Source organism: Patella vulgata, chromosome 8, assembly GCF_932274485.2.
Source record: "Patella vulgata chromosome 8, xgPatVulg1.2, whole genome shotgun sequence".
In the NCBI taxonomy this organism is placed as follows: Eukaryota; Metazoa; Mollusca; class Gastropoda; family Patellidae; genus Patella; species Patella vulgata.
The window spans coordinates 46,133,158-46,205,246 of NC_065886.2; the positions used below are offsets into that span (position 1 = coordinate 46,133,158).

Sequence of the window (72,089 nt, forward strand, 5' to 3'; positions counted from 1 at the left end):
TAATGGTTTCATTGGTACCAGAAGTGACATGTTTAGGGTAATGTGACACCGGTGAAACCCGTCATTACTGCTTCGCAGTTCTAGTTATTATTATTATTATTAAACATCTGGTGTAAATAGTTTCTATAGTTACATCACTCCACGCGGTGGAGAATAACGATGTAATTGTCAAAGAAATCAACTCCACTTGCCCGATCGATTGTTGGTCATAATTTATCCAGTCGACAACTATGTTAAGTAATATGGTAGGGTATCGCTGCCAATATTGATCGTGGACATTTTATGCTTAGATTAGGTATAGACAATTCAGGTTGATGGCTAAATACTTTTAAACAAGATAAATATGTAATTAGATAATATGTGTCATCTATTTATTTTGGGATTTCGAGGGGGGGGGGGCACCAGCTTGTTTTTGATAATATATGATATTGTCTTTTCAACTCTGTATATACTTCTGTTAGTCACAAACTGGCTCTCTTCTAATGAAACACGTATTTAATCTCATATGTGCTTTACAAGCTACATATGGCGATGGCTCGTAACCATTTTCCATATTATCGGACGCGATTTAACCAGAAGTTTACAGGCAGTTAAACAGACGAATGAAGAGCAACATCAGTTCAGCCGCTGCCGTGGCAGAGGGGCGAAATGATTATCTTAAACTATTCGTGTACTCTGTTGATGTTATTGCTTATGTTTTTGGTGTAGTTTAGTTCCTGTTTAATTTATGTTCCTGTTGTATTTATGTAGCTGTTTTATATTTATGTTTCTGATGTAAATAAATCATATATTTACGAAACACCTCTGTTACACCAGTTTGTGTCGATATACGCGAGCTTGTGACTAGAAAATCGCCAGTTGACAACCAGTTGCTGCGTGTTGCTCGTGTTCAACTTTTCGGGAAACTAGTTGTACTAAGTTTTTCTAAAATGACCGATCTATGCGGAAACGGCTACTGATTGTACCCAGTTTGTAAGACCAAGAGGTCACATGAGGTCAGTCGTAGCAGTCGTGTTGACCGTATCGAAAAGTACCCGAACGTATCTGCACGTTGCAGATTTTGGACTCAATAGAGACTTTTGGCAAGCGTAAATTCCAGGTCCGTATCCGTATGGATTTTGCGTGTGACCTCATCAATGTGTGTGTATTTCTTATACGTGATACGTCACACGGATACGGAATAGGTCCGTATAACATCATTGTCTTTTTGCTACTTTTAGACGTGAAATGTTGTGTCAGCGTTTTTATGAATCTGTGTATCCTAGAACACGAAGGTGTATAAAACACGAAGGTGTATAAAACACGAAGGTGTATATTTGATGTGATTTTAAAGACTGGAATTTAATCATTATTTTTTAGGAGTTTTTCTCGGAATTTTCTTATTTTTCCTGTTTGTCTGTCTGCATGCTGATTGATCTACGTGGTAAATTTAGGGAGGTGGGACCATGCAAATCTGTAAATGATGTGATTCTACGGTAAAGGGCTATAAAAATTATGAAATTAGTGAAACCATAAATTGCTGTCGAGTCTAGGTATTTGTAGGTTAGGCACTTGACTCACACTGATGGTGATTTTGGTAGATAACCGCCATCATGTTGCAATAGAACTAAGCTCAGCTACCCATACGCACGCGGCGCGAAAGTCTCCCAAAACTCTAAAACTACATTGACGCAACGTATCACGTATACGATACGGATACGCAATACGGATGTGAAAAATTCCGCTCGCCAAAAGTCTCTAATAGGGACAATCCTATGGTAACTCATCGCACGATAGTGGGAACCTGACATTACTGCCAGTTGCCGGAGTGCCGTGAAACGCCGAACGTGAAGAGCGATTGCAACCCAGCTAGCTGGCCGTTCTTCCTAAACTCGCGGACAAAATTGGCACTATGCCTAATGGAGGCACCATGATGGCCGATGATCAGAATGGTAATTCTTAAGTTGCACATCCCCTGGGTTTAGGGGCTGTACGCCCCCGAAATCGCGGAAAAAGTCGATTTAATTCAAATTTTTACGGACAAGGTTAATCTTCGCTACATATGTTCACGTTGCTAAGGCAAATTTGAAAAGTGCCCTTCAGAACAAAAAATCCCGTGGCTTCTTGTTTCAGAATGCCCCCTAGTGTCCTGAGTATGTAGGGTTATTTCAAATATGACGGACAACTTTTGATTCCTTTTTCAGCTGATGGGGTATGGCCCCAAAGTAAATAAAACAACTTCACAACAGAATCCCCTGGGTTCCTACTCCAGAATGGGTTCCGAGCTGAACACATCACACAATCCCAGTAGAAGACTGATTTGTTCCAAGCATGGCGGACAAAATTCTTCTTTCGTGTGAATGGAGCCACAATTGACCTTAAATAAAAAGTGCCCTTCAGAAGAGAATATCACCTGGTTTCTGTACTTCAGAACGCTCTCTACTGACCCCGATAGACATGTTTATTTCAAATATGACGGACTACTTTGATTCCTGTTTCAGCTGATAGGGTATGAACCCAAAGTAAATAAAACGCCACTTCAGAGCAAAAAATCCCCTGGGTTCTTCCTACTGACGAGGAATTTTTGCAGGTTCCCCTAGGTACATTCCTCTGGAAGGTCATATGGAAGAACCGAAAGATTAACAACTATCAAATGTAACATGTCAAACAATACGAACAGAAGTTCAAATATTTACTAAAAAAACCGAATCATTACAATACAATTTCAAGTATTTGCTTAAAAAACAATGTTGGTGTCAGCTATTATAACGATAGAACTGGTTAAGCACATTCTAAATATAATTTTAACACAGATCATTGCTACGATAGATGCCTAAAGAAGATTTCATTTCACGAGGCGCCTTACGATCCACCCACTCTAGTCAAAGTCTAAGATCTCGACTCGTCGGATGATGGTTGCTCGATATTCGTATCGTCCATCTCATCGCTAACTTCAGCATCAGGCGGGACCAACGAGTTTGGGATTTGTTTCCAAACCAGATAAATTCTTATCTTCCTTCAACTATATAACTACCAGCCATATCGTTTGTCGGGAAGTTGATTTATGACCTTCTGGTCGCTTGACGACCACATCTTTGCTATGAAGGCGGTTCTCCATATTTTAGGAGCAACCCCTGCCTCACATTGAGGTATTATGGAACTGTCAATGCCCTTGGCAGTTTTCAAAGGGCTTTTACCTTTCGCAAGAAAGTAGCTTTCTACATATTGGTATCTATACTCGTTAAGAGTGAGCTGAGTGTTTTTTACACCATATATGCTAGCCACTAATTTGTTCAAAACACCAACTGTCGTTTCACTAATTCCATCTTGAAATGCGAGGTCGATAAAAGCATTTTGTGTAGGCTTACTCTCTAGGAGTTTTTTGAACGGGACCCGTTTCCCTTTTCTATGTAAAACGCCGCGGAGAAGTCCGAGCCTGTGAAGCGATGAAAAGCTGGGAGGGCCAATCATACATTTCTTCCCAAGTATGCCCCAATAGGCTCAAATATCGTCTATTGTTCTTATCTTAGGCAGTGTCCCAATATCGAACCATACTTCGCAACCCAACTGGATGGTGTGATGCAGTATTATCACGACAATATCTGTGTCATCGGCTCTTACTGATACTTTCTTTAAACCGATACCATCGAGATACTTCACAGCGTAACAGACCAGCGTGTCGGCCTCTTGATGATCGAAGTTACTGAGATTATTGTTGACTTTATGTAGGACATGGCCGGCATCCACCCATAAATGGTGACATACGCCTAGATGTAGTTTGTAGATATGACGCGTTTCTATGAATGGTACATACTCGTCATTCTGTCAATGTAGAATGAAAAACGATGGGATCGCCCGTTTGAATGCGCCTCGATTCATGTTGACTGCCCATGTTCCAGTCAGTCTGGCCGTATAAAATTTTTTCAGAATCCACAACAACTGCTTCAATTCCTTCTGGGGTATCTTCCATGTTTTCTTGTGTTTGAATCTTTTCGAACTCTTCCAACAAGTTAGACTTGACCGTGTGATGGACAGTTCCATCAATACTGCACATTGACAGTGGTATGGGCGTCAATGGATATTTGAATACAAATGGTAGGCTGAGATCCATCTTAGCACCCGTGAATGCCAACTGTCTCATCAGATCTCTCGTACATTTAACTTTTTGGCCAATTTTTTGTCCTTGGTCGTTCGGTTTTTCACTGCCTCGAACCTGAAGGTAAGTACTTTCTCATTTCGTATAGGTTTTTCAAACCGACCTCATCCACCATACATTCATCAACAAAGGTCTTATGGCGTTCCTTTCCTCGACTTTTTAGCGTCAGAAGATATGACTTTACCGATTTGCTGGCGACCTTCCCGGACGATATATTTAGAAGTTTATCATAGGTGGTTTCTTCATACGCTCTTGCACAAACTGCTCGGCTTCGCCCATATCAACAAACTAATTTAACGCCTGTACAATATTGGTACGGAGTGTTTTAGTCAAGGTCCATTTCACTTTGTGTTGAGTATTCTCTGCCACCAACTATTCCAGTTTTTCTTGATACAGCGTCACGGTTTACAGTTTGCTCTAAAACAAGGTCGATCGGGCATCGTAAAACTGCTTGTCAGTGCGGCGTATAGTAAATCCACCGCTTTCCAAAAATCTCTCGTAGACCAGGGTGTGACAGTCCATGTTGGTTTGATCCATTTGAAATTTGGACATATACTTGGCGAAATTCACGTGGTTTGTCACAAAGAAGGAAGTCTATGATTGGAGTGATTGCTTTGGTATACAATTTGATATTATGAAAGTACTTCACGTTCTGAATATGACACATGTAGAATCTCGCAGTATCTCCCAGCTTACCTTCCAATGTGTTTTTCGTATATTGATTATACTTTTCATACAAATCAGTGAAGTCTTTCGAAGTCGCCATCTGTTCCACAGTTTCTTCTGGAAAAGAGTGATCTTCGATATTTTTCACCATATCTATCAGTTGTTCTCCGTCAGATTCGTGCAACTTTTCTAATACTAACGCAAGCATAGGATGAATCCGTTTTCATCTGTTAAAATGTGATCCACTTATGAAGCCGCGTACTGAACCGGAGGCTAAGACTTCGGAATCAATCAGAATTTCAGACAATCCACAGCTGTCTATTATCTTTACGAGAGTACTAAAAAAATGCCATCTCCATGTGAAATACGCCCGGCATTATAAAAACATTATCAAATTTCGGTTTCTCTGTGGCTTGTATATGAATTGCCGGCTTAGCTGCACTCAGATCATACGTGACAATACCAGAAGCTTGTTTGATTTCTTGAGCACATTTCTGAGCGCGTTCGAGTGTTTCATACAGAACATTGTTCTGTGTGATTGGGTCCTTTATATTTTTCATATACATAACTGAACGTTTTGGCAAGGTGTCTATATAGAACGTAGAATTATGTCCGCACCACATTGGGTACATGTCATGGATCATCAAAGCATGGTTCAACAGAAATAACATTTCGAGGTTGCGACCTTTACCATCACAGTAATTTTTGTCCCAACTTAGTTCAGTGTTGTACACGAAGACATTCATTTTTGGCGTCTTTCTGTATGGTTCAAGGGGCTGATCGTCCTGCACTTGCAAACGGCGTTTCTTTCCGCTTATAAAATATCCTGATTGATCGGATGATTTTGTAGATTTTTCAGATACTGGATCCTCGGTAACGTCTGTTAATGTTTAGTACGTTATTCCTTGAGTATCATGCAGTGTATTCATACCTGATAGTGTGCGTGTTAACTTGTCGTAGTTGTCAAAGCATTACTAGTGGATCTATTGGCTACAGCGGCTGCCGGACTAGCTCAATCCATGGCCTTTATCATGGTTGCGGCTTCGGTTTCCATCTCTTCAATGAAATGGTAGTTCGTCGTATGTCCCATATGATTCAAGTAAGTTAGGACAGCTTTACTGCCCGTAAGATGGTTTATTACCGCTGCTAAAGCTTTATGTATAAAAAGGCTTGACTTGGCCATTACGGGCACAGAATAGGGCGCCTTGGCTTGAACAAGAAGCCCGTAATTTCACCATTTCGGTGTGCCGTTCTAAGCAAGGACCTCCATAAAGCACGCGAAAGAATAAAGTTTGCAGTTCAGGAGGCTCTGCTTCTCCTTTCCATAAATCATTCATGGTGGCATTATCGGGGACATTCACCTTAGTTGCTTTTAAATACTTCCTTAATTTCATGGCCGTCTTAATTATGCTTCCTTGATCTGATGAATCGAAGTCATAAATAGTGTGTGATTGCGCATACTGTGGATTGTACAGGAGTACACCCTGACGTTTTCAACGCGAGGTTGTCACATTCAAATTGTCGGAGCTAAATTTGCGCAACAAGACAGTTTTCAAATAGTCCCACTCGAAAAACCCTCTGCGCCTTCCTCAACACAGATGGAACAGTATCGCGAATATACAGATGTTAAAAGTTCAGCCCTTCTGTTTTTTTATAATATATTCTTCAATATACTTGCAAATCCCTGTATATGCAGCCCTATCGATCTCTTTGCTTCTCTTTTCAGTACCACAACTCGGAGATGAACGGTGGTTGCTCTATTCATTAGCTTAGACCGGTATTGGTGATGAAACTGTACCTCCGCTGCGACGAAATCTTGTATGGAACACTATTTCTAAAGACCCCTACGCGCAAGCGTATTATTGAAATAAAATTGAACCATATGTTAGTCCTGAAATGACCTAGTTTGTGTCGAGTGGACGTTAAACCCCATTTCTCTCTCTCAAAGAATTGTCAAAGTTCGTGGGAAGAAAGGCCAAGGTTAATTTGGCGCATGCGCAGTAATCCGTTCTCACACCGGATAGCCCTTACACTACGAAAATATAACCGTGCTATGCCTGGCACCGTGCCGAGACCACCTCACTTCAGTGGGCCAAATTGGCACGGTACTCAGTACGGCACGCTTCTGTTTCACCCGTTTACACTACAAGAAAATTAACCGTACCGTGCCTGGCAAGCTTAAAATTTGTAATGTAAACGGGGTTATCGAACTGTGTTGTGTTTTCTGCCATTCAAAGGTTATGCAATTACAGTTGACATTGTAACCTAAATCAATAAAATCTCCATATACCGGGAATCCTCGTATTTAAGCCCTGCCGTTATTAAGCCCATAGGCTAAATAACGTTTAAATTTCGAATTTAAGCCCATATATTTTAAATTGTCAAACCAGGCTACGAGATGTTCTCCAGTTACACTCCGGTCTTGTACTGACAGGTGAGGACCAACCCAGTGATGACCCGTTCGAGGATTCCAGTTCAGACGAGGTCATTGATGGGTAACGGATGCTCACCATACTAGTATGTATTTCAGAACATTTATGCGACGGTGTATCACAATTGCGTTTTAAAAGCCATTTTTGTCGATGAAATTGATTCTTTCCATTTAAAATTATAAAAAGAGCCTAAATGTTTGTCGTTTTTTCCCCTTTTCGAATTTAAGTCCTGGGCTTAATTTCAGAAGAAATGTTTCACCACTGACATGGTCAAATTTGAAATTAAGCCCAGGGCTTAAGTACGAGAATTCCCGGTATCACTAGGCTATTTCATCAACAATAAATTATTGAATAAGTTAAACAAGAAACAGTCGTATTGTATTGATAAAATCGATTGATTCTATAATGCATGCCGACATAGTTGTTTTGAGAAATCGATTGTAAATTCTAACAATGGGAAAACTATATAGTTTATCCTCAGATTGCATGATGGAAAAATGTAATTCAACAGCACTTGCGGTAATTGTTGAATTTATGGGTATCTGCATTATTGGCAAATCTGCCTCATGCCAGTCTTTAGTTCGGTCTCAAATGTTATATAAACATTAATGAGGCGTTTATTTATATGCAAGGCCCACAATCAACTCTCTAAACTTCGAATGGTTTTGATTTTTGAACAGATTTAAATACGATTGACAGTTAATGATTTGATTTAAAAATAGACAATCTTATCGTAAGGGCGGTAGCAATGACAATTGAGACTACACTGTTCTGCAAACAACGATAACTCCGCCCAGAATACAGTAATTTGACTGAAATTTCGACATATTCCCTTTTCATTATCTATATTTTAACTATTATAGCGAGAACTATCAGCTCTCTATTTACATCTTACAAAGTGCCCCTTTAAGTAAACACAAATTTCTTTAAACATATGCTACAAGACAATGCGGAAGTAGTTAGTAACGGCTGATTCAGAAACAACAAAATAATAATAAAAACGTGTAGAATGGACTAAGCAGGCGTAAACAACTTCTGTTCAGTTTGGACTTTTCCCGTATTTCACCGAACATTATTGATTCTAAATTACAATAAATTTTTAAAAATTGAATATATACCACATAATATACATACATATTACATATTGTGCTTTTAGACCCATTTAAGGCCCAAAGAATAGAACCATACCCTCTTTAATTCTTCTCTTATTTTAATATTTCAGATTGTTGGTTTTACAATATTTGGATTTGGTCTTTATGTAAGGTTCTTTTTAAGACCTTTCCTGAGCCAGTATTTTACAGACACAGTTAAAGACATATATAAAGAGATCAATCAGAATCCCACAGTACCAGACAATCTCGAATTATATGATTTTACATATAATGTTGCAATGTCACTGATCTTTGTGGGACTCGTGTTGGTCATTCTGTCTGTAATTGCATGTGCCGGTGCCTGTAAATCATTGCCGCTGTTGATGCTGGTAAGTATCCGCCTGCCAAATGAAATGCATATTGTTATTTACTAATATATTTATTAAAGTCAACCAACCCCATTTTGTCATATTTAATATCAAAGTTAGTAATAGGCGAATAAGGATTGTTTATTACTGTTATGTCTATAAAAAATATTGTTATATTTTCAGTTTAATGTGTTGATATTGCCTATGATAATAGCAGAAATTACAGTCGCTAGTTTAGTAATACCAGCATCATCACCAGTAAGTTTTAGCGGGCATAAATTAAAATCACTAATTACTAAGCGTATTTCAAAATATGAAGTCAACGTCTAGGGTAGCATAACGATATTTTCATACAGAAATTGGGTTTAACGTTCACTGAACATAAGCTGCATGTCATTTCGGGACTAACATATGGTATAATTTCAGTAATTCTGTTGTGCGTAGGGGTCGTTAGAAACGGGAGAAACCCCAAGAGGTTTAAAGCCACTGAACAACACTATGACGTCAGCAACCTCAAAAATATTTTGTTGTCTAAAATTGGTACAATAGAATAAGAAATACCCGAAAAGTTGTACTGTGTTTGGGTATATGTCACTATGGTCGGGTTTCGTGCATGGGGATATTCTTATTTATTTCAGCTACTCTGATACCATTGAGGGGGAGGGGGGATGAGTCTACATAGCTAACTAAATTTTGAACCAAAAGCTTAAACCAACGGTTTCTTTCTACTCCCCGTAGAGGGGATAATGATTTCATACGTTGATAGCAGAAAAAATTAAAATTCACGATTCCGCATGATTTTATGCGTTTCTGATGATTTACATATTTTACCATATTTACAAATTAGAATTTGGTGGTTTCCTCAAAGTTAACCATGGCTATTTAGCCCAGGATAACCCATTAATAGACAAGATAATTGCATAATGGACGTTCTATTGACAGTAGGCTGGAACTAATGGTTTTAATTCTCGTCTAGATTCATGACGCCAGTAGAAATGATCTGTTAAACAACTTAAAACATTATAATGTGAATGGTTCTGACGATTTCTCTGCCACGATGAATATACTGATGCTTGGGGTAAGTAGCATAGAAATTGATGACCGTTTGGATTGCTTCGAAAATCTAAATAAGATTGAAATTTCGTTTCTTTTTTTCTTTGACATTTGCACTGCGCTGTAGTAAAGTAAGTCGACCACATTTCTAGGTCTTTGACTATCTTTCACATCGTTGGTAGCCGTGTGATTGTCGAAGAGCCTGTAAAGAATGAAATGATTGCGCCCAAACAGTCTAGCTACTGCCAACAGTTGTGAGCTATATCATTAATATCAATAATAATAGACGTCATAAAACAGACCCTGGTACGAATACCAACCAACACGGTGAGGAAGGGGACTTTTATTGCGCCCAAACAACCTAGCTACTTCCAAAAGTTTTCAGCAATATAATTAATACCAAGAACACTAGACTTCCTAAAACAGACCCTTGAGGAACACCGGCTAACACATTACACAGTGAGGAAGAAGACCTTTTAATCACTACGCGTCGTTTACTCTATTTAACTAACCAGTTTAGAATTTTCCTTTAATTCCATGATTACTTAATTAACATAATAAACCTCGATGTCAGACCCTGTCGAACGATTTTGAACAGTTGCAGAAAACAAAACAACTAACTTCTTTGTTCTTCAGTGTTGATACCTAAATTTGAAAGATGAATTGTTGAATGTTTGGGCAGAAATCCAGAATTAAACTCATGTAAATGTCGAGGTATGACATTTTACGTCGTTGCAGTGCATTGAATATCTCCACAAGTCAGGCGATACAGCTAGCTGTAAAATGTCAAAATATTCATGAAAATACTCTGTTTTCTTAAATCACAGAAATATAGGTCTATGAAACTGCTATGTTTCCCAATTCACAGAAATATGATTTCCGTGTTGTTGATTTTAAAATTAAAATTTCCATATGTAACGATTGTTGCTTGATTTTAAAATTAAAATTTCCATATGTATATTACGATTGTTAAGTTCAGATATGTAAATTGTATCCATAATGCTGTATTTATCTGTTTTTGTATTTGGTTATTTCTTCCATAATAAATTTCAGTTGGACTGTTGTGGAATAAATGAACAGGACGATTTTGATGATGTAACTATGATTTATAGAGGGGTTAACGTGAAGATACCACCAGCATGTTGTAAGATCGCACCTGGGGGAAAAACCTTACTAAACTGTGAAAACAATGCAACTAATTCTAATTCTCAGACTGAGGTTAGTATAGCTATTAAATAATAAACTATAAATATTAAATAAAAACTATTAAATCTGACTAATTTGTATGGGACATTACTTTAATATAGGTATATCATTCTAGAAAGACAAGACATAACCATTGATACGTTATTCTGCCAGGCTATGGGCACCTCCTGTGCAGCGTTACTTTGACTGTAGGAAGTTCAGAAAGGGGCAACATTTAAAAAAAAAACAGTCAGATGGTGTGAATATAAATACTTTGTGGTATCCGAAAATTGTCGATTTAGGAATTAAAATGTCGGTCAACTACTAGCTTAGTGTCTGTTCAGAAGCGGAGCTAATTATAGACAGACAGTGTAAGTTTTGCATGCCTCGACAATGCCACGATGCCATCATATAGAATATGACTACAATTTGTCCAGTTTTTTTCTTATTAGTACACCTACTATTTTATTTTAAATGCGTTAATTTGATTTTATATTTCAAAATCAAATGTCGAACATTCTCTTTGTGAGTTTATATGGCTATTGAAACTTTTAGTATATTCCTATTCTTTGAGAAGCCAACACCGCCATTTCAGCGGAATCAACGTTTCATAGTTGATGAAATATTGCACGTTTTCCTAAATTTAATTTCACAGGGATGTTACAATGCCTTTCAAGGAGTCCTTATGTCACCAGTTACTTGGATTATTTTACTTACAGTTCTTTTCATATTGACACAGGTAGGTAATTTGAAGAAAAGAAACAACATATCATACGAGGCAAGCGTTACGTTATTGAATGTCTGTAATATATTGGTTGGTGTAGTACTTCCGGTTTGCCGAGATAAAAACTACAAATACAGTTCAGGTTCTTTTCTACAATTTATTTCGTTAAGCAGATTAGAAACAAATGTTAATTACAATTCTCCCTCGCTCTTTAAGAAGTATATACATGTATACGTTTTATGACCCTTATGACAGGCTGCGTGTGTTCTGGCGAATCCCACCCCACACCCTCTTTTATCGGTGCCTTCACCCTAATTGCTTTACCCCAAACCTTGCATACGGCGGGGGGGGGGGAGGGTACCAATCTTTTTAAAATCAGGATGTTGTGTGTGTTTCTAGCCTTTCGTGATAATGGTAGGTACAACTAGTTCAAGGCATGCCCGTGTTGTGAGTAAATGGTGTAACCGAATAATGAATTTACAATGAATAATACTATCCCCCCGTATCACAATACCTTCAAAAATCTTGTTTGGACAACAAATAAGAGAATGTGACACCAACGTGGACTGTACATCATATGGAGTTATTTCCCTTTCTTACGAAATTACGTTAAAACCATTGAAGCCATTGAGGATTTATGATCTGTTTTTATGCAAGTTCTTCCGTCTACATTAGCCCGAGCGATGCAGAAAAGTGTGATTTAAACCCCAAAAAGCACGTTGAATTATACATGCGTATTTATTAAGCCACTATTTGAAGCGGTTTTGAACCACGTGCTTGAAATTGTCAACATAAATTGTCATTAGTGTAACATTATGCGCAAAATAATATTATATACTGAGCGCCATGGAAAACGCATCACTTAGTTTTTCGTATAACAAAATGATCCTGTAAACATATCTTATTTATTTTGCTTCTTATTGTGAACAATATTCAAATGGGAACACATCAATAACAACACATTTGTACACTTATGGATGTTTAATCTTTAATCAACGGTACAAAGTCAGAGGGGTCAAAACTAAAAGTACGACACAGATGTCAGTAGCGCGTGTGTCCTCCACGGGCTCTAACGCACGCTGTGCAGCGACGTCGCATGGAATTAACCAATGTTTGAAAGAAGGCCTGGGGCAAATTGTTCCATTCTTGGACAAGAGCAGCTTCTAAAGCAGCAATGGTGTGCATCTGTGGTCTCCGATACAGACGGCGTCCAATCTCATCCCAGACATGTTCTATCGGTGCCATGTCCGGATAAAGATGAAAGCGACTCACATCACTGAAGAGCACACTTTGCCAGTCTACTCTTCTCCATGTCTGGTGTCCTTGAACCCATATCAAACGCCGCTGACGGTGATGATCCCTGAGGATAGCTCAAACATAAGGTCGTCGTGCACGGAGTCCTACTTCTCTTAGACGACGTCTTACGGTGTTGACACTTACTGGTCCTTGTCTTCCGACGACTGCTGCACCTGTTCGAGTCGCTGGGGGGAATCTGTCACGCAGATGAGTGACCCGGATGTAGCGGTCTTGAGCCTGGGTTGTAACGCGTTGTGGACCAGGACGTTGACGGTCACGTGTTGATCCAGTAACTCGAACACGTTCCACTAACCCTACAATAGTGGACTGATGACAATTGAAGTGTCTGGCAATAGCACGTGTAGACATACCAGCCCTGGACATTCCCATGGCTTCATTCCGTTGATTTTCAGTAAGTCTCGGCATCTCTAGCTCGATTCCTTCACACGTCCAACAACAAATTACGACAGATTGACGTTTCACAGTTCATGTACTGCACATTAAGTTGAAAACATGTTTTTAAAGGGCTCACACACAATGCTGCACGTGAATATTGGGTTTTTCATGTGCATCTCGTGCAATTTTTTTTTGTGCACACGGGCCGATATTTTTTGCGTTTGGGAACATTGTGTGAAACAATAGTTCATAGTATTGCATAATATTATACATACAATACCACCTAGTAATAAAATATTAGGGAAAAAAAGTGATGCGTTTTCCATGGCGCTCAGTATATTATAGTTGTATAAAAATGGTTATGTTTGCGTCAAATAAATAGAGGTCAGAATTCTGTATAAAATTGGCCAAATTTGTAGTCGAATAGCTAGTGGTAGGGATTCTTTCCTACCCAAACGATATTACTTGTATTATTTTTTGTGGCCTTCTAGTGAGTCACGGCGACTCAGTGAGTAAGGTCCTCGCTCGGTAGCCTGAAGGTCTCGGTTTGGCAGAGAAATATCATCGGGATTTTCTCGTCGTAGCTCCGCTGTCACGGCAAAATTTCACTCGTAGCGCACTACAAGGCATTATGCCCGTCTTCCTTAGCCAAGTAGGTGCAGAAAAGTAGGACGTTAAACTCCATTTCGTTTACTGTGGCCTATTAAGCTATTTCAATCAACAATTTACATTTTTCTTATCATTAGGAAGGATTATCCTCGAATGAACATCGTTTTAAAATATTAATTAAAAAATATGCTGCGACAATCATTATGAAACTAATTTTACTTATTTTAGGTTCTGCAATTTTGTGCTTCCTACCATGTGGTTACAAATTATGAAAGAATTGGAGGTCTTCGCATTTAATAAAAGGTGGGACTTTCTCTTAACGATAAATTACGTTGTACAAATACTTATTAACTTTATCAGTGATACACAATATTGCATATCTGCTTTTATGATTTATTCAGTTTAACAGTTGATGATACGACAATAACACAGTACGTCATAACCAGTTGTATCGCTTATTACAACTAAATATAGAACATAAACAGGAGTGTATATATCCTCTATTTCAGAGTCCGAGAAAATGGTTGACCGTCTGGGATTCTATGCTTCTAACAATTTTGTACAGAAATGGAGAACTAAAAAGAATTTAATTTGTTTTCCCGAAAATGTATCAGTAATTTGGATGGAGCTATTAAATTAAATCTGTCCGTCCTCTCTCTCTCTCGGAAACGCAATAATTTGGTTTTGCGGTGGATGTTTATTAATACTGATTAAAGTTATCTGCAAATACCTAAATCCGTTACACCTTCTACCATAAAAGAATGGAATAACCTTGATCCAAGTATTCAAAAATCGTCCTCTATAAGTAAATTTAAAACTAAAATCATTGATATAGATAAAAAATATACCCTCATATTGCAACTTTGGCAAACGTAAAAATCAAATATTACATAGTCGCCATCGTCTCTCTTGCAGTGACCTAAATGGGCATAAAATTTTAAGGCATATTTTGAAAAGCACCAGGTATGATTGAGGTCATTTCTTCGAAGATACCGATCATTTTCTTTTACATTGCTCCTTACATTCTGATGCACACAAAATATCTATAAATCTTTTACCACCCAATTTTATCAATACAGATAATCTGTTATACATCGTTTGCCATCTTTGAAAAGGTCCACTTGTTTTTTGACAGCAGCAGAAGGTTTTAAGATCAGTGTAACATCTATATCGATCAAAATAAAAATGCGAACATGAACAACTGCGTAGCCAATATGTAAATATGTATATACAAAATGTTGTTGATTAAGTATTCATTGTAGTGTTTTATTGTTTACTTACTTATTTCTTTTATATATCCATATTAATTCTTGTATTTAGGAGAGTCGTCATATAGGCTATGCCTGTTCCTTAAACCCCTTTCAATTTCTGAATAAAATATTGTTTAAAAAAAAATAACAAAAATAGAAAACCTAAAAAGCACACAAAATGAGAATATATAACTGGTATGCACCTGAAGGCTATGGAATATTATGTTTCACTCTTAAATAAACATTTTTGTATTTGTCGTTACTTATTGCTGTTGTGCGTTTAAACCCCTCACCGTTCCCACAATGGCTAATCATTCATTCAAAAAATAACAAGCGCTCCCTAAGTCAAGCTGGCAGACAATAAGCCGCTGGGTGGCCCGTTAGTGATACCTTGACGTTTTTGCTCAGTGCTTGCCCCAGGGAATCCAGTATTTTCCATATATACCAAACTTGCCATACCTACCTTATAAAAAAATACCTTTGTGGTAACGCACCTTTAAGTAACTCAAGCATAAAGGCCTAAACTGTCTTCAACCTCGATTAAAAGATTTGGCGGCTATTTAAGACGTATTGATGCATAGTATATTAGATAAACATTAGAACCTCCATACATTAAAATACGATGACACCTATTCTAACTGAACACGCAATAACACCAGCTTTTGTGGTTCGATATACTCCCATCGACAGATAAATAACGTTTATACCTATAATAAGTATATGGTACGCCAATTCTGCATCTCATACCACTAAGACCAGCTTTGGTGGCAAATTGACAGATTTGGTCGTATTTTTAACATATCTGGAAAATGCAACATAAGAAGTTTCTGAAAGATTATATGTTTAATTCTTATCATGTATATGTTCAAATATGTCCTGTTTAATTATTATTAAGATAGTAAGTTGGCAAAAATGTTTGTGTCGCCTTACATGCCCGTAGCTATCCAAAAAATGTTGGGGGGGGGGGGCGCTGATTGGGCTTCTGGGGCACCGATGTACCTACACTAAGGTACCCCCCCCCCCCGAAAATTTTATAGAACAGGGTTTGCACCTCAGGAGAGGTTCTATGGAAATGATGGAAAATTTCAGATTTGAGGGTGAATTGTCATACTGGCGTAGTATGATATTCTGATATGAACATTATGAAAATTTTAAGGAAGGAATACGACTTTAGCATAGGCTACCTATCATAATTCATTAGAAAAACCAAAAGTTCGGAATCGGGTTAGATTGCGACTTGTTTGAATTTTGAAGATTGTCACGCCTGGCGCGGGCTTGAATCAATCTCATCCACATCATGAATTTGACCTGGACAATTTCCTACAATCTCCAGTTGGCTTTCTTATGATAGATTTCGTCGTGGGCGTTCCACCAATCTCGGCATTAAGGGCGCCCCTCCGGGACGAGGCAACCCACCAATCATGCCGTTTTGGGCGCCCCATTGATTAAGACTTTACCATTTACCTGAAGAGTATTTCCATTTATTAATTCATGAGCAATATTACAAAACTCAACACTATGATCTATATTAATCCATTAACAAATGTGTTGTTGTTTTGGGCTATAATTTAAATCTTGCTCTTTTTAAATTCAGGTAAATTATAACCATTTTCATCTGTAAATTGATACAAACTATCCTTGGTATTCAATACAGGCGAATCATTGCTAGATACAGATTTACCTGCTTGTTTACGTAATTGGTCAATATGTGTTAATCTTTTTACTGGCTCATTAGTTCGTTTGAAACACAGTTTAAGGCGATTAATGGAATAGACACCAGGCAAAACTCTACCATCCAATGTTGCGAAAATATAGTGTGTGCGATCAAAAATCTTGATTTTCTTTGACTTAGGTTAAAGATAAGGAAGGTTTCAGAACATAAACAAACTGTCTTAATCCATAAACTGAATTGGTACTTGACCTGACCTGACCCAATCTGTACCAAATTGATTTAGATAGAATTTGGGAAGATCAGATACCGACTTAACATGTCTCTCAACCAACAAACTATCATGGTTTGCAACACTGATTAGTTTGTGATCTATTCCTAATGTAGGACGAAGAATAGATACCAATTTTCCTGTCAAAGACGATGCTGCATCTGTAATTAATACTGACGAAGGGCCAAAAATGCAAACGATCTTTTGGATGATAACATCACAAATAGTGTTCACATCAAGAGACGTCAATGGAACATACAGTATAAATCTTGTTATTTCGCCACATATCACCATTAATTATTTGAATCCACTGAGTGAAACTGGCATGGATTTAAAATCCAAGCAAATGTTTTCACAAGTTCTAAATTCGTTGGATGAAAAATACGAACATAATCTGACTTTGGTTTAAACTGTAGGCATGGATGACAACTACTAATATAATTAGCTATTGTGGAAAATAAAAAAAAAAACTTTCCGCATGGTGAGGTAAGTTCTGGTAATACCTTGATGACTGGATAGAATATTATCATGGTAAATACTGATTAAATTAGAACACACAGACTCCGGAATTGCAAAGTGGAGACTAAATGATTCGTCCTTCTGATTAATAAGACGAAATAATACATTATCATAGAGAATATATCCGTCGAATTTATTCTTAACCGATGTGGCCTCTGGAAGGAAGTATACCATGAGCTACATAGTCATAAATAGGTTTAAAATATGGTGATGTCTCTTGTTGTATACGCAGTTGATTGCAATCCATAGGAAGATTGTAATCTCGTATCATTGTTTTTATTTATGACCGAAAGTAACTTATCCAACTCTAGCTGTTTGGGAAATTGAGATTTAACAACCTGTGCAGAATTATGCACAACTGAGCAAGGAGGCATACACAATTCAATAGATATTTCAACATTGGATGTGTTCCAGTCAAGGATTCGGTGGACACGTCGAGGTTCATCGTGAATAGTAAACAAGGTAGTAGACTCTTGCTGAATAGTATGAGACTTGTTGCCAGACTTCGATGTAGAGACAGCTTGTCTATCATTAGATCTATCTTCAGAATCACTGGGAAAATTATAAAGAGATTGTTGATTTGTTGAAACTTGACGATTGGTAAGCATAGATGAGGAAGATAACTTTGGTCTTGAAGAATGGAGATCCGGAATCAGGACCGTAAATAGCTCAGCTCAACGAGGGGGTGGGCCTCGGGCCTGTCTGGAATGGGTATGGTCTGTTGTCTTGTCCACTGACGAGTTATAGGTCTTTCTGTTAAAGTAAATTATGTAGGAACTACTGAATCTGTCTCTGAATCATCCCCAGAAGTCTACGAGAACTGCCTCCTTTCCCTTTTTGTAACCGATTTTAAAGGAAAGATTATTGAGTTTTACCAAACGTTTTTACGTATGCATCGAATTCTACTCCACGTAATAAATACTGGAAATTGGAAATATTTATGAGTAATCCAAATAACTCTAATTCAGTAACTGAATATCTTTCACAAGCTTTTTGTAAGTATTTTGAGTAATATCCTAACAATCTTTATTGACCTTGAATTACTTGAATTAGGTAAGATCCTGTTGCAAAGCGAGATGTATTGGATATCGTATGTAGAGGTTGCAATATGGATTGCAAACTGGGCAAGAAATTTGACAAATAATTGGCAGCTCCCACAAAACGTCGTACATCTCTGGGAAGATTTTAAAGGGCTTTACACCGGTCTGACAAAGGCTGAATAGTCACTAGGCCTTCTGAACCAAGTTGTATTGTATGACCCATATATGTAACTTCCTGAAGAAAAAATGAAAATTTACGTGGACAAATTTTTAAACCATGTTTAATAATTGTCTTAAAAAGAAGATTTAAATGTCTTGTATGAGAATCAGTATCATGACTAAAAACAATTATATCGTCATGGTGTGCGATACAGAAGTCATAACTACCTGGAATAGTTGATAAAACATTATCAACTGTTGATTGAAAAACCGCTGGAGATATACATAATCCTTGTGTTAGTCTCTTAAATTAGTATATTGTTTTCCACCGGAGTATGGAGATGTGTCTGTGTAATGCTACGCCGTAGGCGATAAAGAAATGGAAAAGAAGGCACTTTTAAGATCTAAACAACTAAGAACGGCAGGTGAAGAGTTACCAATTCTCTTCAGAGTGTCTGTCAACAGTGGAAACGGATGATTTAAGCGTTTAATCCGCGAATTTAAATATCTGAAATCTACAACGACTCGCTTTTCATCGGTTCCCTTCTATGGACGAATCAGGTGATGTGTAGGCTTGACTTACCAAGTATCCTAACTTCACTAATTTCTGCAACTTTTGGTCAGACTAACTTGAATATTGGGCCATTTTCCGATTTCGCAATCCAAACCAAATGCTTCTTTATGTTTAGTCAAAAGCTAGTAGAAATTATCTTTCTGATTGGCTGTAAGGAGACTTTTGGCAAGGTCAATTGTAGACTGAAATACAGTCTCATATTCCGTAGATATAGTAATAGGATCACAAACGAAAATATCATGTAGTGAAACATGAGATATAGGTCTAGATGACAGAATATGTAATGTCTTGGAAGTTGTATTACATACTGAAATAACAGCACCTTTTCTGTTTAACTTGATAAGAAATGTTGAAGGACAAGCACTATTAATCTTACTATTACAAGTCATTAAAACCTCGCGATTGCGAAAAATACGTAGAATTTTACCATGAACAATAACATAACTTTGCTGATTGGGTTTTACATAGACTGAATTAGATGTTGAGAATGAACTGTTGGTAGATCGACACTGCAAAACATTGTTATGAAAGCTAAGGTTAACTTTGCCAATGTCTCTTGACCAACAATCAAATCAATTCCAACAAGATTCGAAGCAATGTACACCTCGAAAACTAAAGTATGGCGTTGAATAACTATCTCAATTTGAAGCGAATGAGAACAAAGTTTACGATGAGATGACCATTAGCCATTCTAAATTTTAGGGTTTGCTCTAATTTATGAGATGATAAACTACTGAGATGTGTAGATGACTCGATAGTAAATGACGAGATCAGTGAGCGAGTAGCACCACTATCAAACAAAAGTAAAGCAGAATGTCCATCAGGGAAATTACCTTTACAATAATTACGTTTTGACAACTGTATGTTTAAAGGTTTGGTCTATGATGGTGAAATCGGGAAATTATTTGGAGCAATTGAACAAATTCACTGTGTCAAAAATCCTGATTTACATTTGTTGGTCATGTGCCTTTGGTGGACAAAAGAAGAGAGCCGTGTATGGTTGGGCTTCCCACAGTAGTCACAGACAATTTAAACATACATTATGCAAGAGCAAAATCTGCCTATTGCAGGTCTTTCTTTGGAAATGAAATGTTATCTAAATTATTTATTATATATTAATTAACTTATCCAGACTATAATCAATCCCCGATGTCGTCGCTAGCCTGCGATATTTACTGGATTAGAATCCGATCTGCTGCTTCACGCTCATTCATGATTAAATCAGGAAATGGATCACCGAGACTATGTTTTTTATCGTACCGATTTTTATAATGATGATCGAGGCTAGGCCCAAAATTCAATCGCTAAATTCTCGGTTCAGAGTGAATCAATTTGACTGAAATTTTATCAAATTCCCTTCACGTTATCTAATTTTTAACTATTATAGTCAGAACTGCCAGCTCTTTATCTAATCTCCCATTATGTATCTTTAACGATTCCTACGACTTTGAGAAAGAAATCTTGTTGATTTGGAGAAAAATCATGATAATTTTCATGGAGAAAATGTACTGTTATAATATGATCTGTTGTTATGTGTTGAGAAATGAGAATTTCGATTATGTCTGGGCCTATGAGATCGCATCTTCAATAGAAGGCTTAATCTCGCCTTAACTACGTACATCTTATCAAGCCCTTCACGTAATACCCCGCATATTTTGGCACTATTTTTGATTGGGTATAAGCCCAGCTTGTGATCCTATCAGATTCCTTCGTTAAAAATATCGTTACAATTATCAAGTCTCGCGCTTATAGCTAAAATGTCTATATGTGACAATCGATTTGGAAAGTTCAAGGTTCGATCAATGTCAAGGTTGCTGGAAATCATACCTGATCAACAAAGAGTTTCTATGGAGGCCGCCATATTTGTTTACAGCGTGTTATGTCAGACGACCCCTGATTGAACAATGTTAATTGATCACGTGTAAACACAACCAGCGCAAAATTTCGGGAATTGCCCAGTACTGAAGCAACGGTTAGATGTTGTAAAACTCGCGATCGTTGCTTCAGGAACATGATGAGATCGAAAATCATTGGCATGACGTGCCTTAGGACTGATTGAGCGATCGATGCGTTGGAAGAGGAATGACGAGAAGATGATCGTATCCGAGGAGAAGAAAAACCCGATGAAAATTGTTGTGATGGGCGTTCCAGCTCTAGTTCAAGATCAGCTAAATCTTGGTTTAATTGTTCTATCTCTTTATCTTTAGCTGCCGTGAAAAAGGTTACTTCCTTAGTTTTACTGTCACTCTTGTGAATATCAAAATAATACTGAGATTTGAGAGCTATGTCAGAAATATAAGTCCTGTCATTAATTGACATGGCCACGGCTTGTTGTGAAGTACCGTGGGTCTTTTGTCAGACGTGGAAAGCGGGCCGAGCAAATCCGGTCGCCACATTCTACGTATGACCCATGTACTCTTTTCTTACTACATATCTTAGTAGCCTTGTGATTTTCAATTGTCTTGTTTGGCTTCCTTTTCACAGTTTTGTATTTTCTTATATATCAGTAGTTAAGATGTTTTTCTTCCCAGTAGTTAAGACATGTGTCTTACCAGGAATAACAATGCATCAGTTCGTTTTTACATTTTATATCAAGCACTGATTACATAGATACAAGCATAGATTACAATAAATTTATTCTTTCAATCCCATTCCAGCGAGACTCGCTGTCTCCTGATAGAAATTGCTACATCTTCTCCCTCTGGAATTTAGCGGCTGTCTGACCAATGCCTAGAGATAGTTTTGTAGCTTTGGGTTTGGACTTTCAGTTATCTAATTGGTCAAATATTACGTAATTAATTATAATGATTGGTTAATTAGCCTAATGACGTCGAAAACCACCTTATATGGACAGTGGAAATCTACCACCAGAAGTGTCACACGTGTTATTTTGTTATTAACCCAAAATAAAATGTTTACCAAATTATAACTCTTTATGTGTCCACCCGTCACTCATTATTTTAGTGCGTGAGATCACTTCTTTACCAAAATAAAACCCAATAATTTGTTAAAGATATAATATAATGCTATCACTAATTTAAAGAGCAAAAATTCTACTAATAATCTTATAGTTGACTTGATAATGGCAAAATGAAGATATACTTGTATCGGAGTTGTGCATCAGCTATGTCCAACTGTCCTCCTAGTCTCTGAAGTTCCTGTAAATTTTCAGAGGGCGGTTTAGTTCCATCATAAGAAAATGAAACATAATCCTTATGCAAACCAAAGGGCGTCCGATTATCAGAAATTCTCACAATAAAATAAGTGCGGAGATCTGCCAAGTTTCGGAACACTTTACCTTGCTTTTTAATCTTTGCCTGAACAGACCAACAATCAATTCCTGCAACATTGACGGGTTTCTGATCATGATTATGATGCTCTAAATAATCCACGAAAGTCAAATAATGTGCCGTAGCAAGATCCCTACTAAGGATAGACCAATCAAATTTATCAGCATTAAAGGGCTTACCCTGAGCCATCTCAAACATGCACAATATGAACTTATAAAATGTTAAAAAAAATAATTATTAAACAATATGAATACATTATCAATCTTACAAAATATTAGAAAAATAATTATTAAACAATGGTTCAAAGTTACAAAATGGAAATTCAAGTACCGTACACAAAATCACATTCACAATATCTTAACATCTATGATAAGTTTAAATGAATTTCAATAAATAAACAAATCACTATATGAAAACATCACACAAATGTCACTGCGACTGCATACTTATCAATATTATTATAGCTGGGTTTCAAAATGTTATTATTACTATTCAGAATGTAACAAAAAACTGGCATGTTATAATTGTCACTGGACTGTACTGTGGGCTAGAATTTAGTCTTAGGGCCTAAATTTCAAGTCGGTAGGCCTATACTATGTGTATAGGTAATTAGTCCCCCTGGTTAATCTTAATCTACACCACACTGCATGTTCAGGAACATTTGAATTGATACATTCATAATCATATAAAACTTGATCAAAATTATAGTAGGAATTAGGTAGGCTTAATAATGACATAGACTTTGTTAAAAGTACTGTCTTCTAGACTAGGTTCTCCAAAGTAATTTCAGAATTCAGATTTTAATCTATCTCATCTGTGATTCTGTTTGTAAATGTAATTCACCACACAATGAAATTTCTCAACTATGTATTGATTAAAGTTCCATCAGTCCGCTAACAAATCTGATCACATTTGTCATCAAAAGAAATATAGCAAAGTCAAGCAGTATTGGCTTAGCCTATTCCGAGAAAGCACACGGTACACCTATGGAACACTTAAAACTGTCACAAAAATCTGATTAAATCCATAGTTTTGTTAAAAACATACGAAATATGATGCACAATAGGTTTAGGATGTTTTGCTTCTCCACCATGTTATATTCGGATCCTTGGATCCTGGGGGGTTACACAGTTACATGTGGATTTCAGACCACAATGATATAAAACATACCACAATATGACAATAAGCATATATTTTAAAGGAGCTAAATCGCTAATATTTTGGACCTAGAAATTGGCACAAATGAGTCGCAAAACATATAATAATGTAATATGAATTTATATAAACTGTTTTACATTCAATCGTGTCCGTTTTACTGTGAATTGTCATCAGTTATGTTCGGCGAAATACGCCAGAAGTCTCAACCGCAAGTCAGTTTCTAGCGTCTGGTTATTCCAGTCAACACCGATAATATTTATTGCGCATGCTCTCCATATAAGAATATGATATCACCGTTTGACATGACTTGTGGAATATGTCTAGCCTCATTCTTTAAGCACCTTGTTACAAATGGCGCTGAAATGCATTATGGTACACGATTCGTGTACCAATGGTAAAATGTTTATTTTGTCTTAAATATTGGATATCAGAAGCCCATCTTTTCCAGGTAAGATCACAACACCAATGCTGATTTAAATTGCAAAACAATTCGTGTTTTCAATGTCGAAGATTTTGGATGATATTGAGTTACGGACTTAGCTACTTTAAGTTCCATCAAGATCGGATAAAAATTGTGACTTCTAGGGGGTCTACAACCTTGGGATTACACACTTTTACACTATTTGCGTACACATAGCAGCCATGTAACGGTAATATATTTAAACAATTTTTTAAATCGCATAAAATTGTGACCTCTAGAGGTTAAACAATCAGGGGTCATAATCCAGGAAGTTACGGTCCGATATGCACAAATATCGAAAGGGACTGAGAGGGTCCACAAGCTAAAAATGAGATTTTTCGAACAATCAGGGGTCATAATCGAGGAAGTTACATTTCGATATGGAGACATTAGTACAAATTATAATTATAAAATATTGGTCTATATCTATTACCTTGTAGCCCCTGGAGCACTACAAAATCATAAAAAAAAATACAGTTACAACAAATCAGATTGCAGATTCGTAATCTACAAAAGTTCTCTAACCTACAAAATTTGGGCTGCATATCTTTATTAGAAAGGTAAAAACAAGATATCTGAAACTCGAGTAAATTATTGATACATATTTTGTTTTGGAAACTTATTGGTAACTCAAATGCTCGTATTTCAGTCAGTTTTTAAGCTACAGACCAGAAATGTTGCACAGTTTCTAGTTGTTGCATGTACAATAACAATTTTTGAGGGGGTGGGGTCGATTTCTCAAATTTCTGAAAATTGACCAACTTGTTGTTCCTTAGTAATTTATTAGGTGAAGATACTGATGAATTAGCGCTTAATTGTTTATATCCTCCAAAAGTCTCGGCAATTATGAAATGAAATGTGGTTTAACGTCCTACTGTTCTGCTCCTATTGATTTAATGAAAACAGGCATACGCCATACAGTGGGCAGGGGCACTATGGCCTACTTTTATATCAAATTCCAAAAGCCAAAGGGATCTTTTACGTGCACGCAAATGTATACACAGGTCATCGGTTTTATTGTCCCATCCGAACGATTAGACAGCTCTCCTTGTAAGGCCCTCGGCCCTGCACCACTGACAAGGAGAAACCACGCCGGAAAATACCGGTGAACTTTCTCGGCCAATGCTTGGACTGAACAGGCGACCTCCAGACTAGCGAGCCGGGGAAGGGGGGGGGGGAGTTTAACACGCGCGTGTCAAATGGCGTGTCGAGTGGACGTTAAACCCCCTTTTTTTCTCTCTCTAGCGAGCCAGCGTCTAACCCACTTAGCCATCTCCCCCCCCCCTTCAATTATGAACATGCCACGTGTAAGAATAGACTCATTTTTGATTGGTGGAAGACCATTTACGAATGACGCCCATTCGTTGATACGAATTGGTGGAGATGCCGGGTAACGACAACCTGAGTAATGGCGTCCGTTTAATCCTGTCACCATTAATCTTACTTAATTACTTTTAGATAAACAATAAATAAAGCTCTTTGATATAAATATACAATTATATAACATGGATTGTAATCTGTTGACACCCATCAGCGTCAAGGTTGATTTATGCTTATTAGGGGATTATTCATTCGCCGTCTTTAATAAACATATATACATTTAAAATAAACTATATAATCCATAAAATATACATTTTTTAAAATACATAAAAATCAAATATCACAAAATACATAAAAATCAAAGTCACTGATTCGAGGAATTAACCTAGCTAACTAGCCTTAATTTTGCTGTTGTATTTCAAGGTAACTTGAATGATATCGAGAATTATTTACTTTTGTTAGTACAATGTTTCATTATTTTGAGAAAGGAGATATTCTAAATTAATAAACATTGTTCCTAAATCTCTTTTGTTCCAGCATTGCTTATACTCATCTTCTATCCAGCTTCTTGTATGGTGTACAGTATTTCAAATAGAGTACTGACAAAATTATGTAGAAAGACACTACGGTCATAAGTCGATAACACGACGTTACCATTCACAATCAAGCGATAATAAGGTAAGTTTATTTTGTAGTATCGTCGACTCAATGCTGTTGTAATTTCGGGTTATGAAAGCAGCGTGAGTTTACATCAGGTACATCAGCCACAATCAGCTACAATACTAATACTATTGATATATGTCTACGTTTGCATACAAGGACCCAGTTCACCAATTATTCCTACGCCGTCACGAAACAAGGGCGAAAGTTATTTTAAGTCTTTCTCTCTCTTTCCCCCCTTTTGCATAGCGATCTTTTTTGACTTTTTGGTGTAGAATTAAAGAAAAGGGTTTGAATATACATTTTCCGCCAGGTTTTAGTGAACATTCGTGATTTTGAGGCGGAAGGATACAAGGGTTAAGAGGTTGGTTAGGTTGAAATGTAGGGCGGAAAATTGCCTGTTTTTTGTCTCTATTTCCAGTTTGTGTATCTCAAGTTTTTCCTGATGAATCTCATACGTGCTTCTGGGCAAGAGGTTGCCACATGTTGCTCCGTCTGTGGTAGAAATCGTTCTACCGAACAAAATTCTGGAGAAGAGTTAGAGCCGGTCTAATAAACGAGAATTAACATGAAAGTCAATGGGGATAACATTGGTGGTCTTTGGCCATAAAAGTCTAGTTGTTCGAGACAAGCTCTGATTTCCTAGAATTTGTTTGAACTGAAAATAATTCTATCAAGCGTTAGAAATGGGGAAAGGGAGGGCTGTAAATTCTTCAGCGCATGCTATCATTAGATGTTTTCTTGTATTAGTTAACATATTATCAATGGTAAGTTGTTTTTTTCAGATTTTAAGTTCCTTGTATAAATGATTGAGACATTATCATCGAGTATTTCATGAAATTCGAATTCACCCGAATTAATTGCTTAAGGGTTATATATTTCAATTCAAGATACGCCCACATTTGCGAAAGATGACCGGCTAAAAACGCTATTTTACATATACACGCCAATATCGACAGGAACCGAGATCTTTGGGATATTAACACAAATTTCAGGTTTCGCCAGAATAAAAACGCGATTTTTTTTATTCAATCAGCGGCCATAATCCAGCGACCATAATCCAGGAAATACTTAATTTTTCTACTTAACCAAGTCTATTAACTTAAATTGGTATTTAAAGGCTGCATTTTACAAACGCCAAAAAGCACAACCTTCTAACTTATGGAATATCCGCCAAGTCTGCCAAAATTCACGAATATCTAACTTTGAAGTCATGTTACGTCCTCTACCACTACTCTATTAAAATCTTAGCTGTTACTGCTAGAAAATGTTTGTCAAAATATGGCTATAAATTGCAGTACATAACTAACAGGAAATTTTGTTTTGATATTTTTTTAAAATTTCAATTTAAAAAGTTTTCAGTTTTAATAGATTTCAATGGCAGTTATCGAAAGGTTCTAGTATAATGTCGGATAAGGTAAAAAATTATTATTTTAAGAATGTGTAAATAATAGATAACAAGATCTTCTTATCAATACGCAAGGCCGTTTGGCTATTAAGTCAAACAGAACAAATCATTCAACGCCGTTTATCAATCTATTATTTGTGAAATTCAGAGAAATTCTATAAGTGTCTTTTCTTTGAATAAATACCTAGTTATCATTCGGTTGACTTTAAGTTTATACACAGCTTAAGGTCTCCGGCTGAACAAGTCTATGTATTTTGTATGATTTTTGATAACTTGAACAGCTAAAAAAAAAAAATTAGATGTTACTCTTAATCAGATTTCGGATAAAAATTGTTACTTTTAGAGTGCCCAAAAGCTTAAAACGTCAGGGTCATAATCCATTAAGTAACAGAGATCGTTCGGATATAAACCTATATTTCAAGTTTCGTCAAAATCTGATTAAAAAAAATGTGACCTTAGGGTGTCCACAAACCAAATGTGTACGGGCGGACACGAAAATATACGTCACCATGGAAAATGTGGGCGTGTAAAAAAAACTTTTAGAATGGACTAAGCAGGCGTAAACGACTTCAGTTCAATTTGGACTTTTCGCGTGTATCACCGAACATAATTGATTCGAAATTACAATATATTTTTAAAAATTGAATATAGATCACTTTATATACACTTTATATGCATTTAGACCCATTTAAGATTTTAAATAGAGTCAAGCGTCCCCTAATTTACCTCTTCTTTATTTTAATTTTTCAGATTGTTGGTTTTACAATGTTTGGATTTGGTCTTTATGTAAGGTTCTTTTTAAAAAAACCTTTCCTGGGCAAATATTTTACAGACACAGTTAAAGATATATATAAAGAGATCAATCAGAATTCCACAGTACCAGACAATCTCGAATTATATGATTTTACATATAATGTTGCAATGTCACTGATCTTCGTGGGACTCGTGTTGGTCATTCTGACTGTAATTGCATGTGCAGGTGCCTGTAAATCATTGCCACTGTTGGTGCTGGTAAGTATACGCCTGCCCAAATGAAATTCATATTGTTATTCACTAATTTATTAGAGTCAACCAACTCCATTTTGTCATATTTAATATCAAAGTTAGTAATAGGCGAACAAGGATTGTTTATTACTGTTATGTCGCTAAAAATATTCTTATATTTTCAGTTTAATGTGTTGATATTGGCTATGATAATAGCAGAAATAACAGTCGCTAGTTTAGTAATACCAGCATCATCACCAGTAAGTTTTAGACTTCATGAATTAATATCACTAATTACTAAGCGTATTTCAAAATATGAAGTCAACGTCTAGGGTAGCATAACAATATTTTCATGTAGAAATTGGGTTTAACGTTCACTCAACACAAGCCACAGGTCATTTCGGGACTAACATCTGGTATAATTTTATTTCAATAATTCGGTTGATGGTAATGGTCCAAAATGGTCAACTATTTTATTATATTTGAGTATATATAAATGAAATGAAATGGGGTTTAACGTCCCACTGTTTTGCTCCGAACTGGGCTAATGAAGACGGGCATACGCCATACAGTGTGCTATGAGGGAAATTTTGCCCGGACAGCGGCACTACGGCCTACTCTTATATCGAATTCTAACTGCCAAGGGATCTTTTACGTGCACGCCAATGTGTACACGGGACCTCGGTTTTTTGTCTCATCCGAATGACTAGACAGCTGTCCTTGTCAGGCCCTCCGTCGTGCATCACTGACAAGGGGGAACCAAACCGGAAAATCTGGGTGAACTTTCTCGGCATATGCAGGGATCGAACACCCGACCTCCAGACTAGCGAGCCAGGGTATATATAACTATTGGGGGTATGCTTATTTATTCCAGTTAATCTGATACCATTATTTACTGGTTTGATGAGTCTGCATAGCTAACTAAATTTTGAACCAAAAGCTAAAACGAACGGTTTCTTTCTACTCCCCGTAGAGGGGATAATGATTCCATACGTTGATAGCAGAAGAAATTGAAATTCACGATTCCGCATGATTTTATGCGTTTCTGATGATTTACATAGTTTACACTTGCATTTATTTGTGAAATTATAGTTCGGCGGTTTCCTTAAAGTTTACCAGGCCATTTTAGCCAAGGATAACCCAATAATAGAGAATTGCATAATGGACGTTCTATTGACAGTAGACTGGGACTAATGGTTTTTATTTTCTTCTAGATCCATGATGCCAGTAGAAATGATTTGTTAAACAACTTAAAACATTATAATGTGAATGGTTCTGATGATTTCTCTGCCACAATGAATATACTGATGCTTGGGGTAAGTAGTATAAAGTCTAATTCGATAGCTTTGTAAATCTAAAAAAGCTTGCATTACGTTTCGTTTTTTGTCTCTGACATGTGTACTGAACTGTAATAATGTATGTTAACAAACTTTCTATTAACGTTGTGATGCGCCAGAATCTGTTCATAGGAATCTGTTGACAGGTGTATTATATTTAATTGTGGTGGATGCAGCTAATTTGTGTTTTAGTTCCCGCGACCGCTCACGAAAACAAGGTCTTGTTAATCTCTAGTGATAATTTGATTGGTCAAGTTGTTCATTCCGCTATAAACGAAAATATTTCAGATATTATTGAACTTTAACATCAGAAATAAAATGCATCAAAATTGTTTAAATTATATTTAGTTTTGATGTTCAATCAAATTGTAAAATAAGGCACAGTCTTTTCCAACTTTTTTCAAATAATGATATTTTGTCTGTCCACGACAAAGAATAAGTGCATTTCAACTATAGGGTGAAGAACAAATGTTAATGATCCTTTAAAAAACAAAATTTATATTATTTAATTCGCCGCTACTTCCTGTCCGAAGGTTGAGCACTAGCCTATTTATATGAAATTCTAGTGTAGGAGATTTGCATTTACCTGAAAATTTGTGAAATTGAGAGAACCTTTGCAATTCCAGGAGTTTAGGAATTAGGTAATAGTAATAGAAAAGTGAAGCCTGTATAAACAGGGATAGGCTAAACAAATTTTAATACAATCAGTTTTATTGCATGACAGCACATAATTATCAACTACCTTTCTAAAGAATATAAAAATTACAACAGGGTTCCATTAGACAACTTTTTCATATATCAAAGTCAAAAATTTGAAATTATATGTACTCGTGCAATAGAAATAAGAATTAACACATCACTAGCATATTCGTGAAATAATGAGAGGGGTCGTTATGATGGTTCTATTTAAGCCAAATAGCAGCAACGAATAAACATAGGTGATGTTACCATTAAGTCTGGGCTAAAGGTGTCGCTAACAATTTAATTAGTCTAATTACAACAACATTTCGTTCCATTTCATTTTCCGTCTACCCCACCTGATCTTGATATCAAGAAATTTCTTTATAATTTCAACCAATTAAACCTCATGATACAGAAACGTATTTTAAAATGCTTTGACTATCCTGACACGTTCTGTCACCACAAACGCAGCATGCACGCACTTTTATTATGCTATTGTCATAATATACTATTAAAAAAAAGTAGGGGATATTTGATTTTTAAGTGTTATTAAAGTCACCTAATGAAACTGACGAAGAAACAAATGACAAAATGAAATGAAGTTCACATTCATCGATTTATTCCAAATGATCGTTAGACTAAGTAAGGCACAGACTGACCATTATAAGGGTAAAATGATACCCGGGGTCAAACAGCAAAGTAACCACAGCATCACAACCAAGTCAGTAACGGGTAAATCCTCCTCTGTTTGCCAAACAAGCATTGATCCGACGTGGCATACTCCTAATGAGACGTCTAAGGTCATTTTGGTCCAGATTGTCCCATTCCTGTTGCAACGCAGCAGCAAGTTCTTGGACATTGGCAGGACGTTGTTGACGTTGACGTAACCTCTGTCCAAGCATGTCCCAGACATGCTCGATGGGGGAGACGTCGGGACTCAGTGCTGGCCAAGGTAATGTGGTGATGTTCTGTTGTTGGAGGTAACCTGTAACAATCCTGGCCCTGTGACATCTTGCGTTGTCATTCTGGAAGATGAAACGGCGGCCATGACGTCGTGCGAACGGCACAACATGGACTGCCAAGATGTTGTCCCGGTAGTACTGGCCTGTAACACGCCCTGCAACAACATGTAAAGCCGTTCTTCCAGCAACAGTGATGCCTCCCCACACCATAACAGAACCACCCCAAATCGATCATGTCTGATGACGTTAACGTCTTGGAAGCGCTCGTTTCGACGACGCCACACCCTCTTACGTCTGTCCAAAAAATCAACAGTGAACCTTGACTCATCTGAAAACATCACATTGCTCCAGCGTCGATTATCCCAGTGTTGACGATCCCTACACCAACGACGTCTTGCCTGAATGTGATGATCTCTCAAACAAGGGATCACGCGAGGACGTCGGGCGCGAAGGTGACCCCTATGCAGTCGATTCCGAATCGTCTGGGCCACTCACTCTCACACCAGTGTCTGTTTGAAGACGAGCGCTGATCTGATTTGCTGTGATGACACGATTTCTCAAAGCCAAGGTACGGAAAAATCGATCCTGGGCTTGAGTTGTCGCCCTTGGTCGACCTGAGCGTGGTCTGTCCTGTACAGATTGTGTATCACGGTATCTGGACCATAGCCTGCTTATGACAGACTGAGAAACATTCATCGTCCGCGCCACAACCGCCTGTGTTGTGCCGATCTGTAGCATGCCAAGGGCACGTAACCTTTCATTTTGGGTAAGCCGACGCATATCGAAATTTGTTTTCTGGTCACTAAAACAATTAAACTGATGTTTCCACCCTGGAATTCAATGCCACAATGACTGTAACATTCAAAGTCAGAGTCGTGCAAATCTTGGGTTGGACCCCCATGATGATCCCAAGCATCACCTGCATTCCATGCGGTAGCTATTGGTGCGTTTGGGCGTCACATGTAACTGGAAATGTTTCTTCTGTTAGGTTCTATAGTGACTTTTGAATAGTATAATATGCACAGAAAGCATTTTCCTTAAACATATCTACCGATGTTAATAGAATGATCAACCGGATAAACGGAACAAAAATAACACCTAGTTTAATTGCATTGGCAACAGTTTGGTTGAAATTAGACGTTTTTCCAATTCGCTTTCTCCTTTCGTCATACATATTTGACCTCCTCAAGATTTATGTAGCATATGACTTAGCTGTCAGTTTCATGCACACATCTGGTTCACGAAACTGAAGAATATTGACTTATAAGTCCAAATATTTGATCAGTATCTTGTTTAACAACTGCTACAAGACGCCTCGTCATTACTTGGATCGATCTCTGAAATTTGAATCTGAGGAATTCTGATTCATCCCTCAAGCTAAGTTCAACGAATGGTGATGGGCCGATATTGCATGATTGACCCTTTCCCAAAGAGAACCATGGCTGTGTCCCATAACATCGTTGCTAACCCTGTGATTGTTTAAGAATCTGTAAAGAATGTAATGATTGTGCCAAAACAACCTAGCTACTGCCAAAGGGTTTTCAGCTATATCATTAATATATATCAAGAACAATGGACGTTCTAAAACAGACCCTTGAGGAACACCATCAAAAACGTCACACAGTGAGGAAGAAGGCTTTTTAAACACTACGCGTCGCTTCCTTCATTTAACGTAACTGTCGAATCAGTTTAGAATATTTCCCTTAATTCCATAATTACAAGAAGTCACTGAAAACAAAACAACTAACTTCGTTGTTCTACAGCGCATTCATTATTGAGATCTAAATTTCAAGTAACTGATGAATTGTTGAATGTTTGCGCAGAAATCCTGATTGATACTCCTGTAAATGTTGAGGATATGATATTTCATATGCAAAATATCAATAAATCATTCATGAAAATACTCTGTTTTCTTCAATCACAAAAATAAGGATCTATGAAACTGCTATGGTTTCTTAATAGACAGAAATATAGGTGTATGAAACAGCTATGTTTTCCTAATCACAAAAATTAAGGTCTATGAATTCGGTGTTGCTTGATTAATTTCCATGAAATTTCCGATCTGCTCGACTAGGCTAATGAAGATGGGCATACTCCATAGTGTGCTATGAGGGAAATTGTGTCCGGGACCTTTTACGTGCACGTCAATGTGTACGCGGGTCTTCTGTTTTTCTCCCCATCCGAACGACTATACGTTGTCCCTTGTCAGGCCCACTGTCCTGTTGTACCACTGATCAGGGGAAACCACGCCGGAAAACCCCGATGAATTTTCTCGAGATATTAGAGATTGATTTTTTCGGCCAAGCCTCGGTCATCATTACTAAATTCTGTACGATAAAAAACATAGTCTCGATTATCCACTTTTTGATTTAATCATCAGTGAGCGTTGAACAGCAGATATAATTCAAATCCAGTGACAATCCGCCACATAAGATGACATCGAGAGTTGATTAAGGTCTTTTCATGTTAATAAATGTCTAATTAATAGTCTATATAACATTTCAGGCTTAAAGAAAGACCTACAATAGGCAGATTAAGCTCTTGCATAATGCATGTTTAACTTTATATAAAATGTACCATGATGCTGTATTTATCTGTTTTGTATTTGATCATTTTTTTATATAATTAATTTCAGTTGGACTGTTGTGGAATAAATGAACAAGACGATTTTGATGATGTAACTATGATTTATAAAGGGGTTAACGTGAAGATACCACCAGCATGTTGTAAGATCGAACCTGGGGGAAAAACCTTACTAAACTGTGAAAACAATGCAACTAATTCTAATTCTCAGACTGAGGTTAGTACAGCTATTAAATAATAAACTATAAATATTAAATAAAAACTATTAAATCTGACTAATTTGTATGGGACATTACTTTAATATGGGTATATCATTCTGGAGAGAGAAGACATAACCATTGATACGTTATTATTCTGCCCGGCTAGGTGCACCTCCCTTGCAGCCTTTGTTTAGAAAAAGGTAAACTCCTAAATAAGGTATTCAGATGGTGTGAATATAATACTCTGTGGTATCCGAAAATCGTCGATTTAGAAATTAAAATGTCGGTCAACTACTAGCTTAGTGTCTGTTCTCAAGCGGAGCTAAATGTAAGCTAAATATGCCAGGATGCCTTCATATAGAATATGACTGCAATTTGTCTAGTTTCTTTCTTATTATTCATACACCTACTATTTTATTTTAAATACGTTGATTTGATTATTCATGTCAAAATCAAAAGACAAACATTCTCTAAATGATAAGTTTTATATGGCTATTGAAACTATTATTTAGTAGTTGATTTTCATAGATTATTGGCAGTTGGAATTCGATATAAGAGTAGGCGATAGTGCCGCTGCCCGGGCAAAATTTCCCTCATAGCACACTGTATGGCGTTTGCCCGTCTCCATTAGCCCAGTATAGGAGAAGAACAGTAGGACGTTAAACCCCATTTCATTTCATTTCATTTCATTTCATTTCATAGATTATAAAATATTGCACGTTTTCTTAATTTTGTATTTACAGGGATGTTACAATGCCTTTCACGGAGTCTTAATGTCATCAGTTAATTGGCTTATTGGATATACAGTTCTATTTATATTGATACAGGTAGGTAATTTGATATTGTTGAGGAAACTTCTCTTTGAAAGAAAAACAAATCATCTACAAGGCAAAAGTTATATTGTTTGAATGTCTGTAATATATTGATTGGTCTAAAACCTGACCGGGTCATGGTTGCTTGACTACAACTTGAACAATTTTTATACTAAACCAGAGGTGGCCAACCTTTAATACACCATGCGACAATTTGTCCATACAAGAATTCAGATGTTCGAACTATACAGCTCTTTTATGCCAGTTTATAACATTGCAAATGTTCTCAAAAACTGGCGGCGTATTTAACAGTTACGGAACAACTGCAGAACAAAAGCCAATCTTTCCTAGTTTTATTCATTAAACATATTTCTTTTATCTTAAACAGATTGAAAGAAAATATCATTGCTATAACAAAAATAGCTAAAAAAATGAAGAGGCTTACTTCCTAACTTTATTATTATCACAAGTGTGCAAACTACTATATTGTGCAAGTTGAATATCTAATAGGAAATGAATGAATTGAAATTTGAGGTAAATTTTGCTCGGACAGCGGCGCTACGTCCTATTCTTCAATCGAATTCCAACTGCCCAATGTTTCTTTTACGTGCACGCTAATGTGTACGCGGGACCTCGGTTTTGTCGTCCCATCAGAATGACTATACGTTGCCCCTTGTCAGGACTTCTGTCCTGCACCACTGACAAGGCCAACATACGGGACCTCCGGCTTAGCGAGCCAATGTCTTACTCACTGAGCCACCTAGGCCCTATAATAATGGTTTAATTCCGTTTAGTATTTACAAAGATATGTAGAATTGAAATTTCATAGATTTATGTTACTCACTGTGCAATAATCCCGCCATTTGTCGCTTTCGAAAGTTTAATGACAGGCTGGTTTAAATCCGCTTGAATCCAGGCTGGGATATTATCTGGCGTTGGTATTTGGATTTCTTAATCAAGCTTTAGTACGTTTTAAACCATGAAGTCGGTCACTGACAGTTACGTGGTTTAATCGATCCTCAGTTTGTCCCCTCTTAAACCTTATGGATTTTCTCCGGTTTCCTCCCACAGCTAAATAATAAAGAAATTAATCAACAACTTTCGTGATCTCATCGGACGACTTAGCTACATTCGGCTTATGTTTCGTTTTTACCAGCAATCTTTTCAAGATTTCATAAATTATGGCCGTAAATGAGTAGCTAACTCGGCATTTTGCAATTGAATGATTCCGAATGTCAATAGCGGCCTTCCTAATCCCCATTTCTTATTTCCTTCAACCCACATTCCGTGTGAATTAGAAACTATATAGTGACATTGGGGGCTGTGAAACATAACAGGGATGTGGTCATAACGGCCCTATGCCATAACAGTCAAAACCAGGTGTGGTCAAAACGGCACTACTTTAGTCATAACGGCCAAACAGTTGGTTATAGCGGCCATAACACACAATATTACCTTTTTATGATGATTAATTATACAGAAACAATGTATAAAAGCCAGACCCCTTATCAACAGTTCCGCTTAGCGATTTAAGAACTCTTGAAGAATTTTTCAAATGGCGTAAAGAATTATATTTAAGTCAGGATGTTGTGGGGGTCTCTAGCCTTTCTTGATATGGTAGGTACAACTAGATCAAGGCGCGCCTGAGTAAATGGCTCAAGCCATATACCTTTTTGAAAGTAATATTGTGTGACACTATACCCCGTGTCACAAAAGTTTATCCTTCGTCATGACACTAAAAGTTTTAATAAGAAAATGTGACAGTGTCTTGTGTCACTCAAGTCTGGATAATCTCGACTTCACTCACGTGTACGTTTTTACTTAATAGAGACTTTTGGCAAGCGTAAAAGGTCCGGATAACATTGTCGTGTCCTTTTACCGTCTTTTTGGCTACTTTTAGACGCCGAAATGTTGTATCGTAGCTTTTTAATGAATCTTTGTGTATTCTAGAACACGAAGTTGTATATTTGATGTGATTTAGGGAGGCGGAACCTTGCAAATCTGGTAAAGAGGTATAAACTTTCTGGAATGATACATTAGTGAAATCAACAATTGCAGTCGAGTCGAAATCGAAGATTTTAAATAAGATTCGACATTAATTTTTTTTTAATAGCCCAGCTCTAATAGGCACTTGACTAGTACTGATGGTGATCTTGGTAGATATCTGCCATCATCCTGTAATAGAACTAAGCTCAGCTGATCGACGCACACGTACGCTACGCAAAAATCTGCCAAAACTCTAAAACTACATTGACGCAACGTATCACGTATACGATACGGATACGTGATACGGATGGGAAAATTCCGCTTGTCAAAAGTCTCTAATGTGTGTATATTTCTCATACGTGTCACGGCACAAGGATACGACAGCACGTATCGAACAGCTTTCATACGGAAAAGGTCCATACAACATCGTCTTTTTACCGTCTTTTTTGCTATTTTTCGCACTGAAATGTTGTACCATAGCGTTTTTGTGAATCTTTGTGTATCCTAAAACATGAAGGTGTATATTTGATGTTATTTTATCCATGATAAAGAATGGAATTTAATCATTATTTTTGATGAATGTTTCTCGAAATTTTCATATGTTTCCCGTCTGTCTGCATGCTTGTTGATCTACGTATTAAATTTAGGGAGTGCACTTTGCAAATCTGTAAATGGTGAAACTAGTGTTATTTATTTTAGGTTCTGCAATTCTGTGCTTCCTACCACGTGGTTGTAAATTATGAAAGAATTGGATATCTCCGCATTTAATAAAAGGTGGGACTTTCTCTTAACGATAAGTTAAGTTGCAAAAATACTTATTAACTTTATAAGTGATACATTATATTGTATATCTGCTTTTATGATTTATTCAGTTTAACAGTTGATGACACGACAATAACACAGTAAGTCATACACCTATTACAACTAAATACAGAACATAAACAGGAGTGTATATTTCCTCTATTTCAGAGTCTTAGAAAATGAAGAAATAAAAGGAATTGAAGATTTTATCCGAATATATATTTAAATTATTTCAGTCTGATTAAAATGCAGATCTATATTTCGTTTCGTTTCGTTTTTTTTATACTTCCGATGGCCTCTGTAGTGGGAGGTCGCGTCAGAGGTCATACGATCGGTTTTTGACCCTACGACGTCAAACATTTGATTCACCAATCAGCGTTGATGTTTCTAGTGGGCTACCCACAGTTCCGTGCCAAAAACTCGCCGTAACAGACCTTTTCATTGGCTAATTCCCCACATCACTCAGAACGCTTGTTATATAATAACTCCACCAGATCCTAGTGTAGTAATGACAAGCAAACGAAATTTTGAACTACACGAAACGAAACGAAATAGGATCTGCGTTTTAATCAGATTGAAATTATATGGGTGGGGCTATTAAATTAAACCAGTTTACCCGTCTCTTGGAAACACAATAACTGTATACTCAGTTATTTGAAAAGTGTGGCATTCATATACATGTATTACACAAAACAGGGCTTTATAACCAATCAATCCATTTTAGAGGTGTGTCAGAAATATAATCTAGAAATAAACTGTTATATAGTTTGGAAACAGAATAATATAACCCAAGCGGCGATACCACATAGCTGGAAAGACATAATAAATACTCATTCAAATCCTGATGATTGTATTCCAGAATACACCTTTAAAATGGATGACATTCTGCTTTCACTCTTAAACATACATTATGCAAGAGCTAAATCTGCCTACTGCGGGTCTTTTTTTAGGCACGAAATGTTAACTAAATTATTAATTAGACATTAATTAACATATCCAGACCATAATTAACTCTCGATGCCATCGCTAGCCTGCGATATTTAGTGGCTTGGAATATATTTTTGAGAAATAATTAAACGTAAAAATGAATAACGGCTAAAAGCTAATATCTCGGTTTAGAGTGGAGCAATTTGATTGAAGTTCTCAGCATATTCTATTTACGTTATCTATTTCGTAACTACTATAGTGAGAACTGTCAACTCGTTGTCTAATCTCCCATAATGCACCTTTAATGATTTTAAAACCAAAGTATGATACTAACTATTATTAAAAAGTGTATATGTAAAGAAGCCACATATGTAAAATTTTGGAACAATAAATTTGTACAGTTTTTAATACAGACCTTTAGAAGATACATAATTTCACATAATCATAAAACTATAAATAAAAATAGAATCAAACGGAACAGTTACACTTGATTTATGAGCACTTAAGAAATTTTGAAATAATTATGTATTGTATATAAATTGGCAAATATTTTAATATTATGCATATATGATTTTAATGTTTTACCGTAAATATGTGAAATCCAAAATCCATCATAAAAGTACTCGTATTTTTAAAATCATCCATTTTATTATGTCTCTTTATAAAAATAATTTAATTATTTGTCAACGCTGATATTGACTGTACTGTATGTATAACACGTATTATGTGAATAAATACCTTTACAAGAGAGAAAAAAAAAATCAAACTAAAGAGTCACGTTTTGAAAAGACCAAAAAAGGTTTATTATATTTAATAAATATCACTACAATGGACGGCGCCCTATTCCGGGCTATCGATAATAATCAACCAATCAAAACTAAGATTAATAGTTACATCAACAAACTGTTGACGTCAGACGGCACTAGTCTTTCATGCAGATACTCTTTGCGGAACATTGGCCAATCATTGGCACATGTCATAAAACCGACAAAGACAGTGGTTTTTTCCCGACCATTTCGATAACGACAGTTGTATGCGGGACTTGCGTGGTGAATTGTTTGGGCTACACTTAGTTTGGAATAAAACGTTTAGATCAAGATGTCATTCTAACCATGTTCAGCTATGGCCTCAGACAGAATAAAAAGTCGAAATCGTCAAAGATCGGCTTGAGCAGGGCACTATTCTAAATGTAAATTATGTCTCAACTGAACTAGATGATGTATTTATAATACACGGTGCACTATGGCGTCACACATTTGGATACAATGTGGGCCCCTCACTACCAATTTGTATGTTCATATTAAATCATGATTAAATGTATTAATACCGATTTTCAGTGGATACAAAAAAATTAATTATCATAATTATATACATTAATGTAGTTTCTACAGAACGGCTTGTTTACACGGACCTATCCTTTTAGATACAAGAAAACATATACAATGCAATCGTCAAGGTATATAATACACGTTTTCCAGACAGAAATAATTTTTTCCATTAGCATTTCAAAAGGTAACACAGAGAATTGGTAGTCCTTTAAATATAAAAACTAGGGGGTGGGGGGCTAGGAGCTAACAACCTGAGCTAATATCTATCTTGGTTTTAATCGCACACTTGTGCGTGACAAGGCGAAGGGTCATTGGTTTTCTTTGGGTTCGTCAATAATTGACCTTGCTCTCAATTTACATCTAAATATACCCTGATGACAAACCACTTTGGCTCGATGACTTTTGTTGAAGCATCTTGTTAAGTTAAGTGTCTGTTGTATCTCTTTCTTTTGGTGTATCAGCATCTTGAATCTCATTTTAATATTAAAGATATACACACTCCTGTTTAGCATTCAAATTTGCGGATGATTTGTCTTAAAGATCCTTGGTGTGAAACATCATTCCCGGGATATTTACCAAGCGAATAACCCTCCGTGGTTAGGTTAGGATTGATGGCACAATCAGATGGAACCAATTGAGCAAAATCGCGATATCTTTGTAAATGGTTATATGTTTTTATCTGATAAATTCATTACACCATGTCATCTCTTTCACTTGGTAGCTTTATACTGACAGTTGATCACGACTTTCTGAAAGGTGTATACTATCACTGTAACGTTGATATCGTTGACTAAGCAGCAAATAACTGTTATAAATAAAAAAAATACGACACTAATAGATCAAAAGTCATCAGTTTATATACATGTGTATTAGTTAGTTAAAATTGTTAGTAATCAGTCAGTATAGTAGTTAGTAAGTAGGTGTTTTGTCACGAAGGTGTTAAAACTGTGACTATTGAATGATATACACAACTATTGTCCAGGTTTGTGCATTCAATAGTGATGGGTGTTCTAAATAGTCACGCTTTTACGCCAGTAGGGACATCTTTTACTGCTAGTTACACACCTGCTAATTAACGTCAACTATATTTTCTAACTATTTTCTATACATACTAAACATTAGTGTAGAATACTGGCCACTTATATGATTTAATGACAAAATTTCTTATTACTAAAAGGCCTTCATTAGTCAACGGTATCAGCTTACCAGTGTATGTTGCGCAGGGATACACATGGTCTTTGAAATGGAAACGCTGAGTACATTGAGCGAACCATGCAACGGTAATTTAATCTTTTTGTCTTTTAACTCTAACCAGCGGCTGCCAGACAGGATACCCCCCCCCCCCTATTTTGAAAGAGATGGATAGAGAACAAGCTAAAAAACAAACGTGATTTTTTGTATAATCAGGGGCAGAAAGTTATGGCATGAAATGTGCAAATATCAAAAAGGACAGAGATCTTTGGGATATAAAGATATGTTTTAAGCTTCATCAAAATCGGATAAAAATTGTGACCTCTAGAGGGTCCACAACCTTCGTATTACACACTTCTACACAATTTGCGCTCAAGGAGCGGCCATTTTGTCGGGCAGTTTCATTTCGATTTTCCCGAAATACGAATTCAACCTTCATTATGGTGGAATGGTGATATATTTAAACGGTTTTTTAAAGTCGGAAAAAAAATTGTGGCCTCTAGCGAATGCGCAAGCTAAAAACGCGATTTTTCGTACAATCAGTGGCCATAATTCAGGAAGTTATGGTCCGATATATGCGCGGATATCGGTTCGAGATTCTTTACTATGATCTCGCAGGAAGTCAAATCCTATAATTTATAATGCAACAGCAGCTTGTTTGAATGTAATTGATTACGTTTGTCCCAAACTCCAAACCAAACTTTCCTTTTGGTTTCATAATTATGTTCGCTGTCGGCAAGTCTAATTTCATACTAATTTCATGAGGGTCTTTTCATTTTTATATACAATTCTAAGGCACACTTTCCATCTAAGCCAGTGGTTCTCAACCCTTTTTTTTGCTGACGGCACACCCTGGAACACATGTAAAAATAACGGCACACCTGGCTAAATATATATGAAAAATATTTAAATTTTGCAAAATAAAAACGTGGTAAGTCAGACGGCATACAACCGTAGACACAGACTAGTTATAGACACATAGAATGACTCAAACAAAATAAAGAAAAACACAGCTATGAACTTACCAGTAGACACCAGTGAATAGTCAACTGGGATTACATGGTTTTAGTATCTTTTACCACATTTTCTTGAGAATCACAGATCTAAGCGTTTCCATGCTCGATTTTTTGAATTTCCATGTGTACAGAAAAATCGCTAATAATTTTGAGGAATCCAACTTAAAGGAGCTAAGTCGCTAAAGTAATATGAATGTATATAAATTGATTTACATTCAATCGTTTCTTTTTAACTGTAATTTCTAATCAGTTAGGTTCGGCGACACACGCCAGTATTCTCAGTCGAATTTCAATATCTAGCTTTTGGTTATTCAAGTCTACGCCGATAGTATTTATTGGGCATGCTCTCCAGATAAGAATATAGCGTCTCCATTGTGGAATATGCCTAGCCTCGTTTTTCGAGTCCCTTATTACAAATAGCGCTGAAACGCATTATGGTACACGATTCGTCTACCAATTGTAAAATGTTTATTTTGTTAAAAAAATTGGATATCAGAGGCCCATCTTTTCCCGGTAAGACCACATCATCAATGTTGATTTAAACCGACAAATAAATCGTGTTTTCAATGTCGAAGATTTTGGATGATATTGAGTTAGAGACTAAGCTCCTTTAAATAATGATTTCTCTTTACAGCATGGATTTCGACATGTTTTTTTTATATTAACACAAAGATCCACCATTTGCAACTGAATTCGCAGCAACAAGAGCTGTTGATTAACTTAGTGGAAGAGGACCTGTGTTTGTACGCTAGTAAGTAAATGCCCGGTGTGGGAAAGTCGGCCATCGAGCGGGTCTAACGAAATGATGGTGACTGAAGGACCATAGACATTCATTTTAGCACGCAGACCTGCTTCGTTGGGACCAGAAAAATAAATAAAACATAAAACGAAATGAAATGAAATGGGCTAATGAAGACGGGCATACGCCATACAGTGCTCTATGAGGGAAATTTTGCCCGGGCAGTTGCACTATGGCCTACTATAATACCGAAATCCAACTGACAAGGGATCTTATACGTGCACGCCAATGTATCCGACCGACCGGACAGCTGTACTTGTCAGGCCCTCTGTCCTGCACCACTGACAAAGGGAAACCATGTCGGAAAATCCCGAAGAACTTTCTCGACCAATGCAGGGATCGAACACGCGACCTATAGGCTAGCGAGCCAGCGTCTTACCCACTTAGCCACTATGTCTCCAAATAAAACATAAACATTTATTATGATTGACAATCATTTATTGATGTACAAAACATCAAGAATTATATACTTTTGTAGGTACAATGTTTCCTTATTTGGAGCAATATAGTGCTGGCAAATTTATATAGAAAGAGACTAAGACAATAATCATACAATAATATCATAATTTTACTTTGTCATATCGTCGTCCTAATCCTGTCGTGATATCCTGTTGTCGGCTTATGAAAAAGGCGAAGTTTTACTTGGCCACTATCAGCAACCATACTATTTTGCATTTCTATGTTTGGTCTCTATAATAAGAGTCTGGTTAAACGTGGCTTGACTTGACTTATCTTATTTCCAAGAACGTAATCATCTAGATGGTTAGTTGTTATCGCTTAAGATACATATTAGCTTGGGTTACTATTTATGGAGATAATATATTAGGGACCTTTCGCATCGCTACGAAAACGAACACCAAAACGAGCATATGTTCTTTGACGTTTTCGTTTCGTATCCTCTAACATACGATGGCGTTAATTTCCACTCCATGAACTTCTCGGTCAAGGCAAAGTTTTCAATCGATTTTTTGGCAGATGTACAACAAATCAAGCAGAATATTGCTTTTGAGCACATTCTGCGAACTTAACACAATCAACAATATACACAATCTCGAAAAATTGTGGAAAATTCAATATATGAAACAAGAAAAATATTCGTTTGCCTACCTATGTAAATCCAGCTCTATACGCGTAACTTTTTTCACTGGCCGAACACTCATTACGGATTGACGTCTCAAGTATACACAAATCGGTGACGTTTTCGTACCAATGCGAAAGGTCCCTAAATATCTTAATATATCTTCAGGAGATAATATTACAAGAGAGAGAGAGAGAGAGAGAGAGAGAGATGGAGATGGGGTTTAAGGCACGTCCACTCATTTCGGGGCTAGAATAGGTTCAATTTTATTTCAATCATTCGCTTGCGCTTAGGGATCTTTAGCAGTGTGGGAGGGGGGGGGGGGCGAAGATCCGGAGAAAACCCACAAGGTTGGACCGGCGATCTTACTCCCTGTCATGTACAGCCGGGAATCGAAACCACGCCAGTTGACGCAATGACAGACGTTATGATTTAACGCGCACGCGCCAACCATTCGGCCATCCAATGCCCCATATTACAACCAAGATTATCACTGACACCAGATATTGGTATTTTTGAAGCGATGCACTTTGCCCGTTACCACTGATAAGATAAATAATTAATTAAACATGCATTATTTAAAGATGGGTTCCCAGAAAAGTATTTATCGGGTGGTTATTTCCAATAAAAGTATAGCAATTTTGGTATATATGGAAAGTAGAGATATCAAATCTTACTAGAAAAATACTGGATTCCCCGAAAACACTCATGGAGCGTATACAGGACAAAAAAGTAAGGGTTCCCCTAATCAACAGCCCGACGATTAGGAACTTCTGCACGCGTGATGTCAAAGGTCACAAGCGAACATTGAGCGCTTGATGTACAAGTTGATAAACTTTATGAAGAGTTAGACGTACAATACTTTCTGCGATAAAAATGACGGAAAAAGACGCGGGTAGTGGATCTGTTGATCCTGCTGGATTTATCAGCATTCGACACCGTTGATAACGATATCCTCATGTCAAGATTAGAATGTGACTTTGGAATCCAAACTAATGCCCTGAAACTCATAGAATCTTATATAAAAGGTCGTAATCAAACTATTATAGTTAATGGTGTATCATCATCTAAAATGTCTTTAAATTGTGGTGTCCCACAGGGATCCGTGTTAGGACCGATTTTAATAAGTCTATACACTTCTCCCCTTGGTGTAATCGTTGGGAAATATGGATTTCATTCCACCTATATGCTGACGATTCACAACTTTACATTTCTTTTAAACCTCAGCAGGATGACCACTTCCATATTTCAAAATCAATTTTGGAACAGTGCATATTAGAAATAAAGTGCTGGATGAGTCAAAACTTTCTCAAACTCAACGACGATAAGACAGAATATTTGCTTATTGGATCGAACAAAAATTTAGAGAAATTGGATAACAACCTAAGTATTAAAGTGGGCGATAGTGTCATCTGTCCCTCTAAGTCGGCTCGGAACATTGGGGTAATTTTTGATTCTCACCTGTCAATGGAGAGTCATATAAATCATGTGTGTAAATTAGGATACTTTAATTTGCGAAATATTGGAAAACTGAAAACGAATGTGTGGTGCTTCTTATAGAGAACATATAACCCCAATCGTTTATAATTTACACTGGCTCCCGGTTCAATCTAGAATAACCTATAAAATTGTATTGTTAACTTTTAAATGTCTCAATGGTCTTGCCCCATCTTACTCATCCAATCTTTTAACTTTATATATTCACCATCCCGAACTTTACGTTCTTCTCAAGATCATTTTCTTTAAAAGGAGAAAAAAACAAACCTTGCCCCCTGAGGCAATGGTGCTTTTTCCATTTGTGCACCAAAATTATGGAATAAACTCCCACAACTTATACGCAGTTGAAATTCACTTCCTGTTTTTAAAACGAAACTCAAAACCCACCTATTTACTCTTGCTTTTACATAATTCTATTTTTACACTTTATATGTTACTGTTTTTTTTTTATTTAAATGTGGATTTCTATATTTCTATTTTTACTCGAACTACATATTTTTAAAACCCTATCTATATTCTATATTGATATTGTCATTTTATCCATCGTGTTATGTTTTTTTTATTGTAAAGCGCATCTGAACATTTTTTTCATGAAAGGAGCGCTATATAAATACATGTAATAATAATAATTAATAATAATAATCCGAAAATTTAATTAGGATTCGATATTTGTAATAAATAGTAAGCGATTAAAGACAACATCGTCTTATGTATGCAATGAATTCTTCTCTGACTCCCAAGACGTGACGTAAACATGACCTGGTTTGATCAGATTTTAACAGCAGGGCATTCCTTCGCAATTACAATGTTTGAGAAAGATTTGAAGCATAATTATGACAAATTAATTAGTTTGAATATGTTTTTGGTCCATATATACCACTAAATCACCCATTTTGTACGCGGGAACCCATCTTTAAGATTTAGATACAGAGTCGACAGCTCTTGATATAATAGTTAAACAACAGATAATGAACGGGAATATGTTCAAAATTTGAGTAAAATTACATCATTTTGATCCGAGTTATCGTGGAGTCACGATTGTTATTGCTACCGTTGTTACGATAATACAATCTTGATTGTCCATTAAATCATTAACCGAAAATCGAATTAAAATATGTTAAAATCTAGAGCATTGTTTGGGGGGGGGGGGTGTTTAGCAAAAATGCGACCGACTAATACACAGACCCGTAATACGAGTGACGCAGTCGCAAGTCGAGCACCGCCGGTGCAAGTCTTCTAGGAGGGTCCGGGAGCATCAAGAGCTTTGTCACCAATCTTGCATAAATTACATAATTAAATCATTTAAATGGACATGTATCTTCAATATATTGTTGCAATGAATATACATAAATTAGCAAAGATATGACTATCTCCTCATATTTTCATCAAGCGTCCGCGCTTAGTCAAATTTGACCACCGATCGGCGATTTTGTCAAGATCGATCATGTCCGTCAGGTCACGCTCACATTTAAGAGTCAATAGTTCATTGAGACGTTCCTGTTTCATTACTGAACGCATGACAGTTTTTACTAATTTGAGCTTTGAAAAACTGCGCTCAGCAGATGCGGATGTTATAGGCACCGTAAGTAGCAATCTGAAACACCGTCTAGTCAGTGTAAACAGTGTTTCACTCCGGGATTTTAGAAAAACTAATGCGTCGTTGACTGATCGAATTCCCTTGTGGTTTTCTCTCAGATGGCATCGGAACATGGTCAGTTCAGCTTCCAAGGCGTCCTCATCTTGTCGCATCGACACAGGAAACATAGCACAGAACCGTACCAATTCGGTATTGTCGACTGGGCCATTGTAGGGTGGTTGAAGCAATGTCACAGCCGATTGAAGAATGTTTGTAACAGCCTCCAGATTTGCCTTTACTGCATTTTTTTGTGCATCAAGTATCGCAATAAATTCCTTCTTGTAATGCTCCACCAGACTAAGGCTGGTTGCCGTTTAGGGTGAGGCTTCTTGCGTTGGCGGTGATGCCTGTGTGAGATAGATGTGACACTACGTCCCGACAGATGTGTAATCAGAAACTTCCACATAATGGCCCGTGATACTATCGTCTAGGAGTTTTCTTTGACTTCACGTTGTGATAACTATTTCTAATGTTAAATTAAGACTGGAAGACTTTTTACGTTAACTACGTTTGTATATCTTTATGACATCCATAATACAGGAAACTACGTACACAGCTATGACATTACATATAAGCTTGTGTTTAATAGATTACGATTACCATCATTCTCTTTACCCCACCATTTCGTAGAACAAGTTTACTGACGTACCCCCTAACATCATATGGCTCTCCTGCGACTTAACAGGGTGCTCTAATCCGAACGATGTTTGTTTCCCAGCCCCTCGGCCTAGGAGGCTGTTGGTATAATCGAACTTCCACTGGGAAGGCTCTCAATGATATCTAAAGGAAATTCAACCGCGCACGTTCGTTATAAAGAGGTTACGTGCATGAGTCATGTATCGAGCCCCGGACAATTGACCAGGTGCTTCCTTTACCGGATTGGTCAGGTGCAAAGATGCTACCCTAGATTTCAACACAGTGTACTTATAACACATGGGTTTACCATATGATTCTAACACATGGGATTACCATATTAGGATTATCAGACTATGATGTCATTGTCCGACTTTAGACCACCAGACACATTCTTGTTAGCCTATTTCTTGCTGTCAGTGGTACTAGCTAACGACGACAAAACATTAACCAGAACACCGCTACAGAACTTAGTTAACCTCTACAATAAATAGATCCCATAGTATTATACCTGTTGTATTCGTCACCAGGATCGATGCCATATTGTTCGGCCACAGACTTAGTCGCTTGTATCTGATTTTCCAGGCCGTCACTGTCACTGCGGATGTGTTCGAGCGCCGTAATGGTTGCTTTGAAACTTTCGATAGTATCAATTATATTCATGTCGATGCCCTGAACTTCTGTGGTCGAACACTTGATCTTGCCCATAACGTTTTTCATGAACATCAACATCCCAAAGGAGTTGAAAGATTTCATCTGATCCCGCAATGCTCCCGCCTTTACTCGTGTTTTTGTGTCGTACCAGTTAGGAGATCCACAAAGCACGAATAGATTCTTCGCGTGCTACCCAACGCGTGGGAAACATCGAATCGCTTAGTGTTGGATGTGACGAAAACGAAGAGCTCTTGCAATAGCTCAAAAAGTGCACAAACGGATACACTCGCCTCGCAGCTGTGCTCCACGGACGTATTTATTCTGTGGGCCGTGCAGGGTATATACGGAATGTCGCGTTCGAGATGAGTCTGCATCATTGCTTGACATCCTCTGAATACACCAGACATAGATGCCGTGAAGTCGTACGATTGGAAAGCAACACCGTCTGTATCAAGACACTTTCTGTCGAGTGATGCGATAATCGCCAGCGCTTGTCCATCCCCGGTTTTATCATTGATGTCTTTCTTGTCGACCAAGCGTTCAGTTAGAAGACCAGAATCAGGACAAACATATCGAGCCACTACTGCCATTTGATCAGTGTGTGATACGTCAGGGGTCGTGTCAGCAATCACGCTCCACATCGCAGATTTATTTACCACCTCCGTCACTCTGTTGGAAACCTCTTCACCAAGCAATTTGATATATTCATTTTGAGACTTTGGAGAAAGATATCTGGCAGCGTGAGGAGGCTTGAGAGCATCAGCTAGCCACCGTTTGAAAGATGGTACATGTCTAGAAAGATGGTACATGTCTAGAAAGATGGTACATGTCTAGAAAGATGGTCTAGAAAGATGGTACATGTCTAGAAAGATGGTACATGTCTAGAAAGATGGTACATGTCTAGAAAGCAACCGCACGAACTGATTAAAACTACCGTTTCCTTCATTTTCTTCGCGTCATCCACGCATGGCCAAGCCTTAACGTGCAAGAGTTCTGGTGATATCGAGCATAATTTCGATCGCATCTGTTACGTTCGATCTCTGCTGCTCCATCAATCATCTCTTTTCGCCGAGCTTTATCGATCAACAAGTCAATGTGTCCCCTTGGATCAACGAAATTAGCCAACTGCTGTAACGCAGATTTGTGACTACTACAACCAAAATGAGCGGATAGCTTCCCTTTCTTCTTTTGTCCGACACTTTTCATCTTGTCCCACTCTCCACCATTCCGATGAAAACGTATTGTTTTTTCTTATCTTTTATGTTCGGATTTGTGACTACTACAACCAAAATGAGCGGATAGCTTCCCTTTCTTCTTTTGTCCGACATTTTTCATCTTATCCCACGCCCCACCATTCCGATGAAAACGTACATTGTTTTTTCTTATCTTTTATGAGTTTGGGTTGGAAAGGGCCTTGTTCTATCAGGCAAATCCTATCTGCGTCAGTCATTATGTTCCGCCTCTTGGCTGGGTCACGTTCGATTGGAGAATGATCCACAGATTTATTTGGTTTTTCTTCACTGGGGACATCATCAAGCTTTGTCAGTTCATTGACAGCTATCTTGAGTAAAGATGAACTCTGACCATTTATAAATGCTTTGGATTTGGGGAATCAGCATTCTCAGCAGTTGAAAGCAGTTCTTGACATTCGCCAATAGTAGATGTCAAATGCCGTAATTTGCCATAACATGTAATCCAGCATTCAGTAGGATTCCCAGTTGCAGTATCGGTGTTTTCAGTACTAGAATCCGAATTATTAGAACTTTCAGAAATGATCTTGTCATCTTGATCATCGCGACCCAGGTTCAGTTGCTGCTCGGGTGATTGCTTACTGAGCATTTCTTCATCACTTGTTGCTGTTCAGTCTCGCGAAATAGGACCTTCTCGAATTCTACGGTTGCCTGATGTTGATGCTCTTCATCCAATGACTGGTCAGACTGGATGTCATGGGGAGATGAACGTGATGGCAATTTTGCCCGTTCTTGTACATGCGATACAAAGAGTGTAGATTGGTTAGATTCTCTGCATACCGTGGTTGGGAGTGTGGTAACGTTGTATTAACTGGGGTGGGAAGTGCGGCAGTGCTTACCGGTATAATCGTTATTGAACGTTGATCACAAATTCCACACTTGACTTTGTGGCGTTTTCCACCAGGCATCTTGAAATTAATAATATGCCGTTTAGCCTAGTTATTAAGTTAGTGTGGCTTGGCTGCTGGATATGTATACTTGGATTCCAGAAATTTCCGCTACATATACGTTTTAATTTCTACTGGTAATGCATATGCAAAAGTAAAAATTGTACGTGTTCCTGAAAAAAAAAAACGCCTTTTCTTTCAAAATCCAAAAGATAAAAGTATGCTTTCGATAACTTGTTACCAACTAATATTACTCGTATTACAATCAAGAATGTATTTTGAAATTTCAAAATCTTCGTAGAAAGCTCTTTCAATTTCTTAGACCAACATACATGTACTTAAAACAGAATAAGAATAAGCCATGATAACTTGACTAGGTTATTTTATACTATAGATTTGATTGATGTATGCAATGCAGTTGCTTCGAATTCACGCAAATACATATATTAAGGATCTGGGTTTGTCCCTTCTATTTTAGCATTAATTCATTTAGTCTGAGACCGACTGCAGTGACTGCATTTAGTTTCTGACCGACTATTTGTTTTCCCTCGAGGCAAACATTTTTTAGACCAACATACTCTCTGCAGAATATGAGTGACAAACATTTTTTCAACAATGATAAGTTGACTAGGTTATTGTATACTATAGTTTTGCTTGACGTATGAAATACAGGTGCTCGAATCACGCAAATACATATATTATGTATCTGGGTTTGTCCCTTCTATTTTAGCATTAATTCATTTAGTCTGAGACTGACTGCAGTGACTGCATTTAGTTTCAGACCGACTATTACAGCATTTGGGATTTTTTCATTCTATTTTGGCATTGTTTACCTCATTAATTCATTTATTCGGCGATGAATTATTTTGCGACCGAATGCACTTATTTTGCGACCGACTATTTTTTTTTTAGACTGAGACCGGTTATTACAGCATTTTAGATTTTTTCCTTCTATTTGGCATTGTTTACCTCATTAATTCATTTATAATTGTACTTGGCGATGCATTATTTTGCGACCGACTGCACTTATTTTGCGACCGACTATTTTTTTAGTCTGAGACCGACTGCAGTGACTGCATTTAGTTTTAGACAGACTATTACAGCATTTGAAATTTTTTCCTTCTATTTTTTTCATTGTTCATCTCATTAATTCATTTATTCGGTGATGCATTATTTTGCGACCGACTGCACTCATTTTGCGACCGACTATTTTTTTACACCCCCCCCCCACACACCCACATTTACGCCCCTGTGTGCACCCGGATATAATAATAACGGCATACCTTAAACTCAAATAGATACAGAAAATTATATTTTCATACAATTTCGTCATTTCTCATAAAATTATCATAAAATAGAAAAATAGCATGAGAAATATAAGATCAAGTATTTCTCATAAAATGAGACGGAAAATTTTTCAAAATAAAAAAATAGACATAAATCGCTACATCTAATCATAAATTCCTGTACTAACAAGCCAACAGTGAGGCTGATGTCCCCCGCCGAAATCAAAAAAAAAAAAAAAAAAAAGAAATAGATGACACATTAATTAATCGCACATTTATTTTTTTCAAAAGTATCAAGAAATCAAACTGAGTATCAACTATACACTTAGTTTCATCACTCTCTATCAGATAGAATCAAAGTTATCCTGTCCCAAAGCATCGACCAATGAAATTGCTTAGGTCTGCGTCTGCTTAGCATGAGTTTGAAATGTTAATCATTGAACTCAATCAAGACATTCACCTAATGAACATCTATATCAAGTTTAAACATTTTATGTTCCAAAGTCTTGACCAATCAAATTGCTTATCGCCCCTTAGCCAAAGCAGAAAATTCTCACCATCGAACTTAGTCACGGTAATGATATAATGAATCTATATTCGGAGTTTCATCGCTCTCACTTCATTATAACCAAAGTTATCGTGCCCCAAAGCATCAACCAGTCAGTTTGCTTATCTCTGCTTACCGTAAGCAGACACTGTTCATCATCGAACTCCATCAAGGCATTCACCCAATGAACGCCTACACAAAGTTTGAACATTCTACCTCAATTAAAAGCAGAGTAGTATGGACTTTGCATTAGCCCCGAAGACGCCGTAAGGCCGAAAGATTTTGGCACTAATGTAAAAGTTATTTACATACAGATTATTTCATCCAAATATTAGTATTTGGTATATATAATATATTTATATGTTCAGTGTTCATAAAGTAAACTTAAACACGACATTACGTAACACATACCCATGGACATTGCCCTTCAAGCCGAATACAATAGCTGGATATCTTCGATATACATGTAATTCCAGTAGCCCCATATTGTTGCTGGTCATTTATGTTTAGTACCACTGATAAATAATAGTATGTGCTTTCGGAAATAAGCATATTTAATATCTTTTGGGGAACTGTTGTATTTGTGAACCCATCTATCTGTTTCAAAACCAGTGAGCTAAATGTTGGTAACGGGGTTGTCTCTAAACATTGTCGCCTGAAGGGGATCACGGTGGCTAAGGGGGTGAGACGCTGGCTCGCTAGCCTGGAGGTCGGGTGTTCGATCCCTGCATTGGCCGAGAAAGTTCATCCCGATTTTCCGGCGTGGTTCCCCTTGTCAGTGATGCAGGACGGAGGGCCTGGCAAGGACAGCTGTCTAGTCGTTCGGATGGGACGGAAAAACCGAGGTCCCGTGTACACATTGTCGTGCACGTAAAAAATCCCTTGACAGTTGGAATACGATATAAGAGTAGGCCATAGTGCCACTGTCCGGGCAAAATTTCCCTCATTATAGCACACTGTATGGAGTATGCCCGTCTTCATTAGCCCAGTTCGGAGCAGAACAGTAGGACGTTAAACCCCATTTCATTTCATTTCATTTCATTTCATTTTTGTCGCCTGAAATATAGATATTTTGTTTCTAGTTCCTATCATTAAACATGCATTGTGCGAGAGGTAAATCTGCCCATCGTAGGCCTTTTTTTATGCCTGAACTGTTATATAAACTATTAATTAGACATTTTGTAACATAAAGAGACCATAATGCCATCTTATCTGTCCGATTTTCATTGGATTTGAATCCGATCTGCTGTTCAACGTCAGTTGGATAATCGAGACTTTGTTAATTATCGCGACAGCGCTAACAATGACATTCGAGGCTACAGATATTTTAAAATAAGGTTTTCTCGGCTAAGATTGAGCAATTTGACTGAAAGTTTTAGCATAATCCATTTACATCATCTAGTTTTAACTAGTATAGTGTGAACTGCCAGCTCTTTATCTAATCTTCCATAATATATCATCAAGTAGAACTACCATATAACACAGTAAAGTTGTTCATTTTACAATTTTCACCCTTTCCGCTTTGAAAAAATCCACGCTCTTTCATGCAAAGCTGTCTTGACAATGACATTTGAAAATCGGAAAGGGTGCACTATTCCATACAGCTGGACAGGGATAAGCTCCGTATTAAATTTTGGTTTGAAAATGCTCAATCAATATTAAATATTTCTGACTCCCATTTACAAGAATTAGCCGACAACGGCAGGTAGGCAGGCCTATAATAAAATTGGCTCTGGTTATAAGAATGTTGTCTTACCGTTAAGGTCCAAAGTTTTCAGCGGCCTAGGTAAACTTAAAAAACATCATGGTCTTTATCAATATCAACGGCAACAGGTGTAATACTAGTACTAATAGGGGTTACTGTACTGATTGTTCATAAAGTAGATAGACCCAACTGTTGATCACCAGTTTTAAGAATTAAGATTTTGTCAGCGAATTCCATGAGAATTTCATTCCCTTCAATGATAGTCTCATCTTCTTCTAACAACACGCAAAAAGTTGTTTTAATATGAAAAATAACGTTAATATTAGAATATTTTTAGCCCTGAGAAATTTAAAGGTCATTCTGAATATTTCTACAAAGGAAAGATATACCAAAAAAAACCGAATTGACATTAATGCATATCTGCAGCCTCGTTTTGATTTTTTCCGTGGGTGACGCCAGAGATGACGGGTGACGTCAGACGTTGTGAATTTCCCTATTAGAAGGCTATTGCAACTGAGCACTGCATAGCGTCATTTTGACTAACTGGTGGATGATAAACTAACTGGAAGCATTGCTTGGGGATGACTAATAGCACCAACAATAAATCAGGAAGTACGTGTCATTTATATGCGACCACAGGATCGAAATTTCCTGATTCATGGCCCTTGATTGTACGAAAAATCTTTTTCAAGTTTTTGTTTAGCTTGTTCTCTATCCATTCCATTTCTAATTCTTGCAAAAGGTGGGCGTATCTGCCTGGCAGCCGCTGGTTTTTTAAATTTGCAAGCGAGGCAACACACAGAAAGGTCTAGACACATTGCGATGTCAACGAGGCGAAAAGGTCTGATCTCCATCATATTCAAAACACGCTTCTCTTTGTTCGGAGCATTTCGAGAACGTGATTCTAATAATAGACCGAGCGGAATCTCTCACCCGTATTCCAGCACCCGGACTTGAAATGAAGTTAGCACACATATTCCTAGCGCCAATAAAAACCTACATATTATCACGAAAATAATTGTTACCTTTATATTAGAAAATAACATTTTAAGACATATTAATGCAAAGTATATATGTAATAGACGCCACCCCCCCCCCCCCCCAAAAAAAAAAAGTAAAAAAAAAAAAAAAAAAATATACTATTACCGGTACCGTAAACATACTAAAATATCCCACACTAGGCTAACTGAGCATGCAGAAAAGGGGTACGTCCACGTTGCATCAAAACGCACCAAAACCAGCTTTGGTGGAAAAATGTTTTGTATTTCACGGAATCAAGGGATGAATAAACTACTAGAATACAAAATTTCAGAAACTTCTTATGCTGGCTTTTCGAGTTATATCACCGTAAACATACTAAAACTACGGGGGAATTGGCTAAGGGTAGGCTCATAGCGAACACAATAACTTCTAAACTAGCTTTGGTGGCTTCGAAATCTTTATTTCACCAAATCGACAGATGCACAAGGTATGAACATGCCAAATTCCATTAACTTTCTATGTTGGTGTATCGAGTTATACCACCGCAAAGTTTCTAGCACCCGGATTCAAGGTGGCGTTCGTGGGTTCAATAAACAAGGGGTAAGCCCACGCTGCATCAAAAAGCTCCCAAACCAGCCTTGGTGGCAAAATGTTTTTTGGTTAACGGAATCAAGGGATAAATAAACTACTAGAATACAAAATTTCAGAAGCTTCATATTCTGGCTTTTCGAGATATATCACCGTAAACATACTAAAACTATGGGGGAATCGGGTAAGGGTAGGCTCATCGCATACGCAATAACTTCTAAACTAGCTTTGGTGGCTTCGAAATCCCTTGACTCTGTGAAATACCAATCATTTTGCCACCAAAGCTGGCTCGGTGCGTTTTGATGCAGCGTGGACGTACCCCTTACAGCTCGTTTGTACAAAATTTGCTGTTGCTGTTCCAACTAAAAACTAGACTGCTACCGCCAGGGCATTAATTCATTAATTTCTTTCTACCGTATGGAATTCCTACAAAACTTCATTCGGACCAAGGCACAAATATACCGAGCGCCATGGAAAACGCATCACTTAGTTTTTCGTATAACAAAATGATCCTGTAAACATATCTTATTTATTTTCCTTCTTATTGTGAACAATATTCAAATGGGAACACATCAATAACAACACATTTGTACACTTATGGATGTTTAATCTGTAATCAACGGTACAAAGTCAGAGGGGTCAAAACCAAAAGCATGACACAGATGTCAGTAGCGCGTGTGTCCTCCACGGGCTCTTACGCACGCTGTGCAGCGACGTCGCATGGAATTTACGGTGTTGGCACTTACTGGTCCTTGTCTTCCGACGACTGCTGCACCTGTTCGAGTCGATGGGCGGAATTTGTCATGCAGATGAGTGACCCGGATGTAGCTGTCTTGAGCCTGGGTTGTAACGCGTTGTGGATGTGGACGTTGACGGTCACGTGTTGATCCAGTAACTCGAACACGTTTCACCAACCTTACAATAGTGGACTGATGACAATTGATTTGTCTGGCAATAGCACTTGTAGACATGCCAGCCCTGGACATTCCCATGGCTTCATTCCGTTGATTTTCAGTAAGTCTCGGCATCTCTAGCTCGATTCCTTCACACGTCCAACAACAAATTGCGACAGATTGACGTTTCGCAGTTCATGTACTGCACATTAAGTTGAAAACATGCTTTTAAAGGGCTCACACACAATGCTGCACGTGAATATTGGGTTTTTCATGTGCATCTCGTGCAATTTTTTTTTGTGCATATGGGCCGATATTTTTTGCGTTTGGGAGCATTGTGTGAAACAATAGTTCATAGTATTGCATAATATTATACATACAAAACCACCTAATAAAATATTTGGGAAAAAAAAGTGATGCGTTTTCCATGGCGCTCAGTATATCAAAAGGAATATTATTATTTTTTGAATAATAAAACCTAGAACTACTTCATATCACCCAATGGGAAGCGGTTTATGTGAACACTTTAACAGAACACTGTTAAATATGGTCGGAACTCTTTCAGAACAACAGAAACAGAGATGGAAAGATCACGTGATGTAGTTTTTTTTATATAATTCTACCACGCACGAATCAACTTCTTTTTCACCTTTTTATTTGATGTTTGGTAGAAATCCTAGGGTACCTGTTGATATAATTTTGGGAGATACTTCTGCTACGAGTGTAGTAGTTCTTATCCATGGTTGCTTCTGAACTTCAAAATACATTTAAAGCCATGAACAGTATTGCTACAGAAGCTATTCAGAATTCCTATCGGCGTCAGGTGAACGATGAACAGTTACAGGCTTTTCAAAGTATTTTTTTCAAGACATTTTTATAAAACAGATACTAATGTATTTTAGGGCTGGTAGTAAACACCATACGTATGAAAAGAAAAAGAATTGTTAGTTATTTTTATCTACTAGTACTACGGTTAATTATCTCTAAAATAGCTGATTTACGGGTTAATTTCATGGGTTATTGTTTCCTTTACCCAGTTTTTGTCAAGTCGATTCTGGTCATTTTTATTTTTTGTATCAAAGGTTGGGAGGTTGATTGTTCACGTGAGCATAAATTTTCTGAACACATAGGACGTCAAACTTTAGGTGACGAAAAATTGGGAATTGAGATATGCTTTGATATCCAGTCCGTATACAGATCTCGTTCGCCAGAATCGTCTGAAATTATTTTTGTGGTAACAGCACTAGGTCATCTACAAACTGTGTGTGTTTGGTCTATTTGCTACGTATAGTAAAGGTGCCAAGACTTGCCAAAGTTGGTATTTGAGAAAAGACGGGTTTTGGCAATTTCACCATCCGAAAAATGTTTTTTCAATTTTCTCAGGCAGGAATTGAAAGATTTATCTGATATTGCACATTTATGTGTTTTGGGACAATCCCAACTTATAAACAAAAATCGTGATTGAAGCCTTAGCACCTCGTGCACGTGCTCTTATTATGGTGTACCGTAGACTGTTTGAGTTTGTTCTTGTCGGAAAGCCACTTCTTGTGCTGGATGTATTGTGTAGTAGGGTATATTATTTGGGTTTGTTAGTTCCCATATATAAAAGGCGTTTTTATCGATCACAGATTAGCCAGAGTGATTTGCATTCAATGAAAATTTCATCTTTTATCAAATTGGTTACCCTAATAATTGGTTACCCTAATCAGAGCATTTATTGAACTCGTCAAAGTACTTTGAAAACGACTATATTGTCACATGGCATCCTACTAAATTCAAATAGATTTGGCATGTTGTTAAAAAAGCCTTTAGTTTGAAAAAGTAGTCTCTTCAATGTTTAGTAGGGTGTTATATTCTCTTTAAAATTTTTAATAGGGTGTTATATTCTCTTTAAATATTTTAGCCAGTTTCCATTGTCCTGTGTATCCAGCTAGTCTTTTACTTCCAGTGAGTATAATTACTTTATAGTTTAAAGATGCTATTTTAAGATGGTGAGTAGATTTCAGTCTCTTAGAAACCTGTTTTGTTGATCCTTGTTTCTAACATCAGTCTCTTATGATCTGTTCAACTTTCAACATCATTTATTTCAAGGTAGGTTCATATTTGTTTAACTTGACATGACAATATAAGTCAATTGAAAGCAGATAATAAGGCACTTCACCAGTCTCTGGCTAGTTCATTAAAAAACCCTTCTTGGGGAAAAATCTATTATTATTATGGTTAATTAGATTATACCTGTATATTTCATACTGGGTAACAGGAGGTGGTTTGGTTTCTCCTTTAACCTATACACATTATGGAACATTATGGATTAAGTATATTATATAATTTAAAATAGTATATAGAGGTTTTATTTTTAATATGTAATATATTATTTTAATGATACAAATGTTATTAATACATATAACATATAATAACATATTATACATGTTATTAATAGTAAAATTGTATAATTTCAGGGTTTTTATTGGATAGTTTTTAATAAACTTTTGTAAACCTGAACCCTTGTGTGGTTAATATATCTGTATTTTGACGCCCTACAACATAGAAAACAGGTGAAGTTCTGATTGTTTGATGACTGTGCTGACGATACATCAATCAGGTATGTAAATCTTCTTATTTTTTATTTTTTCTAAGTAGACCGAATGCAAAACTGGGGTTGTGCATTTAGGGTTTTAAACTTCGAAGTATGTGCTGCTTTGAAATGAAAAGAAATGGTGGTTAATGTCCCACTGTTCTGCTAAGAATGGGCTAATTAAGACGGGCATATTCCATACAGTATGCTATTAGTGAAATTTTGCCGGGACAGCGGCACTATGGCCTACTCTTCTATCGAATTCAAGTTATCAAGGTTTCTATTACGTGCACACCTTGGGTTTTCGTCCCGTCTGAAGAAGCCAATGTCTTTCTCTTTGAGCCACCATGGCTCTCCCCACAAAGTGTAAGCATACAAAAACTATGCGAATTCTCCATGTTAAAATTGTCTTAGAATGCTCAAAACTTCATTTTTGATACGCCCACATTTTAGCGTGAGACATTATGTTGTCACCCATGTTGGTTGATCCGTCGGTTGGTCTGTGAACACAATACAAGCTACATTTTTAATGGAACTTTTTTTCAAATTTGGCATGATGCATTGGAGTCATGAGAGGGAGAATCATATTGGTTTTCACTGCTCGGCAACTTTTGGTTCTGGAGTTATCTCCCCTTTGCAGAACATCTTACCAATAAATTAAAGGCTACAGTTTTGATCAGATTTTCTTCAAAATTGGTATGAAGCATTCGGGCAATGGGAGAAAAAACTTAAAGTAATGATGCCCAATTCACATTTCTTAAAGATTAATCCATGCTAATATGTGCTCAGATTATTTAAAATTTGATTAAGAAACAAAATACCAACGCTAAATAATCTCCTTGCTTGGATTCAATAGGATTTAAAACGGGCCCATCAATTTGGACAAGGCAAATAAAATGGTAATCGTTTTGTTACGTAGATAGATTGTATTTTCAATTTGTCATATCTTTGTAAATACTGAAAGGAATCAAACAATTTTGGGACTGATTTTCCTATTAGAGAATAAACTTTCACGATATTGTAGTTTACAAGGTATTCTATAGATAGTGACCTTTGCCGATCACCTTGATAATGCGATAGAGGCTACAGTTTTTATACGCCCACATTTTCATGTGGACGTATATTGTCGTCGCATCTGTTTGTCCGTATGTCAAAATTTTTATCCGATTTCAACGAAACTTGAAATATTGCATTATCTTCCCAAGATCTCGGTTCCTGTCGATATTAGCATGTATCGGACAATAACTTCATGGATTATGGCCCCTGATTGTACGAAAAATCGCGTTTTTAGCTTGTGGACACTCTAGAGGTCACAATTTTGATCCGATATTGATGAAACTTGAAAATGCAATTATTAAAATAAGATTAAACCATATGTTAGTCCCGAAATGACCTAGTTTGTGTCGAGTGGACGTTAAACCCCATTTCTCTCTCTCTCCTTTCGATATTCGCGCATATCGGATCGTAACTTCCTGAATTATGGCCCTTTATTGTACGAAAAATTGCGTTTTTGGCTTGTGGTCCCTCCAGAGGTCACAATTTTTATCCAATTTAAAAAAACGTTTTAGTATATCACCGTTACACCGTAATGAATGTTGGGTTTGAATTTCGTGATAATCAGACCAAAATTGACGGACAAAATGGCAGCCGCTTGTACGCGAATAGTATAAAAATATGTTATATCAAGGTTGTGGACCCTGTAGAGGTTACAATTTTAGTCTGATTTTGACAAACTTGAAATGCGTGTTTATAACCCAAAGATCTTGGTTTCTCTTAATATTTGCGCATATCAAATCGTAACTTCCTGAATTATGGCCCCTGATTGTACGAAAAATCACCTTTTTTTTAGCTTGTTGTCCCTCTGGAGGTTACAATTATTATCCGATTTAAAAAAATGTTCGATTATATCACCGTTACACCGTAAGGAAGGTTGAGTTCAAATGTCATGGAAATCGGACCAAAACTGCTGGACAAAATGGCTGCCGCTTGTACGCAAAGTACGTGTAAATATATGGTGTATCAAGGTTGTGGACCCTGTAGAGGTCACAATTTTAATCCAATTTTGATGAAACTTGAAATGCATGTTTATAACCCAAAGATCTTGGTTTCTTTCAATATTTGCGCATATCGGACCGTAACTTCCTGAATTATTGTACGAAAAACGCCTTTTTTCGCTTGTGGTCCCTCTGAAGGTAACAATTATTATCAGATTTCAAAAAACGTTTGATTATATCACCGTTACACGGTAATGAAGGTTGAGTTCAAATTTCGTAAAAATCGGACCAAAACTGACCAAATAGTGTAAATATCGGGTATATCAAGGTTGTGGACCCTCTGGAGGTCACAATTTTGTGCCAATTTTGATGAAACTTGAAATGCATGTTTATAACCAAAGATCTTGGTTGTTTTTGATATTCGCGCATATTGGATCGAAACTTCATGAATTATGGCCCCTCCCTGATTGTACGAAATGCATGTTTATAACCCAAAGATCTTGGTTCCTTTTGATACTCGTGCATATCAGATCGTAATTTACTGGATTATGGTCCCTGATTGGTCGAAAAATCACATTTTTAGCCTGTGGATTCTCTAGAGGTCACAATTTTTGTTTTTTATTTTAAAAACCGTTTAGATCACTATTTCACCATAATGAAAGTTGAATTTGAATTTTGGGAAAATCGAAATGAAACTGTCGACAAAATGGCCGCTCTTTAATAATAATAATCTATTTATAAAGCGCTGAATATCCAACAAACTGGTTGCTCAAGAGCGTTTTGTATGCAAATTGTATAGAAGTATGTAATTCAAAGGTTATGGGCATTCTAGAGGTCACAATTTTTTTTTATCCAATTTTGATGGAATTTCAAACATATCTTTATATTCCAAAAATCTAAGTCCCTTTTGATATTTGCGCATCTTAGACCATAACTTTTTGGATTGTGACCCCTGATTGTATAAAAACTTGTTTTTGTTTTTAGCTTGTTCTCTATCCATCTCTTGCAAAATGTGGGCGTATCCTGCCTGGCAGCCGCTGGTTCACAGATTCTGTCCAAATCTGGTATAAAGTATTGATGTTATGTAAGGACGAACCCATTGATTTTGAACGCTCAGCGACATCTGGTTTGGAGTTACCTCCCTTCTCTGAAAACCTTGTTAACGTGATAGAGACTTCAGTTTTATGTACCCAAAATCTTGGTTCCTTTCGAAATTGGCATGTATCACACCATAACCATGTTTTTAGCTTGTGGACACTCTAGAGTTCACAATTTTTATACGCCCACATTTTCATGTGGACGTATATTGATGTCACCCCTATCCGCCCACAATTGTTTGTGAACAGTCTACAGGTCACAATTTTTATCCGATTTCAATGAAACATGAAATGTAGGTTTATCACCCTAAGATCTCAGTTCCTTTCGATATTGGCATGTATCGGACTGTAACTTCATGGATTATGGCCCCTGATTGTACGAAAAATCACGTTTTTAGTTTGTGAACACTGTAGAGGTCACAATGTTTATCCGATTTCGTTTAAACTTGAAATGTATGCTTATAACCCAATGATCTCGGTTCCTTTCGATATTCGCGCATATCGGAACGTAACTTCCTGAAATATGGCCCCTGATTGTACGAAAAATTGCGTTTTTAGCTTGTGGACCCTATAGAGGTCATAATTTTTATCCGATTTAAAAAAACGTATTATTATATCACTGTTACACCCTAAGGACGGCTGAGTTCAAATTTCGTGAAAATCGGCCCAAAATTGACAGACAAAATGGCCGCCGTTCGTTCTCAAATAGCGTAAAAATATGGTATACTAAGGTTTTGGACCCTATAGAGGTCACAATTTTTATCCGATTTTGTTGAAACTTGAAATGTAAGTTTATAACCCAAAGATCTCGGTTCCTTTCAATATTCGCGCATATCGGACTGTAACTTATTGAATTATGGCCCCTGATTGTACGAAAAATCGCGTTTTTAACTTGTAGACCCTATAGAGGTCATAATTTTTATCCGATTTTAAAAAAAAAGGTTGAAGATATCAAATTACACCCTAATGATGGTTGAGTTCGAATTTCGCTAATAGTGTAAAAATGTGGTGTATCAAGGTTGTGAACTCTCTAGAGCTCACAATTTTCACCAGATTTTGATGAAACTTGAAATGCATGTTTATAACCCAAAGATCTTGGTTCCTTTCGATGTATTCGCGCATATCGGATCATAACATCCTGAATTACGGCACCTGATTATTATATCACCGTTACACCCTAAGGACGACTGAGTTCGAATTTCGTGAAAATCGGCCCAAAACTGACAGACAAAATGGCTGCCTCTCGTTCTCAAATTGCGTAAAAATATGGTATATCAAGGTTGTGGACCCTATAGCGGTCAAAATTTTTATCCGATTTTGTTGAAACTTGAAATGTAAGTTTATAACTCAAAGATCTTGGTTCCTTTCGATATTTGCGCATATCGAATTGTAATTTCCTGAATTATGGCCCTTGATTGTAGGAAAAATCACTTCTTTTTAGCTTTTTCTCTATCCATCTCTCGAAAATGTGGGCGTATCATGCCTGGCAGCCGCTGGTTATACGTTGTGGACACCTCTAAAGGTTACAATTGTTATCAGATTTTGACGAAACTCAAAACTTAGGTTTATCTCCCAAAGATCTTGGTTGCTTTCGATATTGGCATGTACTGGATCGTAACTTCATGGATTATGGCCCCTGATTGTTTGAAAAATCATGTTTTTAGCTTGTTCCCTCTAAAGGTAACAATTTTAATTACATTTGAAAAAACCTTCAAATATACCACCTTTTTACCATAAAGTCAGTTGTGTGTGCATTTCGGGATAAGGGGACGGAAACTGTCAGATAAAAAGACTGCTCCATGTATGCAAATAGTGTTAAAGTGTGTAATATCAAGGTTCTGGACCCTCTAGAGGTCACAATTGTGATCTGATTTGATGAAACTTAAAATATATATTTATATCCCACAGATCTTGGTTCATGTGGATATTTACCCATATTTGGACTAACTTCCTGGATTATGTTCCCTGATGTGACAAAATAGAAAATCGTGATTTTAGCTTGTGGACCCTTCAAAGATCACAATTTCTATCCAATTGTAAAAATCATTTAAATATATCACCGTTACACTCTTATAGTAAGTGCAGGGGGATGTTTAAATTTGAATTTCGTGAAAATCGGACCAAAACTGCCGGACAAAATGGCCGTCCTTTGTATGCAAATAGTGTAAAGGTATGTAATGCCTAGGTTGCGGACCCTCTGGAGGTCAGTTTTCATCCAATTTTGATGAAAGTTAAAATATGTTTATATCACAAGAATCTTGGTTCCTTTGGATATTCACGCATATCAAACAGTAACTTGCTTGGTAATGGCCCTTGATTGTACAATAAAATGGGTTTTTAGCTTGTGGGCCCTCAAGAAGTCATTATTGTTATCCTAATTTACAAATCGTTTAAATATATCACTGTTATACCCTCCTGATGATTGAGTTCGAATTTCGTAAAAATCAGACCAAAACTGCCAGATAAAATGGCCGCTCAATGAACGCAAATAGTTCAAAAGTATGTAATACCAATGTTGTGGACCTACTATGTTAAAATTATGTTTGTCTCCCAAAGATCTGAGCTCCTTTAGATATTCACACATATCAGACCATGTTTTTCTGGATTATGGCGCCAGATTGTACGAAAACTCCTTTTTTTAGCTTGTGGATTCTCTCGAGGTCACAATTTTTATCTGATTTTAAAATCACGATGAAACTGCCCCACAAAATTACCGTACCTTGTACGCAAATAGTGTAAAAATATGTATTAGCAAAGTTTTTGTCCCTCTTAGGTCACAATTTTTGACCGATTTTGATGAAACTTACAATATATCTTTATATCCCAAAGATCTCTAGCTGCCCCTTGTGATATTCGCACATTTCAGAGCATAACTTTATGGATTATGGCTTGGATTGTACGAAAAATGAATTTTTTTTTACCCTCGTTCTCAACCTATCTCTGGCAAAATGTGGGTGTATCTTGCCTGGCAACCGCTGGTTATCTTATTTTGATGAAACTTGAAATATATGTTTATAACCCATAGAGGCTGCAGTTTTTTATCAGATTTTTTTGAAACTTTCAGGAAACTTGTATTATTAAAAGATGAGAAACCCTATTTCTTTTTATCTTTGATGTATATTTGTCCAGTATAGTAAACATAAGGCTATATAAAGGGAAACTCCTTTGAAAATGTGTACGTTCTGGTTCTGGTTTTAATTCGTGAAAAGGGGATTTTTGGGCTATAGCACCTGTGTGCACAAAAATGAACAACCAACCATGACACCTGAAACATGATTGTTTTATTATGATACACTATAACTCAACTGTTGGAGTCATAACTATAATCCGACGTGGTTTCCCCTTGTCAGTGGTGCAGAACGGAGGGTCTGACAAGGACAGCTGTCTAGTCCTTCGGATAAGACGAAAAAGCGAGGTCCCGTGTATACATTGGAATGCACGTAAAAGATCCCTTGGCAGTTGGAATTCGATATAATAAGAGTAGGCGAAAGTGCCGCTGCCCGGGCAAAATTTCCCTCATAGCACACTGTTTGGCGTATGCCCGTCTTCATTAGCCCAGTATTGGAGCAGAACAGTAGGACGTTAAACCCCATTTCATTTCATAACTATAATGACCGAACTCAACTCTTTTTCACATGATGTAGTTATTTACATCCGTCCATCCACAATTTGTTTGTGGACATTTTACTGGTCACAATTTGTTATCCAATTTTGACGAAACTTGAAATTATATAGGCTTATCTCCCAAAGATCTTGGTTCCTTTTGCAATTATCAAGTATTTTGATGAAACTTGAAATGTATGTTTGTTTCCTCTTGGTATTCACCCATATCGGATTGTAACTTTCTGGATTATAGCCCCTGATTTTACAAAAAGTCATGTTTTTAGCTTGTGGTCCATCTAGAGGTCACAATTTTTATCCGTTTTGAAAAAAGTGGTAAAATATATCACTGTTACACCATAATGACTGTTGAGTTTGAATTGGACCAAAACTGTCAACAGAATGGCTGTTCCTCATTCGCAAATAGTGTACATCAAGGTTGTGGGCCCTCTAGAGGTCTCAATTTTGAATCAATCTGATTTTGATGAAACTTTAAATTTATGTTTATATCACAAAGATCTCAGTTCCTTTCAATCACAACGCATATTGGAATGTAACTTTCTGGATTATGGCCCCTGATTACAAGTGTTTATTGTCTACAGACTACAATTCTGAATGGATTATCTTGGAACTTGGCATATTTATTCCTTATACTGTAAAGACATCAACTATTTATTGTGGTGTATGCCCCGACCCCCTGGGCCCGGTGTCACGACCACATTTTCAGTAATAATTAGTCTCTAAATTTGGGCAAAACAAACCCAACACCTAGCCTTCTTTGCCTCTTGTCGTATTACAGACGTTTCAGGCATTTGATATTCATTCTCTTAATTTTGAAAAATACAATATCAGAGTAGGAATGTGGACGTATATTGCAGCTGTAGCATTTCTTTTGTTATGTATGAAGAAAATAATTGTCATATTCGTCATTGATTTTTTAATGTGAAACACTATTGTTTTTGCTCGGATTATTATTAGGGTTTATCCAATTTAAAAAAACGTTTGAATATATCACCGTTACACCCTAAGGATGGTTGAGTTCAGATTTTCGAATTTTGATGAAACTCGAAATACAGTAGAATCTGTATGAGCAGCCACTCAGATTCGATATTCGTGCCTCTCATATCGTAACTTCCTGAATTATGGCCCTTGATTGTATGAAAAATCGCATTTTAAGCTTGTGGTCCCTCTAGAGGTAACAATTTTTATCCAATTTAAAAAAAAAAGGTTGAAGATATCAAATTACACCCTAATGATGGTTGAGTTCGAATTTCGCTAATAGTGTAAAAATGTCGTATATCAAGGTTGTGAACTCTCTAGAGCTCACAATTTTCACCAGATTTTGATGAAACTTGAAATGCATGTTTATAACCCAAAGATCTTGGTTCCTTTGTATTCGCGCATATCGGATCATAACATCCTGAATTATGGCACCTGATTTTACGAAAAATCACGTTTTTAGCTTGTGGTCCCTCTAGAGGTCATGTTTTATTGATGAAACATGATGAATAGGTGTTAAAAACAGCTTATCACAGTCCTTTGATTCTCAATAACTTTTCGTTTAATTTATTGATGTTCACGCTTCATCGGCAAAAATATATCAGGAGAAAAACTATTAATTGCAATAAGTTTACCTTGGCCATTAGGTAACACAATTGTGGTCATGTGGTGTCTGTCAATTCATTATGTCATTAATGTGTTTCCATACCTTGTTACAGCTATAGGTAAAATGAGTATAGACAGGCACAGTTGATATTGAGATGTACAGTTCTGCCATGCCTACGAATAAATGTTGTTAAAGCCTTTCCTGATGTTATCCCTTCAAATAGAAACCCACAAACAGAATAACAGTATTACCAGTATATGCTGAAAAACGAAGGTCACGTACAATATAGGCCTATCGCTGAAAAAAAGTCTATCACACTCATTTACCTAGTTAAATCTGACAGACTTCCTACATCTAGGACTATCTATGATCGACTATAAAATCATTGACATAGGCCAGCCCTTCTCGTCTTGGCTCACTGACATCGCTGTGTCCAGACCTTTCTGCAGGTTGCCTCGCTTGATTTATTGTTGGTGCTATTAGTACATCCCCAAGCAACGCAATTGACCTTGTTTATGCTTCCAGTTAGTCAAAATGATGGGATGCAGTGCTCAGTTGCACTAGCTTGCTATAGGGAAATTCACAACGTCTGTTGTCTGTGATGTTACTCACGGAAAAAATCAAAACGAGGCTGCAGATATGCATAAATGTCAGTTCTTTTTTTGGGGGGTATAATTTTCTAACAAAACATTATTTTTCATATTAAAACAACTTTTTGTGGTAGCTAGTGTTCTCCTTTTACATTTTTATTATCACCAGAAGTAATGTCATTTTGGCAAAATCTGTCGGCATCAGAAAGACATGATTTTTATTATCACCAGAAGTAATGTCATTTTGGCAAAATCTGTCGGCATCAGAAAGACATGATTTTACTAAAAACTACAATTTTGGCAGTTCGGTACCACTTTTTAAAAGCAAAATCTAATTTTTAAAAATTCGATAGATCAAGATGAATGCTCTTACTAAAGGTGCAAAATATGTGGCACTCAGTTTTTTTAATTTCGGTTTTGTATTTGTGCCATTTTGATTTAAGGATGAAAAATGGTGTAAAAAATGGGCCATTTACAACCCATTCAGGCTTTTCATATTTTAAAATATTTCTTTGTAATTTTCATAAACATATAGTATTAATCCATACGAAGACAATCTATGTAAAAATTAGTTTGTAACTTGTTAAGTTGCTGGGAAATAGGCAATGTTGCATCAGTCATTTTTCAGGGATTTTGGCACATATCAATAATTATTTGATTTTCAATTTTTCACCATTTGATGCCAATGCCACTATTAACTAGGTCAAACCAATTCAACATTTTTACTGTCATCGGAAATGTCACTTTTGTTTAGGTAAATTCAATTTAACATTTTCACTGTAACCGGAAATGTCACTTTTGACTAGATAAATTCAATTTGATTTTTCCACTGTAACCGTCGTATTTGTTATTTGTTAATTAATAAGATCATTGATTACAATCAACAAATAGAATAAACCTGGGCGATCCTATAAGTATCACAAAATGGTTTCTAACTTGTTTGGTTGCACAGAATGAGACAATTTTCTACAAGTCACTTTTCAAGATTTTTGGTACATAAAAATATCAATTACTCTTCGATTTTCACAAAACTTTCACCATATGATGCCTGATGTCATTTATGATTTCATAAACTAATCTAAGATTTTCACTTTCACCCGAAGTAATGTCAGTTTGGCAAAAAACTGTATTTTTAATCTCCAAAATATATATTTGAAGTAAGTGATATTCATTATTCGTATAAAATGATATTTGATTTCAGTAGACAAATAGTATAAATCAGTACGATATTATTGATATGAAAAAGTGTTTCTTACATCTTTCCTTGCAGAGAAATAAACAATTTTGTCAGGATCACATTTGATACGTCCACTTTCGCCCCACTCTTAAACGATCGTCTTGAAACTTACATACTTATTCCCTATACCCTAGGCTGATCCCTATTGTTTTTGGTGCATGTATTTGTTTGTTTGTCTACTATAGCCCGCATTTCTTAACAAAAATGGCCGCCCCTCGTTTGCAAATAGTGTCACAATATTGCGTTTCAGGGTTGTGGACCCTCTGTAGGTCACAATTTTCATCTGATTTTGATGAAACTGGAAACACATGTTTATAACCCAAATATCTTGGTTCCCTTCTATTTTCGAACATATCGAATCATAACTTCCTGAACTATGGCCCCTGATTGTACGAAAAATCACATTTTTAGCTTGTGGTTCCTCAATCTAGAGGTCACAATTATTATCCGATTTAAAAACACGTTCGAATATATCACCCTTACACCCTAAGGATGGTTAAATTTGAATTTTATGAAAATCAGACTAAAACTGCTGGACAAAATGGCCACCCGCGTACGCAAATGGTGTAAATATCTGGTATATCAAATTTGTGGACCCTTTAGATATGCAAGTTTATAACCCAAAGATCTCGGTTCCTTTCAATATTCGCGCATATTGGAACGTAACTTCCTGAATTATGGCCTCTGATTGTACGCGAAATCGCGATTTTAGCTTGTGGTCCCTCTAGAGGTCACAATTATTATTAGATTTAAAAAAAACGTTTGAATATAACACCGTTACACCATAATGTTTGTTGAAAATCGGGCCAAAACTGCCAGACAAAATGGCCGTCCCTCGTACGCAAAAAGAGTAAACATCTGGTAAGTCAAGGTTGTGGACCCTCTAGAGGTCATAATTTTTTTCCGATTTTGATGCAACTTAAAACATATCTTTATATCAAAAAGATTTGTCCCTTTTCATATTTGCACATTTCAGGCCATATTTGGATTATTGCACCTGATTGTACAAAAAATCAAGTTTGTTTTTAGCTTGTTCTCTATCCATCTCTTGCAAAATGTAAGCGTATTCTGTCTGGCAGCCGCTGGTTATGTATTTGCGTAAATCTGTGCACCTAAATTGCATACATCACGCTATTCACCCAAAACTTTAGTATAAAATAACCTTGTCAACTTATTCTGTTGTGAGTTGGTCTAAGAAAAAAATTCCCCCTCCCCTGGGAGAAAAATAGTCGGTCTCAAAATACGTGCAGTCACTGCTGTCGGTCTCAAAATTATGCATCGGCGGCTGACAAAATAAATTAATGAGGTAAACAAACAATTCCAGAATAGAAGGGGAAAATCTCAAATACTTAATATACGTGCACCTAAATTTCTTAAGTCACATTTTCGGTCTCAAAATAAGTGCTTACTGCAGTCGGTCTCAGACTAAATGAATTAATGAGGTAAACAATGCAAAAATAGAAGGGAAAAATTTTGTGTGAATCCGTGCACCTAAGTAGCCACGGTGTAGTATAAAATAACCTAGTCAACTTGTAATGTTTGAAAAAAAAAATGCCTGTTCTGAGTATGTTGGTCGAAGAAATTGAGAGCTTGTTACAAAGATTTTGATAACATAATTATATTATTGATTGTCATACTAATAAGATTAGTCGAACGGTTGGTAAGAAGTTATCGGAAGCATAGTTTGTTTCAGAAATACGTAAAACATCTTTAAATTATGAAATGTTAAGGCGATCTATTGTACATAAATTTCTGGGTTGTGATTGTGGATGGCGCCCTAGATTTGGAACCATCCCACCCCACCCCTATTCCCAGCTTCCAGATCAGCTACTGGTCCCTAGAAAACTATCATCTGTGGTGCTCGGCCCCTGACTGCGTCACTTGTATTAGGGACTTGTATTTGCTGCAACCGAATTTGGAGGAAGGGGACATAAATAAAATGCCGGAAAAATTATAGTTTCGACCCACCAGAGACTCAGGCTCCAAAGCCAGTTGTCTGCAAACGCTGAAAGCACAAATTGCTACGTTTGCAGATATGGGGAGTTTCCTGAGAATTTTTTAAAAATTATAGACTGACACGGTTTATCACATTGACACATGCATTTCCATAAGTATTTTAGGTAACTCTTTTGAGTTTTGCGGACACTTTTTCAGAAATGAAGACACTTTTTCAGAAGGGAGGTTACTTTTGTTTTATGAGATACAGGGAGCCCAGCAAACCTAAGCGTTGGCTGAGAAATTTGCTTGGCATTTTCTGATGTGGTTTGCCCTTGTCAGAGAAAGAAATGTTGTTTAATGTCCACTTGACACAAACTAGGTCATTTTGGGATTAACACATGGTTCAGTTTTATTTCAATAATTTGCTTGCACGTACAGGTCTTTAGAAGTGGGAGGAACCTGCAGAAAACTTACAAG

At 36.9% G+C, this 72,089-nt stretch overlaps 2 long non-coding RNA genes across 2 annotated transcripts; both read left to right on the forward strand.

Moving 5' to 3' along the window:
* Positions 1–8,570: 8,570 nt before the first annotated feature.
* On the forward strand, positions 8,571–11,757 carry LOC126829565 (uncharacterized). The gene is made up of 5 exons (XR_008789096.1): positions 8,571–8,713; positions 8,876–8,950; positions 9,669–9,770; positions 10,799–10,963; positions 11,670–11,757. It is a non-coding gene; the product is annotated as an uncharacterized LOC126829565 (long non-coding RNA).
* A 15,200-nt stretch (positions 11,758–26,957) lies between these two features.
* LOC126829562 (uncharacterized) lies at positions 26,958–39,692 on the forward strand. Its single transcript, XR_008789039.1, has 8 exons — positions 26,958–27,092; positions 28,484–28,744; positions 28,903–28,977; positions 29,932–30,033; positions 34,333–34,497; positions 35,224–35,307; positions 37,978–38,052; positions 38,248–39,692. It is a non-coding gene; the product is annotated as an uncharacterized LOC126829562 (long non-coding RNA).
* The last annotated feature ends 32,397 nt before the right edge of the window (positions 39,693–72,089 follow it).